The 72,089-nt window shown below is 45.1% G+C and overlaps 1 long non-coding RNA gene and 1 pseudogene across 1 annotated transcript; one reads left to right on the forward strand and one right to left on the reverse strand.

The window, feature by feature from the left end:
- Nucleotides 1-32,685: 32,685 nt before the first annotated feature.
- On the reverse strand, nucleotides 32,686-33,997 carry LOC125416743 (glyceraldehyde-3-phosphate dehydrogenase pseudogene; annotated as a pseudogene).
- An 8,866-nt stretch (nucleotides 33,998-42,863) lies between these two features.
- Nucleotides 42,864-45,663, forward strand: LOC125416744 (uncharacterized). The gene is made up of 2 exons (XR_015004021.2): nucleotides 42,864-43,374; nucleotides 44,084-45,663. It is a non-coding gene; the product is annotated as an uncharacterized LOC125416744 (long non-coding RNA).
- Nucleotides 45,664-72,089: the final 26,426 nt, after the last annotated feature.

Raw genomic sequence — 72,089 nt, forward strand, 5'->3', positions numbered from 1 at the left:
CTGACCTCTGCCTTCTTCTCTGGTACCCATCCTGGCTGGGATATCTCGCTCCTGATGCACAGTTTGGGGTTCTGTGCTCTCTTAGCATCTTCAGACAGCTACCAGGCATCCTCTTCTTGGTGGACCAAAGCTTCCTCCCACCATGCGTTGCTGAAGTTGTTGTTTGTAACTGTTGCTACTGATCTTTTATTGTGCCCAATCTAATGTGAACAAGTGTACACGTTTACATGTATGTGCAGGAAAGGGTATACATACACAGCGTTTGGAACTTTCGGTCATCCTGAAAGGACAAGGGTGACTACTTTAGTGTATCGCCCTCCTGCCTCCCTGCTGTCTGCATCAACAACAGAGATCCTCTGGCTTGGTCACAACTTTACCCTCTAAGTCCAGAGCAGGGTCTACAGTCTACATAGCATAGGACTTATCTAATGCTTTTTTGAGTAAATAAATAGATGAGGGAGAGAATGGAGAAAACATTTCTCATTCCTCACTTTATGCTAGACCAGGTGGGGATAAGCTAAGACTGGCTGGAAATGAGGGGAAAGAAGTGGGACCCCTCCCACAAAAAGCCTCATAGGGCAGGGAAATGGATGCCAAAGGCAACTGTAAAGGAAGAAACCGCTTCCTTAAAACAGCTTCCCATGCATAGGGCTATGCAAACGAGGCCCATGCAAGCATGGGAAAGTCTATGCAGCCGTGGCATGTGCATGCATGGGAAGGTCTATGCAGTTGATGCATATGTATACATAGGAAGGTCTGGGGGACTTGACTACAGCGGTGTCACTTGATCCTGTCTGGTGTAAAGACTAAACAAGATGACTAACAGCCACTCTGTACTGAGTGTTCGTTATTATCAGACAGTGTTTTAGGTAAGTGAACTGACTCTTTTAGCCCTGTGAGATGACTATTATTATTTTCCTGTTGGGTCCCCAGTGTCCAGAAGGGAAGCAGTGCACATTTATAGACAAATGAGTCTCCGTGTCACTTTCAAGGCATGAAATCTGACAGAACGGTGTTTTGTCTAAGAACAAAGAGCCAAGTCTGTTTGGCTCTGTCCATGGTGACAAAGGAGACCTCTTCCCCACGTGTTGACTTATTTGAGTCACCTCAGACCCTGAAGAAATGACTCCCATCCCCTACCTCCCATCCATCATCACAACTGTTCTGGCAGCGTGGAGCTGAATCTGAACAACTCTGGACTAGGTGGACCGGCAGCCAGGAGAGGCTTTTCCTATCAACAGCAGACACGGCCTGGCCTTGTGTCTTTGAAGCATCTGAGCTGTTGTCATCCTCCACTGTGACTGGGATTAAGTGGGAGGATCTGGGAACATCTTGTGGGCAGACGTATCCAGACTTCTTGACAGGTCTGGACTCATCCCCGAGGTTCTCCACATGAATGTGCTTCAAAACTCATGGCTCAAACCCTGGGCTTGTACGCTCACTGGAGGATGAATAATTAATTAACTAGCGACCAGTGCCAACAGCTTGGTGCAGAGGGTGCCGTGTAGCTGACAACACGGTGTCCCAGCTTGACTCCGGTTTTGGAGAGGGTCTGTTGTTTCTGGCAACTGATTTGGTAGCGCCGAGAGCAGTGGGTCTCCCGATTGAGGGGCCTTTAAGGCCGTTGCAGTGAACGGAGACAGGATTGGGGAGGTAGTGCTTCCAGGTAAACCAGGCACAAATCGAGTTACTTTTCAGACAAGGGGTGACCTTAAGAGGCTATTCTTAGCTTCTTCCCATTCCTTATCTCTTTTGTGTAATGAGGTCTTGGGCGCCACTTTAAGGAGGAGATTTGGACCGGTAATGCGAACGCTAAAACGCCTGGGAAAGACAGGGCACTGTCAAGAGGATGGATCCCTTAGTCCCGCCCTCATTGTCTGCTTTGCTCTGAGCTATGAACTCTGGCAACAGGTCCTCTGCTGTGCTGAGATCTGTGAGGCTTCAGGAATTTACCTGACTGGAGTGACGGAGGAGGAACGAAGGAAGGACAGACACATGACACACCTTCAGAAAAGCTGGGTCAGGTGGGCTCTATGCTCTTATGGAAACGCACAAGTAGAAGTCCGGAAACTTGGTGCATTTATTTATTTATACAGCTGAACAAGGAAGTGGGCTTATGGTAGTGGAGGAATGAAAACGCAGATTTGGTTGATCTTGGCAGGAGGTCTCTATGGGGACCAGTCTCAGGCTGTAAACACCAGGAGGAGGAAGCTGCTGCTGACATTTCAGACACACTGACAGCATCTGCACACCGACGAGGGGAAAGCCTTGCCCTTCCCATGGGGCTGGGGCATTGGGGTCCTTGACCTGACTGTGCTTCTGTCAGCAATACACAGTGACTTAGCGCTCCACCTGCTCCCCACACGGCTGACTTTTTTCACCTGTCAGCCCTGGGAATTTGGCGTTGTGTCCCTCAGTGCTTGTCTAGGCAGCACAGGGAGGATGGGATGATGGGAACTGTAAGCTAAGCCAGATGTTTGCTCAAAGCCTGTAGGACGGATTCTCCGGACCTTGGACATTTCACAGCAGGTGGGTGTGGGGCAAGAGTCGTACTTCATTCTTCAAGATCCTTGAGTTTGTTCATGTAGGCCCTCCTGGTGGCTGACCACTATGCGGCCAGAAAAAAAAAAATGGCATGGGTGCCCTTTCTGAGCCTGGTGCAAGCAAAGGCCTAAAGCGATTACATCTGGAGAGGAGAGAAGATCACACACGTGTGTGCAATGCAATTGTGTGTTGGGGGTCAAGAAGTTCTTAGGTCCTATGTAGGCCTCACTCTTGGGAAACTTAGGAATGAACACAATGAAATTATAAGCAATATCAACTATTACTATTACTATATTACTGCTGGGCTATAATCTATTCGCCCTGCGAGGAAAGGAAGTCTAAGTTAGCCACAGGGACTGAAGCTCTGCCATTTGCTCTACCTCCAACTGTGCGGGAAAAGAGGGGGGTGCAATAGCCACCACTGAAGGAGCTGTGTGATGCATGGTGAATATACATCAATCTTACTGGTTTGATCCGTGTCATGGGCCACTCCTCGTCAAAGGGGAAAGTGAACTTGGCTCCTCTGTAGCCACTATGAGAGGAGTTGTTAGCTATGTGGAAGGCAGCTGTGCACACGTGGTAGCTCCCTGAACTTAGAAATCCTCTTTGTCTATGAGCACCAATAATTTGCACTTCTGCAAAGAAAGCCCACTTAACTCAAATAACATATGTATGTGTCTCGGGTAGTGTAGCTAGGCTGCAGGATCTAGTCCCACTCGGCCGAGTGCCAGCTGTGTGTCCCAGACAGTCCCTGTATCTTCTCTGTTCCTGCACTTGATCCACCATAAAATGGAGCTTGCTATTCCCAAAAGGAGGGGCTTACCGGAATGAAACACAAATGATCCTGGAAAGAATGTTGAATCATGCCTGACCTTTCTTGGGCATCAGAGAAAAGTCAACACAATCACTATTGTTATCACCGCTGCGACTGTGACTCCCGTGGCGAGATGAAAGAGAAAGATCACTGTTATTATTATTGTGACTGTGGTCACCACGGTGAGGTTTTTCTGTGGGTAGAAACAAGGCCTGGAGTCCTAAAGCAAGGCCCAGCTGACCTGTTGGTAACTTTAGACAAGCCCTGTTGACAGCCAGGTGCTCCCTTTGTAGGGTAAGAAGCTGGTCCCACAAGTGTCCTGAAAGGTTTCAGGTATACTTAATCCCCAAACTCTGTCCTGAGTCTTGTGGAGGGCAGCCAACCTGAGCTGGGAGGGGGAGAGTTTGCAGCAAAGTTGGAGATACTCTTCTAATGGCTGGCTAGGCCTCTCCCTCATGGGCTGAGGCCCCTCTGAGCCCACACACCTCCTTCCTGTATCTGGTTCCTGGCTTCTTCTCCCTGTTTTTTCTCCACGGACACTTTCCAGCCTGCTTCCTGTGGCAGAGGTCATGCCTTGGGGAGCGGTCACTCTGGGCCAATGCCCACAGAATCTGTACTGGGAGGAGCACCAGGAGGGAGGGAGGAAGGTGTTTTCTGGAAGGGTGCCTAGAAGACCCCTCCTCCCTCTAGAAAGGTTGTGTCTCCTATCTTCCAGTGATCTCAGCAAGCTCTAGTGCTTTCTATGCCTCAGTCTCCCTATCTGTTCCACTGAAGAGCTGAGAGACTGGCTTTTGATGACGAGGCACATTTCCAAGTCTCAAGGCAGCACCTGAAAGGCTGGTGTCCTCACAGCGACCCTCGCTGTGGTGCTACAGGAAGGGGACAGAGTTGACAGGGCTTCAGTAATTCCAGCCCTATGGCACCAGGCAGGGCAGCTGGCCTTCGACTATTTCTTACACGGTGTTGACTGAAGTTTTCAACACAGCATTTTAACTCCAAAGTTAAAATGCAAAGTCTGACAGCAGTAACTAGTGGGTATAGATTTACCATGTGTCAGGCATTTTGCTAAAATGTTTCACACGTATTAATTTATGATGTAATCTCCCAGTAATGCAGCGAGGAAAGCACTATTAATAGTTTAAAATGGAGTAGCGAGCAATTGAGTAACTTACCCACGGCAGTTCAGCAGATTGGGGAATCTGAGAACAGTTCACTTGGCTCTGAATACTGTTGTTTGTTTGGAGGGGGAGGGGAGTTAGCTCAGCTTTTCTGGTGTTGGAATCTCTCTTGCAGCACTCTCTTCGAATTCTTTGCTTGACTTCAGCTTGTACACCTGCAGGGACGGAGAGCTCACTACCTCCCTGGGGATCCTGCTCTGGCTGCATCAGTATGAAAACATTCCCTCAAGTTTGTGGAGTGCTTAATACGTCTTCAAGACTCAGAGTGGTTTCCTGGGAAACAGAGCAGCTTGCTCAGCCCCCGGGGACATGGTGTGGTCTGGATTACAAGTGAAGAAATTTAGAAAGAGCCAAAAACCTCACGTTTGTTACCACGGGAGAGAGGACATGTTGGGGACCCACAGGTTGGGGCTTATTCTCGGAGTTGTTCCCACCTTGAGCTTAGTCTGTTTTGTGCCGCCGCCAAGAGTACTGCAGATTGGGTGATTCAGAAACAGGGAAGTTTGTTTGGAGCCATTGTGGTGGCAGCTGGAATCTCAGCAATCAGGAGTAGAGGCAGGAGGATGGGGAGTTTGAGGCGCCATAGGGAAGGCTAGTTTGAAGAAACTAAGGGTTGTAGATGTAGCTCAGTGGCCCTGGGTATCGTCTCCAACACGACCAGAAAGAAAGTCGACTGGCTTGGTTTACGGGGCTAGGGCAGCAGTTCTCAACCTGTGGGTCAAGACCCCTTTGGGGGTTGCATAGCAGATATTTACATTAGGGTTCTTAACAGTAGCAAAATTACAGTTATGAAGTGGCCATGGAAATGATTTAATGGTTGTCGTCACCACATATGAGGGGAGCTGTATTACTAACAGGTCGCAGCGTAGGGAGGCTGAGAACCACTGCTTTAGACGGCTCTGAAGACCACGATCAGGGAACAGGTTTTCTTGTTGCCATGGCAGAAGGAAGAAGGTCAAAGGAGAGCATGTCCATGTGCACACAGACGATAGACAGGAGACCTGATGGAATTCATGTTTTAAGATGTGCCATCTCCTTAGTCCATGCAGGAGAGGGCACTGTCATGACTCAAGCAGTTGGCCCTGACTCCTGCTACTGGGAGAGGGAATTTCAGATTATACTTCTTGGGGGACAGTTTCAAGTCACGGGACTGAGCATCAGCCTCACTTGTGACAAGGCCTTTACAAGACCAGCTTCTTCCCAGAGTTGTTGTGAGGGTAGAGCAGAAAGCACAAGAGGTGGCAGATGGAGCCGGATAGTGATGTTTCCTGGGACTTCCGCCTTATCACCTGTTAAGATCCATTATCTCGGGCTAGTATTTCTGGCTTGGTCAATGGCTTGATCATACAGCAAATGAGATCAGGATGTTGATCCTTAACTCCAAACTATCAAAGCATATTTGGCATATGGGAAAGCAGAGTCCCAAGGAAGAGGAGAAATTTAGGCATTTAATTAGGTGGTGGCAAAAAAAAAAAAAAAAAAAAAGTAAGTCATGGAGCAAAAGGTAATTAAAGGGAAAGGTCATTAACCAGTCCCATGGGCTAGCTTAGGAAATGTGAGGTCCAGGATGGAAAACAGGCCCCTGGGAGGATGCTGGCTCCTTGGCACCAAGCTTCCTAGAGCTCACCATTCTGGGGCCACACAGTGTTCACCCTAATGCTCACCTGTGTGTTCCATGAGGCGTGTCCACCATGCTTAGTTCTGAGACACGGACCATGAGAGATTGCCTTTTGTGTCTGAGGACAGAAGGGCAGGAATGTGACCATAGTTGGGTGGCTCCATGGAGAAAGCAAGGACTCAAGAAGCACCGGCGGCCCGAGCCCAACTGCCCTGAGTGTGTGACCCCTGTGAGCCTCTGTCTCTTCATGTGGAAGGCAGAGTTGAGACTGTTGAGAGACTTAAAGGTGACACGGACAGCTAAGTAGCTGAAAAAGTTGGCAACTAAGAACTATATTCAAAAATTAGGCAGTGTGACATCAAACCCAGATTCCCGCGTGCGCTCTCTCCCTCTCTCTCAAAAAGAAAAGAAAAAAAAAAGAAAGAAAGAAAGAACACTTTGGTCATTTTGCTTTCTTGAGAAGCGAAGTTGGGCATCTCTGGCCCCCAGAGCTGCACTCTGCTCTGCCAATCTCTTTGCAGCCAATACTGGCTGGATTCGATATAGAGACCTGCTGGTCCAGCCCTTTTGCTCCAGACTCCCCTTTCCTCCATGTCCTGGACCCTGAGGTGGCTGTGCCAGCTCAGGCAGGAGGAAGGATCTAGAAAAAGCACCACCCATTCCCTGGAGGTGTTTGCTCAGGGCCACCCCAGGATGAATATTTCCTTTTATAATGTTGCTAATCACTTTCCCCTGCAGGCAGGAGCCAGCCTCTCCGCTGCTCCTGCAGCTGTGGTGCCCCGTGGGCCCTTCATCAATGTTACATGGTAATTAATAATAGATTCCCCTGCTCCAACTCCTGCTCCCTCTGACAGGCTGGATCTTCCCTACCAGATGAGACCAAAATCAAAGGCCTGAAATTGCAACTGAAAACATTGCCTCCAACAACTCAAGGGAAGAAATCATGACAGCTTAAATTCCCGATGGTTCCAGCACTGGATAACCTTCTTGTTTTACCCTATGACCCCACAGATGAATAGTTCTGCATCAGGGACTGGAGATTTTCACCCATGTGTTCAGGGTGGGGGTGGGAGTTATAGTCTAGTGTGTCTTGGTGCGATGGAGTAGATGGCAGGGGAACTCAAGACTCACTCCTTTGGCAAATGCCCAAGTGTTGCTGATGCTGGTAGTCCAGGGGCCACTCCCTGAGAACCACTGCTCTATTTGCTGTGAATACAGAGAGAGCTAGAAGGCACTTGGTTCCTGGGATATGGAGTGAGTAAGGCAAAGAGGTACCCACTCACTTGGAGAGAATCAACCCAGGGCATCCCGCGATGGATTAGAAAGCAGGGTCTAGAATTAGACATGCTGGATTCAAGGCCTGAGTCTGTAACTATACATGGAAGATCCGCCTATTTTTTTTTTTTGAAACTGTCTCATGGGAATAATTATGTATCATGTCTCAGCTGACCAGAGGAACAGTTGAGAAAACGGATGTAGAAACAATGTAACTTAGCATGCAGTTACTGTTGTTACTAGGCGATTGCCCACAGTGGTGTGACAAGGTGACATTCATTTATCAGTTCATTCCACACAATTGTCCTGATCTCCAAGAACATCCCAGGTGTGGGAAGCACAGTGGCAGATGCATCAGCCACAAATCTGTTTTCTCATGGGAGTGTAGGATGGTTGGGTCAATTGGAGGTGGGGAATTTCTTAGCAAAAGGGACATGCATTTACAAGACTCCAGAGAAGTGTGACATGTGACAAGGAGGAACTAAACGGGCCAGGAAATAGATATTTTCTTAGGGACCAGAGTCAGTTGACTGTCCCTGTTGACAGAGAGACATGCCAGCTCCTGTATAAACCCTCCAAAAAGATACATGGTTGCAAAAGACCTTCCTCCTGGTCTTGCCTTTGGATATGGCAAATCCAACCACACACCAAAATGCTGCTTTTTACCTCTTCAGCTGCCTGAACCCTGCCTGGACCGACTGACACTGGTGTGTGTGTGTGGGGTATCCTCTCATCTTACCAAGACAGGCAGACTGAACCCTACCCCCACAGGAAAATCTGTCAGGTCTCCTGGGCTCATCAGCTAAAGGCAACTACTGCTCCTGAGACTGGTGTTCGCCAAAGACCCCGGAGAGACTTGGGATTTGCCTGGGAAGCTGGAAAAACTGTCTCATTTCTGCTCATTTACTTATCCCTCTCAGATCTGTCTGATGGCATTTGATGACTTAAGGTACTGGTAGCTCATTACTTTATTAAGTTTCCTGCTAAAAATACAGACAGGTGTGCCTCTCTCGCAGGCTTCATAGTCCATAATTAACATGTTTTTAGATGTATCTTCAGAATTTCAAAAAAAATTTCAATTTCCTTTGTCTTTTAAGATGTTCATGCCTATTACTCTTAAGTCAGAGCCTTTTGCTATGACACCAAGATGTAAATCTGTTCCAGCTGTCTTACAGGTACCTGCAGGTTCATGGGAGAAGTGTTGTATCAGAAAATCTGGTCTAGTGAAAAGAAACAGTCTCCAGAGCCTGTTTTGACCCCACCCATTTTCAAGCAGATTTTGCAGGTTCACTCCTCCTGCCTGGGCCAAGACCAGCTTATAGTGGGCCCTCCAGGTAGCGCCAGCACCTGCACCAGCTCCTGGGACTTCACCATCTGGAATGTTCGGGTGGAAGTCCCACCCCAAGCCCCCTCCCCTGGGAGTTGCCTCAGTCTAGACTCCACTCCTGAGAAAGCCCGCCAAACAATGACCCCCTCCCCAGAGATGCTCAAGACCACCCTCACAGGGTACTTAAACAGCCCCCCAGAGAACAAACACGTGGTTTTCTGATCTTCCTTTTCCATCTCCTCTCTGGGGGACTGGAAAGCCATCCCAGAGCATTGGTATCCATTAAATCTGGTCTTTTTCTAGTTTGGTCTGATTTGTTCTGATTTGGATTATGGCATTGGTGGAGAGGTTTATCAGGGTGCAGAAACTTCATCTATGACAAGGTGTCCACTGGAGAAAGAGATCACCAAGCCTTACGAAAAGCTAGGATGTATCTATGGGGAGGGTGTCCTAGGAATGGGAGGCCCAGGTCTGTGCAAGGCACCCCAGCTGGGCATCTCATGTTGCTCATCCTCTAAAGGCCTCTGGGGAGTTCAGACCTTTGTGCTTTAGAAACACTAACCCCACCAGAAGCATATATTCTTATGCTACAGGGCTGCTTAGCCTGGCTACCAGACATGAGCAGTTTTAGAGGTGACCAGCTGCACCGACCATTTTCTTCTCTGAACCTGGTTTGATTGACATGTCTGAAGGATGATACTCTCAGCTTTACCTCCTGGTAGAATCAGAGTCAGAACCACACCTGGCTGTAAATGTTTTGCAAGCTGGTCACTTAATAGGTGCTTGGCGAACAGCCTCCCGAGGCTTGGCTCTAGGTGAGGCTCCCACTAGAATTTTCATTGTGCCAGGGCCTGTGTTCCATTTGAATAAATTTACATAAAACCTCAAACATTGGATCCCTTTTCTGCTGTTAGTTCCTGTAAGTACAGGTTATCATTTAAACATTGGTCTCCCTTTTCTCCACCACTCCCTTTGCTCTTGTAAAGAATTTCAAGAACTAATCCAATATTCCGGTGTGGAAGCTATTTGGCTTTGGGCCTCTTTTGAAGGAGGGGTTGTCTTCCATGAAACCCTTGATTCCCTGCTTTCCTGGAAGGAGACAACGGCAATGATCTCAGACAGTGGAGGGGCCTGGAATCGTCGAAGGAAAAGTCAATTGTATTCTTTCTGCTCACAATGGTAGCGCATAGAGACAAGGAGAATGTATAGAACAGTGGGAAAAATTCGCAACAAAGTCCTTAGAACAACCTGAGCCAACAGTGCATTTCTTTACTGATTGATTTCCCTGCAATGTTTGCTTAGAATTGGCACTCTAATACACCCCCACACACCCCCACAAACACTAGTGGCTTATTTTGAATATATATATATATATATATATATATATATATATATATGTACATTTTTTCTCCATGCTATTACAAATATGCCTACATCATTTTTCAAAGCTATGTAGCAATCCTCAGTATAGGAAGTTCTTAGCGTGCCCCGTCATAGGATGTTTAGATGGTACCGGGTTTCATTGAGTTATTCGTGGCTTTGATGTATGAACTCCTGGCTTTTTTTTTTCATTGAATTTTGGTTACAGGATGGGAGAAGGCGTCAAGATGAAGGCTCTGAAAAGACTTTGTGGCAGCCGTTTCTGGATTTCAGAATGTGCTTTTGGGTTGTCATCACCATAGGCCTCTTAAATCAATAAGCCACAGAGCGCCTTTGATCCCAGGAGCTGAGACATGCTCCTGCAGCATGCTCCTCAGGTCTGGGTCCCTCCACTCAGTCAGCATGCTTGCTCCTTTGTTGGATGCTTGAATGATAGGCTTTATTTTGCAAACATCCTTGGTGCACAACATGCAACTGGGATTCAAGGAAGCTTTAGCTGTCTCTGATTCTCACACGTCTTACTTTGTCAAAACAACAAAAAAGACTTCATGTCAACCAGAAATAGTTTTAACTTAAACAAGTAAGCATTGCTATTTTCTTTTCTTTCCTTCTTTCTTCCTCTTCTTCATCTTCCTCCTCCCTTCCCCCTTTCTTCTCTCCTCCTCCTCTTTCTCTTCTTCCTCTTCCTCCTCCTCGTCCTCCTCCTCTTCTTCTTCTTCCTCCTCCTCCTCCTCCTCCTCCTCCTCCTCCTCCTCTTCTTCTTCTTCTTCTTCTTCTTCTTCTACTTCTTGTTCTTTTTCTTCTTCTTCTTCTTTCTTCTAATTACAGCATTGCAAGAATTAGCTATCCAGGGAATGTGCAGCTGTCCAATGATGCTGCCTAGCCCTTGGGTTACATCTTCCTTTCCTGCCATCCCTTAGAAGGGGCATTTGCTTTCCATACTTGTTGCCTCAGGACCCCATCACGATTGCCACACCTCTGTGTCTCAGGCTCTCATCCAGAGTATGAAGAAAAAGGAAAATCAAGGGACCAAATGGCTTCATCATCAAGCCTGTTTTCTGTGTCAGGAAAAAAAAAAGCTTTTCCTTAATCAGCCTACACAGATTTTTTGCTTGCATTTCCATAAACCTGAAACAAGTTGCATGGCCATTCCTAAACAAACTGCTAGTGAAGAGAAACAGTGTTATCAAGATCCGCACTCAGAGCTCAGTGATGGGCGCCTTTGTGACTGGAGAATAAAACAGAAGGAGAGGACTAACCAAGAAAGAATGGGGTGGGGTTAATGAGAAGGAGCTCGCCAGAAAGAAGACATTGCCATAGATTTTGTGGAAGATGGGATAATTTTGCCCAGAAGGATGCTTTTGTTGGCTGATACCCATTCTTCTGGCCCAAAGAGTAACTAATCGGGGCTAGGGAATTCCTAACATTCCACAGTGAATGCAGTGCACGGTGTGAATTGACAGCACTGGAATTGGTGGAGCCATGTTGCCTCTATCCAGACTGAGGACCTATCCAGATGGGACAGACTTGGAGCCGAGACCTTGATGGAAATTTAACTGTGGCACACCTGACTTCTGGACTTTTTGCAAATAAAAATGTTAGCTAACATATTCTCAGAGTTGTGCAAATGAGTTTATTGGGTAACCAGAAGAATGCAGAGCAGAAATACAAGTAGGAAGTCAGCAAAAGGGTTGCAGAAAAATGATGTCGTTTTGAAGAAGTGTATTGGGCTGAGTTTGACCACACTTTTTGGCATGACTTGATCTGACATGCTGATGTGAAATGTGATGGGCTGGTTTGGTGCTTCCAGCAGAGAGCCCCACAAAGTCTTCCAGAACCTTCTCATCAGGGGATAGACTGCTGGCCAGTCTGACACTTGCCCTGTGAGCTTTGAACCTGCACTAAGGTCAGACCTAAGGTTCCCACGGACAGAAGCCAGAGACGACACAGAATGGGGGGGGGGGGTGTTTTGGTTCCTCAAATACTTTCCCAGCGGCTTCTGAGCTTCCTTCTGTGGGAGGCCCTGTGTCAGCAGGCAAGGTTGGCAGCTGATCAGAAGTAGACAAGAAAGAAAGCCCAGCAAGCTCCAGAGAGCCTGGGTAGCCCTGACACGAAGAGGTGAGAAGTGGGAAGGGCAGATAGCACGTGCCTGCTTCCGTTCCGGCTTAGGCGGCTAGCTAGTCTCTGCAGCCCTGAGCAGAGGTCTTTCCTGGAGCTCAGTTGTCTTGTGTTAGAAATGCATGGCCAGAGCCAAATTGACCATCGTCTCCAGGTCACAGCCAGGGCTGGATTTATGAGTACTTCCTCAGGACCAGACTGTGGTGGCCTGCTAGAGAGAGATGAATGACACTTAGCCCAGCCCCCCCGGAGCACCCGTGTGTGAAGGCACACATGGTGCAAGTCTGCACGTAACTGACAGGCCACAGGGATTGGGGGAGGGGAACAACAAGTTTTAACCCGTCTATTTGACTCTTCCAAATTATTTTAATTCCAATTAGCTTGGAATGTTCTGGTCTTGAGACAATATCAGGCTTGGTGGAAAACTGGTCCGCTGGCTGAGAAGTGTCAGTATTGCCTATGGTGCCCACAATCTGGAAGTACGTGTGAGTTGGATGAGGGGTAAATGGATGTGGGGTGGAAGGAGCGCCGTGTATGTGTGTGTGTGTGTGTGTGTGTGTGTGTGTGTGAGAGAGAGAGAGAGAGAGAGAGAGAGAGAGAGAGAGAGAGACCTGGGAAGAATGCACTGGCCCTGAGGTTGGCAGATTAGTGGTTCCTGGCCACCAAGTCATGTGACAACTCTCCATGGGAGGAACAGGTGTGTGAACCTCTGTGTGTGTGTGTGTGTGTGTGTGTGTGTGTGTGCGCGCGCGTGCGCTCCGGGCAAAGCTTCTCCTGTCTGGTAGGGGATACATGTGGAGGTTGAAGAGAAAAAAAGGTACAGATCAGACGGGACCTGAAGGGTTCTAGATCCTGTACTGAGCTTGAGAGCTGCAGTGGAGTTTAGATAATGAATGTCTTTACACTGTTGAGGAAATCTTCTGTCCTGCTTCTGGGAGGGTAGGTCAGAGGACAGAGAGGAGACCAGGCCTCTCAGAACTGTGGAGAAGGACAAAGAAGCAGGTGTGGGCCGGTGTCTGGAGAGCCTGGCCCCTGTCCTTTCCCCAGGGGCACAGGGCCGCTGTGGCTGCGAGGACTAGTTTCTCTGATGAGTCTTCAGTCACGTTTGCTGACTTTTGAGTAAAAATCAACCCAAATCCTGGAGCTGGGATGGCTCAGCTGTATGGGGGCTCAAAGTCTTCAGGGTCAAGTTCTGGGAGACGGCCCTTGACAAGAGTCCTCCAACAAGATCAACAAGATGATCTCGGAAGTGGGGGTACTCAAGGAAAGGTCTTGGGGTCCTTGCCAGGCTTTATAACAACACTGTGCTGGTTAGATTTTGTCACCTGACACAGGCTAGGATCACCTGGAAGGAGGGAAACTCAGTGGAGAAAATGCCTCCATCGTATTGGCCTGTAGGTAAGCCTGTAGGCAATTTTATTGATTAATGGCTGATGTAGGAGGGTCCAGCCAACTGTGGGTAGTGCCACCCCTGGGCAGGTGGTCCTGATTTGTGTAAAAACTGGCTAATGATCTCCCTCCTGTTCCTTCAATGATGACTATGATGTGGAAATGTCAGCCAAATAAACCTTGTCCTCCCCAGCTGCTTTTGTTCATGGTGTTTTATCACGGCAATAGAAACCAAACTAGGACATTAAGAGCAAGAAGGCGCCCCCCTGTTATCAGCTGATCCTTCAGAGTGTACCCCAAATCTAAACCCTGTGTTCCACCCACCACCTCTGGCCCAGGTGCCCTAAGTTCCAATGCCCCCCCTGCTCGCCGACAAGCTGTTCTTGAGGAACCCTACTAGTACAGACCTCAGCTCACAGTAGGAAGCTGATGGGCTCCCGTGGCATTCAGGAGTAAAGCCAAGAGCCCCTCATGTTATCGGCTCCAACCGGGGGCCCAGTCCCTGCTTCCCTCACCCTGTCACCGGACTTGCCACCCTTCCCTACTTCGGCCCCGCTCCTCTGTGCTTCCCGTTGACTGGCCATGGAAACTCGTCCCAAGACAGTCACATGGTTCCCTTAGCTGTCGGTGACGGCAGGGAAGGAAATACAATTCCTTCACTGCAGCAGCCTGGGGAGCCCCCTTCCTCCGTATGGAGCGCCAGCCTCTCAAGTAGAGCCAAAATCTATGACTGCCACAGAAAGGAATTTCACGACGAGTCAGTATGACACAGAGTTGTGGTTTATTAAATGAGATTTAGAAATATGTCTTCAAGTTTATAATACAATCAAATCATTTCCCCCTTGACTTTCCTCCTCCCAAACCCTCCCTTAAATCCCACCTTGCTCTTTCAAATCATGCCCTCCTTTTAAAAGAGATTTTTTAAAACATGGATTTAATGCATGGGGATCAGCAAAAGAGGTGCTCAGGGAAGGAATAAGAGATGTCGCTAAGCATGGATATGAGCTTTTAAGGTAGAGTCACACTTCATTGCCCTTAAAGAAATCCATGTACTATTTATTTTTATTTTTTGATAGTACGTACACATACACAATGTACTGTGGTTGTATTTTTTCCCTTTCTACTCCCGGTCACCCCCGTCTTTCACTCTGCACTCCTTCTTCCCAGCTAGACCTCCAATGGATACGCCAATGAAGAACATAACATCTCTTGTAGCGATTATAAACACTCAATAGCTCCTTAGGGAGGAGTGGGAGCCTTCCCCAAGCTAAGAGGGGCGCAAATACATGTTTATAAATATAAATACTTAGAAGGAAGTGTGGCAACATGTCCATTTAGGGAAGTAACAGTAGCAAGTTCTGCTTTGGGTTCATGACTCACCCTGTCACAGGCTTTTAGCCGGGTTTATAGTACTGAATGTGGATTCCCTTCTTTAGAATGGGCCTCCTATGCAGGCTGGTTTTCCCCAATGTAACCATGTCACTATTCCACCAGTTAGAAGTAGTAAGCATGTTCTAGAGTGGATGTGACCATTGATGATCATCCCCCCACCCACCACCCCACCGCCCCAAGCAGCCTGCTTAGCAGTTTTTAGCACTATGTGTGTAACCAGCAGAGAGGAAGTTTGCAGCTCAATTCCAGTTTGGTTTCTCTACATCCCATAACCAAAGCATGTGGTATCTTCAGCAGTAGGATCTAGTCTTGGTGGGATACCAAAAGCAAGGACAATAGCTATTATTCTTTTGGAAAGTTGCCTATCTTTACAATAGCCACATGTATAAGTATGTATATACATGTAGACATATACGTCTCTATATAAGTTATATATTACATATGTTTTATGTTATATGTAATGTGTATATATGTATATATGTATATATATAATTTTGGTGAGTTGTAAAGTTATTATCTTCAAAGAGTCATAAGACTTAGCCTTTAACTATTGGGGTATTTCTCCAGCCCATGCTAAGAAATTTAAATGAAATCACAAGGGTTCGTGAGATAAACCATATGGGATTCCAGGCAAAACTCTAGAACACAAGGGTGTAGAGAATTGGGGTATTTTTACTGTAGACAAATATTGTTTTTGAGCTTCCCAGAACGTGCGCAAGAGGAGGAAGACTCTACTTGCTGAGACCTCAAGTCTGGTTTGATGCTGCTTTCACATTCTTACTTGAAGATGTCTGTATAGAAGAAAGGTTCTCCCTATGTCATAACCTTCACAGCTGCTGTTAATAGCACTGAGATTCTCGATTCTCAGTTGTGAGAGGCACCGTGGAGGCTCTGGACTGAGAAGCTCCTCTTTTTGTTCATGTCCCCTCAATTTTTCCTTTCTTACCACACACTACCCGATTTCGATCGCTGTTCAAATGCTACCTTCTTATTCAGACCCTGCTCAAGCACCTTATTTAAAAATGCATCCTCACTCTTTCCAGTAACTGACGGAAGCAGAGGCAGAGAGCCACAAACAAGTCCTGTGCTGGGCTCTGAGAGTCTTGTGGAAGAAAGGGAGGAGGGATTGTACCAGCCAGGGGGGCCATGATGGGGGAACCAACAGAGACAGCTGACCTGAGTTTGTGGGAGCTCATGGACGCTGGACCAACAGTCAGGGAGCCTGAGTGGAATTGACCTAGGCCCTCTGCATGTGTGTGACCATTGTGTAACTTGGTCTCCTTATAAGGCTTCTAACAATGAGAGCAGGACCTCTCCCTGGTTCTTAGCTGGCTTTTGGTAACTTGTTACTCATGCTGGATTACCTAGCTCTTCCTTGACATAGGGGAGGAGCTTGGTGCTGCCTCAACTTGATGCAACAGTGCTTTGTGCAAGCCCATTGAAGGCCTGTCCCTTTCTGAAATGAGATGGAGGAGGAGTAGAAGGGGAGGGGTAGATGGTAAAGAAGAGGAGGTAGGAGGAGAGGAGGGAGGGGAAACTTGTTAGTATGTAAAATAAATGAAAAAAAAGTTATTTAAATAAAAATAAAGGAAAATGCATCCTCAGCTCTCTTCCTCCTGTTCCCTTCTGTGTCTTTCTTCACTGGCTATGCCACCATCTAAGAGAGCATTTTATTTATCTATCAGTCCATCCCCAGCCCCTCTGCCCCCCCCCCCCCATTAGCTTGTGAGCTCCTGAGGGCTGGATGGAGAGCAGCTCAGAGCAAAGAGGCAGCTGTCCCGTTTCCTGGGGACCGAGTTTCTGTCCTGATCACTGTTGAAAGCCTTGGTGCTGAGAGAAGTTGGCACAGGTGGGGATGCCACCAGACATGTGACATTATGTCACATGTTTGCTGAATGATGTCGGCGCTACACCACCAGGCACTGTGCACCTGGGGCTGTGCATCAACCTTTGAAACATCCGGGGAGCTGGCGCTGCAGCTGGGGGTTTCTGTTTCAGAGGTGCCCTGTGAAGTCGTCACCAAGTTCTTGTCGCGTTCTCCTGTGTCCACTCCGATTCTAACCGCATCTACAGCGCTCTTCCTCTCTGGCATCATGTCTCATTAGCATGGGGTTAATGGGCCAGCCATGCTTTTTCTCTTCTGAAATTTCCCGTCTGTTTGCGCATGCTGCCCATCTTTTCTACCAGGTCCTTTAATCACTTTGCAATGACTTGCACTGCGTGTGCATGTATGCCGTGTGCATACATACCTAATGTAACATAAACCAGGAGTTTAAACTCAATAATAGATGGCTATTTATTGAGTATCATGAGCCAAGCGCTGAAACGATAATTTCAATCTTTTCGACCAGGGATTTAGGTGAGAAAATTGAGGCTCAGTAACTATAGGTTATTTGTCTGGCCAAAAGTGTCCCAGCCCTCTGGCAGACTAACTGCAGAGCCTTTGTTATAATTGGCTCTCCTGGGCTGCTGGGCCGTGGCCAGCTATTCGCTGTTCTGAAGACCTTCACTCAGCTCACCAATTTATCCACACCAAAGGATCCAGGTGGCTCATCCCCATGGTACCTCAGTGTGGCTTAAAGTCAAGCACCTCCATTGCCTTCTAGTCCCTGCCATCTGGCCCCATCTGCCACTCCCTTCCTCTCCCCAGAGCCTCTCCAGCAGGGTGCCAAGCTGGTTCCAGCCTTTGCCAGGAGGATGCCACACCATCCCCATGGCTTTCTGTCTCCTTGCTCTCCTTATCCCACCTCCAATCGCATTTTACTCTCATTCATGGGACCTACTTCCTCATTTAACACATACATGACGTGGTTGACCGCCGGTCTTTCTACTCACCAGTTGCACGGCTTATATGAGCAACTTGTTTCCGTGTGTCTTTGTTCATTTGTAAAGCGGAGCTAATGAGAGAGCAATCTCAGGAAGTTCACATGTAGGCTCAGCAAAGCTAGACCAAGGGTCAGTATAGATCAGCTGTCTCAAGAAAGGCAGCTGTGGCCCAGTGTCGGCAGGGACCAAACACTTCTCTGGGATACCCCTTCCAGCTGAGATGCAAGAGGAATGTGAAAGGAATTCCTATGGTCAAAGCTAGAGATGGCCCAGACCCCAAGCTGGGCCTCCCTTTGCTTGCCTGCCTACTTAGCTGCTTGGCTGCTTGGGTCAGAGTCCAGCTGGCCAAGCTGTAGCGTGATTTCCCCTGCCATCCCTCCCCTTGTCCCCATGCCAGCCACATTTGATCTTTGTCACCAGAGACAGGCTACAAAGGATGGACATGAGGCTTTGCCTGAATAAAGACAATTGCTTCCAAAGGAATGGAGTGCTCAAGAGGACAGAGACCCAGACAGGCATACGGACAGATAGAACTCCATGTAACAACAGCTCCCACATTGTGCCCAGGATTTATTTCACATATATTAATTGATATGATTCCAGAATTAGAATTTGTGGGTCATATGTAATCTCTGATCTAGTGCTTTATGTAACAACTTGAGAAGACAGTTTTAAAGAAATTTTTAGTCCCATTTTACCGACATGGAGGATGAGACAAAGAGGGGGTTAAATTTGCCCATGTTATATCATGCCAGTGACAGACCTATATTATAACGCTACCTGAACAGAACTCTGGAAACTGTGTGACCACGGTGTACATGTGCGATGACGTATGCTCAGCTGGAGTCATTTGTAAGTAGATGCTGTCCCCTGTTGGACATGAAGACCTTTCTGTAGATGCACAAGGGGGGAGGGCAAGGATACCCACACTTACAGGTGGGGGTGGCTAAAAGATCACTGTTTACCTCATGGGAGTCAGAACATAGTAATTACATATACTTAGGCACATCTGCACTCAGAGGTAGACACACTCGTGTGCACTTGTTCTAAGACGGCTCCCACATGTGCACAATCACATAGATTCAGTGGCAGCCCCAGGACAGGTGCTCTCCTGTGATTCCTACCATGTCGGATACCAAACATGTGTTCAAGTCATTCTTTGTGACTTTCTGTCCGGGAAAAGTCTATTCATTGATCCAAGAGCCCTGGTTCAGGCAGATAGGCCCATGATCGCGCTATGCAGCAAGTGACTTCCTGTTCTAATCCTCGGGTCTTCCCAAAGAGTGTGCCTTCCAGCTTCAGTGGTCTCCTGGCTGTTGTGCCAATACATTAGGGACGTTCCCACCCAAGGCCTTTGTCCCTGCTTTTGCCTGAGAGGATCCTTATAGCTTCTTCCTACATTTCCTTCAGGTATTTGCTTAACCATAGCAACCCAGCAAGACTTCCTTGGTCTCCTGGCGAAATGATAATCCTCCAGCGCTGCTCTTGCCCTCTCCTCCCCCAGAATTCTATTCCCATCTCCCGAGCATCCTTCCCAGAGATTCCTCTAAGTTTTCTGTTTGTCATTACTCTTCTCTGCTACAGGGTAAGCTCCATGAAGGTGGGTTGCTTGCTCACGCGGGTGTCTTCTGGGCCCAGAACAGGTCTGACGTGTGGCAGGAGTGACTGTCACTGTCACTAGATACCCTTGCAGGCCTGTTGGGAGGTTTGAGGGAATCATCATGGGCACCTGAAGGGATGGAGGGAGCATTGCTATCTCGGAACTCTCTTTGAATATCACCAGATACCATGCAACTAAGTCTGTACTGGAAGGGTCTGCTGAAACATGGAGTGAATGAGTGCACAGCCAGCCGATGATTCAGCCCCATCTCTGGCTCAGTACTGTTCTCATGGGGTGTCTTTCCACATTGACATCTTTGAAGATACCACACCGCAGGAATGTCATGAGTATATTCTGGGCATCGCTGAGGTCACCCTCCATTCATCCAACCAGTGCTAATAGAACACATATGGTGTGCCACTGTGCACAGCTGCAGTAATTTTTTTTTAAAAAAAAAGATATAATACTCCATCACATAATATCTACCATTTTAGCTGTTTTTAAAGTGGCCCATTCCCAGTAAGTATATTTATACTGTTGTGCAGTCATTGTTACAGTCCATCTTCAGAACCTCCTTACCTTTTAAAACTGAATTTCTATATCCATTAAACACAGGCTCTCAGCCCCGCCAACCACCGTTTCTTTTGTTGCTATGGATTTGACTATTCTAGAAACCTCATGTAAATGGAAGCACACGGTATTTGTTCTTCTATGACTTGCTTATTCACTTAGTATAATGTACTCAAGGTCTCTGTAGATTGTAACAGGGCAGACATTCATTCTTTTTTGAGGCTGAATACCATCCCACAAACATGTTTGCACAGGATATGCTCTCTGTTCCTTCATCAGTAGACTCAGGTTGCTTCCACAATTGGGCTCCTACGACCACTTGGCGACAAGGGCTCATGTAGTCTAGGCTGGCCTCGAACTGAATTTCTGATCTTGCTGTCTCCACCTTCCAAGTGCTAGGCTTATAGGCATCTTAGGTGGTACAGGGGAATCAAACATGGGCCTCATGAGTCATAGGCAAGCATGCTACCTGGCACGTGTCACCTGAGCCCGACAAAATCTATTCTTGAGATACTGCTCTCGGTTGTTTTGGACATGCACCCAGAGTCAGAGTGGCTGGGTCATGTGCCATTTTCTGACTTAGTGTTTTGTGCCATGGAATCCGGGAGACTAGCTTTGCACAACATTCCTGACCGGCCTTGCGAAGCCTTTCAAGGTGATAGATAGAGGCCCACCTGCCTCTTTAATTATTCAGGACACTTCTGCTTTCATCCTTAATTCAGGCTCTCCCCAATTCTGAGAGTCAGGTGGGAGGAAGCCTGTAATCTCCTCAGGTCAAGCGAAGACATTTGATTCATGGATGGAGGGCTGGGGTGGGGAGTGGAGAGTCTCTCAGCCATTGTCACTGGCTGGACTGGGCTGTGGTAGATCCTCCAGGACTGCCTTGAATTCTGGGCTTACCTTGGTCATGACCTTGGGGACAACGATGGCACTGTGATCACTCCTCATGTTTATCTCCTAGCAGCCAGGGCTGAGCATCCACAGAAAGCAAGGTCCTACGCAGCTCTGTCCACCTGTGCCAAGTTATCAATGGATAGGCAGCCTAGCCAGGCTGGAAACCCAGGATACCTAGAGAGTAAGGGGAGGCGGCACCCTCGCAAACTGCCTGCCATCTGGAAAATTGCTCAGTTCCCTGGCAACCATACATAAGCTTCGTCCCTGGCCACTCTGCACAAAGGCTGGGTGTCTCTAGATATGGATAAGAACCCTGGAGTTCTTTTGGCTGTGCACCCTTTCTGGGCCTCAGGTCCAGGAAGACAGGGAGGATTCTGACAGCTCTGAGAAGTCGTTTCACCTCACCAGGGCAGGCTCTGGTGAAGCCGCACATAATCTCATTTTGCTTTCCCTTTTTGACTGGTGTAATTTTTGTGGGACGAGAGCAGGAGATTCTGCATCCCTGGGCTGGAGTATCCCCGAGGGAGCAGACACGACCAGAGCTGAGTGAATCCTTGCTAGCTCACTTCTCCCTTGGCACAGAAAAAGTACTTAATGAATGTTGGTTGAGTGGCTCCACAGAGGTGTCTGAGGGGCACAGGCACTCGGCTGATTCTCTGTCTTCATGAATTACAACCATGCTACCCCCATGACAGGATGAAACCGAGGTGCCTGGGTTACACAGCTGGTAAGCAGTGTGTGTGTGTGTACACCTTGCGTGTATGTGTATGTGTGTTGACATGTACCTGTGGTTATCCAGATGCCCTCTGTGTATCTTGGAGTCTGTGCTCCTGGATACCCGGGCACCATGGGAATCTCCTCCTGCAGCTGCTGTGTACCCACCTCTATTTCTGAGTATACCTCCGTGTGTCTTAGTAAACCACTGTGACGTCTTTAATGTGGGCTGTCCTCTTGTCTCTGCATATCCTGGACCTTGTGGGCCGACAGCCCAACTCTGTTGGCTCTCCAAGCCTTGTGTAGTGACCCATTGTATTTTCCTGTGTGTTGCAGATTCCCCCAACCCTCTTGCAGCCCCTTGACCGCCCAGATGTGCAGTCCCTGATCTCTTTCGGCACAGCATGAACTGGGGCAGAGGAGACAGGCACAGGCGCTATGTAGCCTAGGAACCCAAATTCCAATCTTTGACTCCAACACTGGGCTCCTGGTTTGGCTCCTGACTTAAAACTGCCAATCTTGTAAGGTAATGAGATGCCTCTTTGGATAAAACGCTTGCCACACAAGTGTGAGGATCAGAATTTAGATTCCTAGATCCCACTCAAAGGCCAGGCAGAATTGATGGCCCACCTGTAATTGTAGCCCCCGGAAGGCAGATAATCTGGAGCGCCAGCTCATGTCTGTGAGCTCTCGGATCAGTGAGAGATCCTACCCCAGTGAATAAAGTGAGGAGGGATTGAAAAGAATGCCAGACATCAAGGTCCTGTCTGACCTTCACATGCATCTGCATACACCTGCGCCCCCACCCCATCAAACACACACACACACACACACACACACACACACACACACACGTATTCACAGGCAAGAAAATCAACAACAAAAATCATCAACCCCAGAATGAGCAACCAGAATATCTGTGCTGGGTTTGTTTCCATGGCAACACAGAAGCTGGCAGGTCTCTGGCTCATAAAACAGGTCATAAAGCAGGGAGATGGGTGGGGGTGCTGCTGGGCTTCGTAAGGGGTGCTGCCAGGTGGTGCTGGGGTCCTAGAGACTGTATTGTCTCTCTGGGAGAAAGGACACCTGCGCTGCCTCTACCCATGTGTTGAGCAGTCTTGGAAGAGTTTCTCTGCCTCCCTGAGCCTCAGTTTCCCTCTCCAAGAAGGCGAACAGAAATAGCTCCATAGTTCTGCCCCTCAGGTGTGATGTTGCCTGAATTGGTGAGAAGGCCCGCAGGACTTTATTCTGGAATGAGTTCTCAGGGTCTCAGTGTCCCCGTTGGTAGAGACCTGAGGAGAAGCAGCAATGTGTATAAAGATCCAGGGTGGGTTGAGAGCTGGATGCAAACCCCTCTTTGTCTGTAAGCTGTGGTACCTTGAGAAAGGGTTAGAGTCAAACTGGGCCAAACTCGGCTGTGAAATGGAGACCAAAATGTCATAGGTTTTTAGTGAGAAATTAGCCCAAGTCTGTAGTACACTCAACATGGTGCTGGATCTGATGTCTGCGAGAGGTGTGTAGTCATAATAGCTATTAGCAAGAGCAGCGCTTCCTCTGTGCCAAGCGCTCACCTAAACGTTTCGTGCATGGCATTGATTTCACCCTTACAGTAATTATTCCATTTGCAGATGAAGGCACGGTTAGGTCCAAAGCAGGCTTCGAAAACGAGCAGCTGTGCTGCTGACAACGTCCTGAATGGCAGTCAGGGCTCAGCTCAGTCTGACCAGGTAAACAGAACAGATTGCTAGTGGATAAACAAAGCCCAAACTCAGCATTCCTCAGAATCCTGTGAACCGGGTTTCTTTTCATGGGATTAAGCCGTTACTTCCCTCATCCATCCGCTGCAGGCAAGGGTGTCCAGTTTCCAGTGGACTCAAACAAGCCTGGAACAAACTGAAGTCTCCATGCTAGCTCCCAGACTGTTCTGTCTCACCCCCTACCTGTCCCCTTAAAGCTGATGGCTCCTCCCCACGTTCTTGCTGTTCTGTCTGCCCACCCCCGCCCCTCAAGACAGCCCCAGCAGCGTGGGAGGCTGCGCAAGTCCGCACCAAACCAGATAGCACCTGCATTCTTTGATAGATGCCAACCAAGTTCATACCCTAAGGCCGTCAGGAAAGCTTTTTAGCCAACAACACTTGTCCCCTGGTCATCCCACAGGAGGCAGATGATGGGGGCGTATAAGGACCAGACCTAAATTTCTCTTTTAACGGCTCCGTCCTGAACTAAGTGGCCTCGCTGATGACACTCTTACCTGATGGTCACATCTGTCCTCCATCCAGTCTCTCCTCATACAACAGTCGGAAGACTTTCTTGAAAACACAGATTAGATCATGCCACCCCTTGATCACTCCTACAGCTTCTTATGTCATTCAGAATGAATGTAAGAATGCATGACCAGGAAAGCCACCCAGCCCCACATCTATACAGACAGACACATACACACACAGACACACACACATACACACACACAGACACACACATACACACCGTGTGATTACCACACACATGCACCAACATGCATGGACAAGTCTAAATGCACACACATTCGCATTCCCGTCAGCCTGAAGTGAGAAGCACCATGGAACTTAGGACCCACTTGATCCTGAATCTAGACCTCCCCTGACCCAATGAGGTGCCCTTGTTTCAGAAGCATCTTAATTTTGGCTGAGCACCACGTGGTTTTCTCCCAGGTCCTCTTTGTACCCTTCTTTCCCCCCCGGAATCTATCCTACAGGAATCATGACAATGATCTGACCTGTTGATAACGCTGGAAGGGTGCTGAAGGGGAGAGGACCGTGAACTTGGAGTGTTTGCTCCTACTCTGCTGATGCAGGGTTTGTCTTGGGCTCACCAAGTCCTCCACTGAAACCCCAGCTCTGTTGGGGGTCCTCATCTCTCTGCCAAAGATGGGCTTCTCTTTCCTTTCACTGTGAACTAAGGGTCCTGATGAGTGCTTTGTGGTCTCCTGTAGTCTTGTCTTCCTTTGTGAGTAATCCCTCTACTAAACCCTAATCAAATTGCCCGACGCAGGGCCGGCAGCTCCCGCAGCGCTTTGACTACCGCTGCTTTGAGCCACGAGGTCCAGGTTTGAATTCTGATCAGGTCTCTCCCCCGGTGAAATCACAGCCCCTCGCCAGGCCCCTGGATGTCTCTTGTACAGAGATTGGAGCAGGAATAACATCCAGAAGAGGACGGCTTTCAACTGCAGTGCTAACCAGTGGGTTCAGGAACTCAGTCATTTTCTGTTAATTATTACAGTGCCCTCCCTGGAGCCTCATAGAGTCCTCAGCATGTATATGTCCTGAAAAAAAAATTTGCTGCAATTACAGTGGAATAAACGAGCAGCAAAACAGCTGTAAACAATGACCAGGGGGCTTAGCCACTTCACAAAAGGGCTGTACTTCAGCTGCAGAAAGCTTTTGTTTGGAAGTCCTCAGCCCTGACAAAGCAGGAGGGTGTGAATGTCTATATTTATTAAAACATATTTAGCTTCGATCTCTCTTTTCCACACATCCACTGCACCCGTGAGAGGCAGCAAAGGATGATGGAAGAACAGTTTGACCCAGGTTCACTCCTAGCTCTGCTGCCCACTACTTTTTGGTCCTCAATTTTCTACTCAATAAAACAGGGGTAGTGATTTCTACCTTGTCAAGAGCCCAGCAAAGAAGTTTGAATCAGTACACTGAGGGTCATCCATAGGGGTTGGGCATAGCCCCAGAACTGAGACTGAACCACTCGGAAGGGCTTGTGGCTGGGACATCAGTCCCCCGAGGGGCTCAGGAAGCCCTGGGCTGGTAGCCTGCACTTTCCTTCTGGCTGAACAGTGACATCAGACCAGCCGTTCCCAGCCTGTGGGTGGGCAGGCAAGTCTCAGTCTCTGGTTGTCCCAGTTTCTGCAGACAACAGGCAACTGTGCCTGAGCCACCGCATCATCCGCAGGTCTGCAGCTGCCACGGGGTATTCTGGCCTGCTGGGATTAGTAACTGGATCGCAGCCCGAGAGCCAAGGCCCCAAATATAGGGCTGCCTGTGCCTACTGCAGAAGACCTTGGCACCGGCAGCTCCACCTCCTTGGATCTTATGTCATAGACAGGGAAACTGAGGCCTCCAAAGGGAGATGGATTTTTCCACTGTTACTTGAGAGAATGGAGATCAGGCCTACATTTCTCACAGCAAGGGCTCATTCATTCCCTGACTCAAAGCTTATTCCCCTCAATCCATCCACTCTCCCTGGCCCACCCTGAACTACCTGTCCCAGCTAATGACACTCTTCCTACCTGATGGTACCATCATCCTCCATCCAATCTAGTTTCATACCACAGTGAAGAGGAGACGTTCTTAAAATGCAAATTAGATCATGTCACCTCTTGACTACTCTTACAGCCTCTGTGTCACCCAGAATGAATGAAAATTACATGGCCAAGAGTCATCCAGTACCATAGACCCCTTTTTTTACATTGTGCTACACATACACACATATGCATGATCATGTGTTCACACAAGTGCACATTTGCATGTGATCACCAAACACAAGTATGCACATGCATAGACACATATGTCTATGTATACATATTCACATACATGTACACACAGCATACACATAATCATGTACATCCATATAAGCTCATAAAAATAGGCATACACATGCACACATTCATGGATACATATACATGTAGGCAGTCATGTGCATATATGTACATAGACACACACAAACATCAATAACATGTTTATGAACACATACATAGATATAGATATGCTTCCTTGCATGGACATATATAGTATTGGACACACGTGAATAAACATATATTCACATGCACACAGATAAGAACACACACATAGATGCATACATATACATACACACAGTAAGAACCTGATTATGTTAGCCTCTTTGTTGTCACTAGGGTCTATGTGTATAGATACAAATATGAAAATGCCACCCTGTATGTGTGAGTGCATGTGCATGTATGCTTAAATATGCACATGTGCCCCTATTTTCATGTGTTTTTGTGTATATGAGCATATGTGTGTACACATATAAGTGAATTTTTTGTGCATATTTTGTGTGCAAGTGCGTGCATATGCACAGGTGCCTACTTCCCTCCTGTCTCCGACTCTTGCATCTTTAACCTATAATGGCTCCATTTGTGCCCATTTTGTCCTGCTACTAACTCTTTGTTTTCATGAAAACTAATTCATACTCGGGTATGATAACAAGTTGCTTCTTTCAAAGACAATTTTTATTTTTAAACTTCAAAGGCTAAAACAAAACAAACAGACAGGCTAACTGATGGTGGCGTCTGTGCTCCTAGTAAGGTTGAGGACTATCTTGAGCCACTGAAACTACCCTCAATACACAGTTATTACTCTGTCTTGGTAAGAGCTAAGAGCCCACTCCTGAGTGAGACAGTCTACGTGGCCGTTTGGATTGTGCCCGTCCTTGTTACCTCATTCCCCTCCCCCATTCACCATTTTTCTCAAGATAAATCAGCCAGGTCAGCCACCACATTTTGATGAAAAAGAAACAAGTTAGTCTTTTGACTGGACAAAGTCCGCCTTTCCAGGGGCCGAGGACCGGGGCAGTCAGGAGCATGTGGAATCGGTGCTACAGGGGCCAAGACAAGGCTCGTTTTGTGTTCTGGGACAAAGATAAAGTGTCCTGGCAAGATGGGGCCAGGGCCTTTCCAGCGCCAGCTCTGGCAGACGGGATTGGCTGGCAGTGGGACAACTCACCCCGTGTGACTGGATGGCCCAGCTTCCCACCACCTCCTCCCCTCTCGTAAGCAAACAATTGGGAGCGGTGAGACGGTCATGAAAGTAAGCTGCTCACCCTTCCTGGCCACCTGGCATGCCTGGACATGGGCATCCTCAGATCCTGCAGACTGGGACTTGCCAGGTCAGGAGACTTAATTCGCTTCTTCCATTGCCTTGGGAGAGGAGAAACCGGTCTCAGATCTAGGTCAGGTGACTTTGGACTGTCTGAGCCTCTGGCTACCTTTGGAAAGAGCATAGCTGCAGGACAATTCCAGCTGTACAGATTCGGTGACGTGCTGCCTAATAACAGTGAGACACGTGCTGGATGCAGAGAGGGCTCTCAGGCTTCAGGATGCCGCTTTGCATCTGGTGTCTCATCTGATTTTCAATGTCACCCCTGCGCAGAAAGCAGGGTGCTCATTCCTGTTGAGTTAGAAACTGACACTCTGGGGAGGAAAGACACCGGCGAGGTGATGGTACAGGTTAACAGCTTGGCAAGGTGGTAAGAAAATCTCCCTCGTATTTGAGAGTTGGCATCTGGACCATACCCCTGGCCCTGCATACCGCTATGCCGTCTGCAGAGAAGGCCCCTCCCCAACCCCAGCTAAGGGACTTGGTCTTTTATGACAACCTAACTTAGAGCAGAAAGAAATTCACTTGTCACTGGGAAAACTTACATGCTGTTTATGTATTTTTCTCCTATGTGGAAGTGTTTTTTGTTTATTTGTTTGTTTGTTTTGGTTTGGTTTTTTACTTTGGAGTTTTGAGTCAGGGTTATTCCGTGTAGCCCTGACTGTCCTGGAACTCACTCTGTAGACCAGGCTGGCCTCAAACTCAAGAGATCTGCCTACCTCTGCCTCCTGAGTGCTAGAATTAAAGGCATGCACCACCACCACCCTATGTGGAAGATTTTCAAGTGGACATGCTTGGTTATATGACTTAGTGACTGGATGGCTCTTGTTGACACCTGCTCTCCTGGTTGTCAGACACAGAGGGGCAAGACAGAAGAGCTCCTGGCCTCCGGAAGCTGATATTCGGCCCAAAACTCTGGGTTCTAGTTGCACAGCAGAATTATTTGGGGTTAATGTTGACTTTTTTGAAAGCTGTGTCCTGTGCTAGGGCCATGAGACTTTAAGCACAGTGATTCTAGGGGCTACCTTTGCTGAGAACCGGAGCGTGAAGAAGGAAAGGAATGAATGACCACCTAGAAAAGAAAATTGGCCTAGGGAAGGGAATCCATTAAAAGAAATGGGGTTGCAGCAACATAGTTCAGCCTATGGGGGCACTGGTGAGGAGCCTATAGCAGGAGGGACCCATAAAAACTTCTGAATACACCATGGGAAATTAGGGGGCATGGGCCCAGGGCATGGGGAGAGCAAGGGCCAAAGCAGGGGGAGAGTGGGCTGGAGTGTGCCAACTAGTAAGACAATCTATTGCTGGAAAGACACAAGTAGACCAGAAGGCCCAGAGGGGGGTTATAGTTCCCCAAGGCCGGAAGGAGCTCACATTGCTTTAAGGTCCATTCTGTCTTGACGCTGTAACCCAGATGGTGAGGAAGACCTAGGTTGGTGTATCTAAAGGCTGACCCTCAGTACTCCTCCTACCCACCCCACCCCCAAACCAGCCCCAGCTCACAGAGCCTGGGGCAGGGAATAATGAATAGGGAGAGAAGCAGGGAAGTCAGAGGCTTTAGAAAGTCTGTCGCTGCTACACAGATGGGTGTAGCTGACTGTGTCTTTGAGAGGGCCAGAACTAGGGAGTGCTCTGGCCTCACAACCATGGCATCCATGGTCACACGCTGTGGTGAATAGCCTGTAAGGAAGCATGAGCTCTGAGCATGGCCTGGAATCCGCAGCACCTTGCCCAACACAAATCCAGAGTCACCGACACTAAAGGGTACTTAGAATAGCGTTTCAACGAGTTGAGATAGACCTGTGTTCCGATAGCACAGACCTTGTTCTTTTTTTATTAGGAGTCTAAATGCTGTGTTCTGTGTGTTAAGAGTCTGTGCTCAGATGCTGGGTCATGTTCTCTGTTAGAAGGTGGGCTGCCTTGGAGCTTTAGATGGCAATGTTGGTAAGAATTGTGTTTTAAAATGTTGAATTAAAACACGAATCTGTGTTCGCACATTCTGTTTGTAATAGGATTTTAGGGCATTATGCTAAAATATGTTATTGCATTGGAACGTAGTGTCACTGTGTTTTGTTAGTATGGTGTGTGTAAACTTAAAATCTTAAGAGGAAGCTCATGGAACTGTGGGAGCTGGGGAAGAACGATGCCTAACCTGAATGTCAGAGACAAGAGCTGGGCTGAGTTTTGACAAAGGCTTCTTTGAACTTTGTCTTTGTGGGTAGGTGTCCCTGCTATTCCAGCAGGGGTTGCTAGCCAGTGTCACCTGTAGGTCCTCTCTCCTTCTGTGGATCGGGCTCTGAGCATAGGACTTTCACTCTTTGTCTCCTGAGAAAGGGGGAGGGAGGCTCTTTACCGTGGAGATGGATCTCACCTGGGAATGATGGACTTTCTGGGAGTAAATAGCATCTTCAGCGACAGAAAAATAATGAGGATCAACTAACCAGGCGGAGAGAACTGCAGACCTAATGGGTGAGAGCCTGGTGTGGTGGCGGAGGGGGGGCTGGAAGCCCGCTGCTCACGCCTGGTCTGGTCAGGATCCAAGCTCTCTCCCAACAGCCTTTGCAGCCTCCACTGCTGACAGCGCTGCTGCTGAGCAATAGGAGGAGCTACTGAACTCTGATCACCTAGGACCACACCCCAGGGCCCAGGGAGGTCCTGTAACCCTTGGGTTCTCCATTCCTGTGTGGGTCAGGCTCATTCAGAACAGGTTTTGAGCAAAAATATCCTGGGCTTCCCCACACCAACTCACGCTGCTTCTCACTCACTGGAAACCAAAGCAAAGCCATGCCAAGGCAGCCTGGGAGTATCCACACACTCCCAGAGGCTCTGATGACTGGGTACCTCAGAGGTTTGCAGATTTCCAACTGCACAAGCAATCCCAAGACAACGAAGGAGCTAAAAGCATGGTCCAGTTAATGTCCATGAGATCTTGTCTTGATCAGTTTCGTAGTTATAACTGAATACTTGAGACAATTTGTATACATAACTAATTTACATTAGGGTTCCAAAAGTGGGGGAAGGGCAGCATGTGAAACAAAACTCTGCTAGGCGTCTTGGGGGTGCTTGATGGTTCATCCATGGAGAAGAAAGGGAGGAACGGGGATGTACCCGTTAGTTTTATGTCATCTTGACACAAGCCAGAGTCATCTGAGACAGGGAACCTCAACAGAGGAAACACCTCTGAAAGATCAGACTATAGGCAAACCTAAAGGACATTTTCTTAATTAGTGTTTGATGGGGGAGAGCCCAGCCCATTGTGTGTGGTCCCACCTCTGAACAGGTGGCTCTGGGTTCCATAAGGGACCAAGGCAGCCAGTAGCACTACTTCATGGCCTCTGTATCAGCTCCTGCCTTCAGGTTCCTGCCCTGTTGACTTCTTGTTCTGACTCCCCCTAAATGGACTGTGACTCTTACATAGCCCCTGGATGGATTTGTAAGCTGGTAAACCCTTTCTTTCCCAGGTTGCTTTGATCATGGTGTTTTGGCCTAGCAATAGTCACCCTAACCAAGACGGGATTTATGCGCAGAAGAGGCAGAACAAAGGAGGCCACTCTTTTTATAATGATGCTCTAACAGAAACCAGCCCTTTCTTATAGGAACTGCCCTAATCCCTTCAGGAAGCAGGGCCCTAAAGAGACTCCATCACATCTCAGCATGTCACAATAGATAGGGACTAACCCATTAACCTGAACTTTGGTACAAACAGACTGTAGCAGTGTTCTTGCGCAAGCCACTTCCTGGCAGGCTCGGCATCTTTCACTGCATGATGATGTGATATCTATGGCCTCACTGAACTAGAGACACACCTGCACAACGTTTGACTCAGTGCCTATCAACTGACAAGGACCCTGATCTTAGAGAACTTAAAGCCTGTCCAGGCCTGGGTAGCCCCATGCTCTTCTATGTGTTCTAGTCTTGGAGAATGAGATTTGTGCTTCATGGTCATCCTACAATGGAAGGAAAAGTCTAAGGAGAAAGGAGCAGAATGGGGCAGTTTTTCTGTGGGAACTGGGACCAGAAAGCATGAGGTTTTGTAAATCAACCATGCTGATACTTTTTCCTTAAATTTTGTTTTTGAGATTATAATATAATTACAACATTTCTCCCTTCCCTTTTGTCCCTCCAAACCATCCCAATATACCCCTCCTTGCTCTACGTCAATATATAGCCTCTTATTTTATATGTACATGTACGTTCCCGTATATAACCTGTTGAGTCCATATGATGTTACTTGTATGTATGTTTGCAGGGCTGACCATTTGGTACCGGACAACCTCTCCCAGCCTTCCTTCGTTGCCTAAAGTTCTTGTGTCTGTTTGAGCCCTCGTGGGCTTTTCTCCATCCAGTTTGGCATGTCCATTGTATCATCCTTGTTGGATACACATCTGGGCAGTCATGTTGGTGAGACTTCCTGGGTGTATCTTCTGATATTACTAGGAGACACAGTCTCATAGCAAACTCCGTGACCCTCTATCTTTTAGTCTTTCTGCTCCTCTTCTGCAATTTCCCTAGGTCTTAGGTGCAAGACTATTTTGTAGATGTAGCCACTGGAACTGGGCTCCAGAACTATGCATTTTGATTGGTTGTGGATTTCTGTTGTGGTCTCCATCTGCTACAAAGAGACTTTTACTTGTTGAGGGGTCAAGTCTACATTTATCTGTGGGTATAAGGACAAATGTTTGCAGATTGTTGTTAGGGATACTGATACTTCTGAGGGCAGATGATGACTGCAGAGTCAGACAGGAGACTGGGCTTGGCTCTGGACCCAAGTAGCTTCATTGGCTGGTGTCTTCCTTAGGTTTTCATCACTGTGATAAAGTACTATGGCCAAAAGCAGTTGGGAAAGGAAGATTTATTTCACCTTACATCTTCTAGTGCATCATGAAGGGAAGTCAGGGCAGGAACTTGGAGGCCCAGACCAGTGGGACACAGCTTGCTGGCTTGCTTTCACTGGCTTGCTCACTTTTTTTCTATACCCAGGAACAACTGCCCAGGAACTGTATGGCCTACAGTGGGTCAGATCTTTTTACATCGATCACGCATCAAGAAACTGCCTCACTGACCAATCTGATGGGGGCGTTTTCTCAGTTGAGACTTCCTCTTCTCAGATGACTCTAGCTTGCGTCGTGTTGACATAAACCCCAACCACGACTGGCTGGTCGCTTTCCAGTTCATCAGCTCAGTTATCTTGTCTGTAAAACAAGGTCTAAAAGAGAACTCTTCTTCTTCCTTTTTTTCTTGTGGGCTCAGTGAACTTTATCAATGATATTTAAGAGAGTAGGGCTCCCTAAATCCCTCCAATTTTTCTGGGGTCTGATGTGGAAACTGTTAACGGAGAAGCTCAATATTGGGGCTGAGTTGGGACAGGGACTCCTCAACAACCAAAAGCCTCTCTTTTGCTCTCATGTCCTTGTTGGGGTGGATGGCCCAGTGCTCCTTACTCCTTGGGGCCATGCAGGCCATGAGATCCTCCACCCTGTTGCTGTAGCCATATTCATTGTCATACCAGGGAATGAACTTTACAGAGTTGTCCCTGAGAGCAACGCCAGCCCCAACATCAAAGTTGGAAGAGTGGGAGTCACTGTTGAAGTTGCAGGTGCCAACCTGATCCTTGATTTATCCCAGGATGCTCTTTAGTGGACCCTGGGATCCCTGCTTCACCACCTTCTTGATGACATCATATTTGGTAACTTTCTCCAGGTGGCATGTCAGATCCACAAAGGACACATTGGAGGTAGGAACATGGAAAGTCAGCCAGGGAGCTTCCTGTTCAGCTTGGGAATGACCTTGCCCACAGCCTTGGCAGCACCAGTGGATTCAGGGATGATGTTCTGGGCAGCCCCACGGCCATCACATCATAGCTTCCCAGAAGGGTCATCCACAATCTTCTGAGTGGCAGTGATGTTATCGACTGTGGTCATAAGTCCCTCCACAATGCCAAAGTTGTCATGGATGATCTTGGCCAAGGAGGCTAAGCAGTTGGTGGTGCAGGAAGCATTGCTGACAGTCTTGAGGGGGTTGCCATACTTCTCATGGTTCATACTCATTACAACCATGGGGGCATCAGTAGAAGGGGTAGAGATTATGACACTTTTGACCTCACTCTTCAAGTGATCCCTAGCCTTCGCCATGGTGGTGAAGACACCGGTCGACTCCACAACAAACTCGGCACCAGCGTCACTCCATTTGATGTTGGTGGCATCTTGCTCCTGGAAGATGCCAATGGCCTTCCCATTGGTGACAAGCTTCCCATTCCCAGCCTTGACTATACCATTGAACTTGCCATGAGTAGAGTCATATTGGAACATGGAGACCATGTAGTTGAGGTCAATAAAAGGGTAAGTGATGGTAACAATATTCACCTTTCCAGACGCGGTAGCATTTCTGGCACCCAGGTGCCAAATGTGGTCAAATCTGTTTACACTGACCTTGCCTTCAAGTCTTGGGGACAAGGCTGGCACTTTATGAGAAGACATGGCTGTCTCTGAAAACTGGGAGCAGTGGATAGCCTAAAAGAGAAATTTTTTTTAAAGTTTCTACATTTTATTATTGAACAAACCACTCCCCCAACTTAAACACGACCAAGTCTCCAGGCTGAAATGTTGAGCTCCAGCTGATAGGACTGATCGAGGGCCACGATTCAGTATAAACTCTGTCGTGCCATTGCATGAGCCCTTACAGACCCAGCTTTGCTTTCCTTCAGTGTCTTCTGTTGGAATTGTACCTGATTTTGTTACCAGTTTTCATCCAAATCCACTGAGGAACAGGATGATTTTGCTCTTGGATCTTGGCCAGGAATCACTTGATTCTGAAACTCTTGTGAGAAGACACGGCGAGAAGCCGAGTTAGGTGTACGGTGCACAATGGCGCAGGAAAGGGGAGGAGGAGGAGGTCCTGACTGGAAGAACAGGATTTGAGAACCTCTTTTTAAAGATATTTTATTTATTCCTATCATTTTGCTTATCCATGTTCACAGTAGGTGGGGGGGGGGCACTTGTGTGCCATGGTGTGATGTACATGTCAAAAGACAAATTTTAGGAGTCAGTTGACTCTCTTGGCTGTGGTTCCCCAGACTACAATTCAGATTTGCAGGCTTGTAGGCAAGTTATTTTACCTACTTAGTCATCTTGATGGCCTGACATTTTTATTTTAACTCCATAGGGTCACTATGGGAGTAAAATTGTCATTTTGTATAACATGAATACAGAAAAGGCTGTCATTGGCCTTATGTGGCAGAGGACAGAGGATTGAGCACCATTGAAAGTGGGCAGTGACAAGGAAAGTGGATGGAGAGGTGTGACAGAGGAATCATAGAGTATGGGAAGCATCCTAAAGAAACGGCATGTGACAGGCAGGGTGATGGAGAGTCTGTCTGAATGCTCGCTTTGCGGTTAGCTTGCTGTGTGACCTTCAGTTGGTACCCTACCTAACTGGGTTTCAGTGTCCTCTTAGGAAACACCAGCTCCAATTGCAAAGCCTTTTAGAGCTTCCAGGTTCCCCTGATGTGTACTCACAAACCTTGGAATGCTTGGCTGGGGAAGCTAGATCTACCTGTCCAAGTACCCTTGTTCTTTCTTGTCTCCATGATTAGAGCATGGATAGCAAAGAACAGATGCCCAGTTCCTGAACGGGACACCCAGGAGAGCTAAGGATGACCAGCAACAAGGCACAGAACTTACCTCCTGGACGATGGGAATTGAGAAAACACGTATAATAAGTCTCGGGGCTGTATCTAAGAAGGAAGTGAGCCCCATTGCCTTTCTGCCCTCAGGACTCACATTCAAAGGGTGAACCCTGCCATTTGCTGCTTGTATATGTAAAAGTCTCACATCTTCTCAGCATATTGACATTTCAAAAATAAATATATAATGTTCCTCTGTGTCTCTCTTAAAGTCACAATTGATTTAAAGGGCATATTATATGACAGTACCCCAGATTTCTCTTGGTCACCCTTTACATGAAATACCTTTTCCATCACTTCACTTTCGTTTTATGCATATTGTTGGATCTGAGGAAAATCTCTTATAGACACCAGATAGCTGAATTTTATCTTAATCCAATCCATTCATCAGTTTATGCCTTTGTATATTATGATATGTGTACATGTATGTTTTGTGTGCATGCACATGTGTACTCACCGTGGTGTTTGTATGGGAATCAGAGGCCAGCCTTAGGTGTCAGTCTTCACCCCACCACCACCCCCTTGTGTAAGGGAGTGTTCTTCTTGTGTTGTCTGGTACTGTGTACACCAGGCTGATTGGCCCCTTGAGTTTCCTGAGAATCTCTGGTTGGCACCTCTGTCTTGCCACAGGACTGGGATGACAGAACACACCACTGCCTGGCTTTATGTGGGTCCTGGGATTCTCACCCAGTCCAGTTTGTGTGGCAAGTGCTCTACCCACTGAACCATTTTCCCAGCTCAGTGTGTGTATGCCTTTTGATTGGAAAGCTTACCCATTTACATTTAACTGAGTTATTGATACTTACTTTTGCCATTTTGTTACTTGTTCCCATGTCTTCTAGTATTTTGCCCTCCATTCCCTCCTCTACCACTTTCTTCTGTATTTAACAGGGGTTTATTTTTGTAGTTCTGTTTTTATTTCCTTCTCATTTTTCTTTTGTGTATTTTGATACTTTTTTCCAGAACACTCCCCCACTACTCCCCCCACCCCCACTTTTTAATGTTATAGTTTTGCTCTCTGAGACCCTATAGAATTTGCTGGCTTGAAACTTGCTATGTAGACCAGGCTAGCCTGGAACTTGCAGTGATCCTACTGTCTCTCTCTGCGAGCTGGGGTTACTGATGCTTAGCACCGTGCTCGGCAATGATGCACACATTCTTTTAAAACAAGTGTGAATTGGGAAATCTTTCCTTAGTTTGGAGCCAAGATTATTCTTTCTTAAAAAACAAAGCCAACTCCAGCTGTGTGCCCTGCTTGTTTCCTGTCAAGTGGCAGTGTTACTGATGGTGCCTAGGGCTGCCCCATGGTCTTTTAGTTTTCTTTGATAGATCACATATTGATCCTGATCAAAGATACTATTTTTCTCTCCTTGATTTCTGAGGAATTTTCAGGATATAATTTAAATGTTTCCACTTAGAGTCTCACGAAGCTTTACGCAGCCATGTCTCACTGAGACACAACAACACCTGTATCATAATGCCACCAGTTAGCATCTCCTACTTTTATATCCTTGTCTTTTCAAGACATTGAATTTATGGTAGTAGCTATTACCCTCACACATCTTAGATTTTAGTCAGTAGTCTCAAAATTATTAAAGAAAAACAGGGGTGCTGATAATCATGAAACGGCAGCTAGTAGGGCTCTTAAACATCTTTTTTACCTCCAAAACCCGACACTCAACAGTGTAGCAAAGTAACAACAAATAAGCCTCCTCCTCAGAAGAAAAAAACCTCCCTATTGACCAAGCTAAACTAACAAGAAATGCCTTCACAACTGCTACTTTACAGGAGTTGAAAACAGTTATTGTAGACTAAAGCTATAAAGGTTCAAGTTAATATTTCAATGAAAATTCCTAGGAGGCTTTCGCAGTCTGTCAAAATGAGAGGAGTTGATTTGGTCACATCATTGAATTATTTTATAGAAAATCTCAGGTTCCGCCGTGTTCTCTCTGAGAAACATAATGTTTCAGTGGCCATACATGGCCATGTAAGTGTGGCCCATAAACTAATGTGTGCTTTTATAATATACCAACATAGTTATCATTACATATTCATTCTTTTAAATGAAAATAGCCTCATAAAAGACATACTACCTATGATGGAAAATATTTATTATTATTTTTTAAGATTATAGTATAATTACATCATTTACCTTCCCTTTCTTCCCTCTAAACCCCCTCTCTCTAACCCCCTTGCTCTCTTTCAAATTCTTGCCCTTTTCTTTAATTACTGTTACATATATATGCATATGCACACATATACATATCTTAATATATAAATGCAATCTGATCAGTCTGTATAATTTTATACACACACACACATATATGTACATATACATACATGTTTTCAGGGCTGATCATTGGTCTTGGATAAACAATGCTGTGCCCCTTCCCGAGGAAGACTACTTCTCCCACTCTCAACATTCCTTAGTTGCAGGCAGTTCTTTGTCTAAGGCTGAGGTTTTGTGATCACTCTGTCTTCCACGTTAGCATATCTATTGGTGACATCCGTGCCCAGGTCTTATTTAGGTAGTCATGTAGGTGAGCCACCCTGCCTTGAACATACCTGATCTCACCTGTTGATGGACATTTAAAGTATGTTCTACTCATACTTATAAACAGCTGTAGTTCTATGACCTGTCAGATTGCAGCTATTTCTTCCTGACTTTCACAGGGATTACACATACCCCGACTTCTTAAACTGTAAGCTTCACCCCATGTGAGATCTTACAGCTGAATGTGGGAGGGAGGCGGGAAAAATCTGGCAACAGCAAAAGGTTGCTGAATGCGTAACAACGAACCCTCCGTCCAAACCAAATTGGAACAAATCTGAAGTTTCAGGTAGTGGTCGCCCATGTTGCATGGAACTTCATGGAAGCTTTGGTTCTGAACATACATGTGCATTTCATACTGTTCAGAGTAACACTGGAGTCCCCGGCTTCTGCCCAGGGTCACAGATGGCTTATTCTGTATGCCTTCCACAGTCTGGCCACGAGCATCTGTGATCTATTGTGTGTCCTGCTCCTATTTCTTTAACAGAGCCCGTGGGTAGTCTCTGCTTGAGAGAGATCAGAGTCAAAATAAACAGAGAGCAACATGCAAGTGGCATCGCAGCATGCCGGCGTGTTGTGAGTAAGGTCTGCAGGAAGAAAACCAGGAGCAGGACAGCTACCTCATCTACCAATACTGCAGCTGCACTAGGGAAACATTGGAGCGGAGCCCAACAGAGGCCAGAGAACTTCTCCTACTGTTTCGAAAGCGGCCGTTCCTTAACTGGATGTATACTTGGTTGTTATAAACCTTAGGCTGTCATCCAGAGCTTTAGCATCTATTCATCCTGCTCCTGAGCATGTTAGTTTGATGTTTCTATAGAGGAATGAGACCTTGGAGTTTTCTAGTTTGCAAAAGCAAACTGGCAGAGGCAACATGCTAGAAATGCATTGATGTGGACCACATACTGGCGTGGTGTTCGTGGAGGGAGGTGCTAGAGATGAGATCCAAAAAGACCACGGGGAAGGAGTGGCTTTTGAGCGCAGGGAAAAGAAGGAAGAAGCCAGGAGAGGAACAAGAGCTTGGAGTAGAAAATCTGGTTTGTCTTGAGTCCTGTTGTAAGGGAGGCGGAGAGGATGGAGCAGCGCCAGGACCAGCAGTTTAGCTCCCGTTCCATTGAGGGTAGGAACTCATGAAGGGTATGAGGAGACTTTGTTGCTTTGTTTGAAAGGGACAAGGTTGCTGTTCTGATGAAGCCTAGAGCTGAAGCAAATAGACCAAGGAACAGACTATGTAGATACCTGGGCAAGCGATATAGCCAGAGTCAGAATCAGGGGCAGCTTTTGGCAAGAATTAAGAGACTGAGCGTTTAATAGCAACAGATTGGCAGATCGCTGACGGCTTTCGGAAGAGAGCCAAGGGAAGGCCTGGCTGAGGAAACCAAGTTTGGCCCAGAGAAAGGGAAATGCTCTGGCTTCACGGGCTCCCTCCCTCTTGGGAAAGGAGATGCGTTGTTTCTCTGGGCTTGGCTGAGACAATATCTTTGAGGTCTATACTTTTCAAACGGAAACCATTGAGGAAAATGAGGAAGCTGGGGCACAAGGGAGGAATGTGAGCATGTACTTGTTCCTCTGTCCTGCGGTGAGTCAGTTCCCTCTGACTCTGAAGTGTTAGCACTTTTAGTGTGTCTTAGGATAGGCAGAGAATTCCAGAGTCAAGCTTCTCTGGCCGGTGTCCTGACCACATTGGCTCACAGTGTGAAGTCCTGTAGGCTTCTGCTCTTCTCTGAACCTGTTTTCTCATCTGTCCCACAGAGGTGACAATAGTCCTGAAACCCTGGTAAGGATGAGCAACACAAAGTGCTCCACAGGGTTCCTGTTCATTGTAAGTACTCCCTATTGTAAGTGTTCCCTATTGTAAGTGCTCCCTATTGTAAGTGCTCCCTATTGTAAGTGCTCCCTACTGACATTCCTAACGATATTATGATTATTGCCATAGCTCTGCTCTTTTCTTTCTTTTTCCATTTTTATTGATTTTTGGGGTGGGGGGAATTTTGCACAATGCACCCCAGTCCCACTCATCTCCTAGTTCCTCCATATCCACCACTCACTCTGGTAGTGCCCCCCACCCCAAGAAAAGCTAAAAAAGAATTAAGGCCTCTGCCTTTCCTACCTCTCCATCCTCCCCTTCATTCATCTTAGCGGCACTGAGAGCTGCTGTGTGTCATGAATTAGATCCTTCTGTCCGAACAGCTTTACATGTGAATGGTCATCTTGTGATGAGCGGTTGGTCAGGTTCAAGGTCTCTGACTTCGGTACATCATCAATACTGGACCCCCACCGACTTTCATCTCCAATATCCTGCCGCTGCCCTGGGTTGCAGGAGGCAGCCGCCCTGGAACCTTACCAGAAGGCCACAGCCACATGGTGATACACAGATTAGTAGAAATAGGTTAATTTAAGATACAAGAATTAGCTAGAAATATGCCTAAGCTATTGGCCAAACAGTGTCGTAATTAATACAGTTTCTGTGTGGTTATTTGGGTCTTAGTGGTCCGGAAACGAACAATCACTCCCCTGTTACAGATGTGTGCCTGGGTGGTAGCTGAGGTGGTCAGTTCAAGCTGCTAGGACCACTCCTCTAATTTGAGGGGTGGAACTGGCTCTCCCAGGCCCATGGTGAGGAGTGGGACGAGAGTTCCCAAATGTGGAGAGCCAGTTCTCTTATTAGGAGTAGGACCAGCTTTCCCAAGCAGGGATCTTCAGGGTCTGGGGAGTTTCAGGGCAGGCTCTCCTGTGTGTGTGTTGGGGGGAAACGGTAGGTCACTCTGGGCCAGTGAGGGGTGGGGCTCGCTCAGCAGAGCCCTCGAACTTCGACACATGTTTTCCATGGGCCCCTGTGGTAACACGGGCAACAGACATCTACACATATCCCAACTGTTGCAGGACCACAGACCCAGAAGTGGTCATTGGCAGCAGTTTGGAGCTGGATGCCCCAGGGGGCAGCGCAGGCCTCTCAGATCCAGATGTGGCCAGCAGCAGTGTGGTCCCTGGTCTCCAACCTAGCCCCAGGTGGCGGTTCAGATCTCAGGCCGTCATTTGGCCCAATGGCAATGGGAGCCACAGACCTCAACACAGACTCTGGCTGTGGCAGGGCCACCAACTCAGAAATGGCCCCAAACCCAGAACTGGCCCCAAGTCACAGCTCACGTATGGGTGTCAATATGGCCCTGGGTGGCAGTGCTGGCCATGCTGATTGAGGACACCAGGATGGCCTCAGGTGTCAGCCTGGGCATCTGCACTGCCTTTGGTGGTAACCAGAGCCTTGGACATCAATGCAGGCCCTGGTAGTGGGGCCACAGATACAGACATGGCCATGGTCATAGGTAGCAGCGCAAACCACTGAGGTTGGCATGATTCGGCATCAACATGTCCTTCAGACTCCAAAATGGCTACAGGCAGTGGTCTAGAGGCAGAGGGGGATGTTCTTGTGGTCTTCGGTGGCAACGTGGATCATGAACATCACCATAGGGCCAGGTTGCCCTAGAACTCTGGACCTACACATGGTTGTGGGTGACATCTCTGGACTGAATGTCCCTATGGCCCCAGGAGGTTGCACAGGCCGCTCAGATCTGCATTGTTCCAGCTGCAAGGTGACCCTCAGACAACAGCGTTACCCCAGGTGGCAGCCCAGATCTCTGGCATGTGCCTGGCCTTTGGTGGTACCAGGAGCCATGGATATCAACACAAACCGTGGCTGCAGCAGGGCCACAGACCCAGACATGGCCCCAGGCTGCAGCTCGGCCTGGGTGCTACCTTGGCCTTGGGTTTCTACGCAGAGTACTCAGATCTGCACAGTTATGGCGGCCTCCTGACCTTCGGAAACCAACATGGCCTCAGTTTTCGGTCCAGACCTGGTTTTCTGCACTGTCTTCCATGAAAACAAGAACCCTGGACAACATCCCAGTCCTGGGCTATGGTAGGGCCATGAACCCCGACACGGCACTCAGCTGCAGCCCGGGCCCAGAAGTCTCCATGGCTCGGGGTCATAGCTCTACTTTTAAACAAAGGATCCTGTACTTGGCTTGAGACACCTTTAGAGCCCCAGACTCCTGTGTCCAAGAACGTCAGGTAGATCCCTTCTTCCTGTTCGCTCCATCTTAGACCTCCAGTTCACCTGTTCCCAGGCTCTGAAGGCTGTCCTAAGACAAAACCCAATGCCAAGGGTGAAGGGTAAGGGTGGCAACAGGAAGAACTGGGGAGCTGACGCTCATGCTTCATAGGCAGATGACAACGTCCTTAAGGCTGGATTGGAGTTTCACGTGCCTCGGCGGCCTCGGCGACAGGAACTTTGCAGCGCTCAGAGTCTGATTATAAGCTGCTGCCCTCAGGGCATGGGAGGAGAGTGTCCCTGGGTTCCCCATCCCCCTGCCAGGAGTGGGGCAGGAACAGAGGCCACCATTCTGAAGGTTCTGTCAGAAAGCACACGGTGGTAGGTTACTGGTTACCACCTAAGCCAAGCCCTTGATCTGCATGTTTGAGGAAACCCTTTGTTCCTTTCAAATCTCTATTCTCTCCGCTGGCTGGTACAGTGACTGGAGCAGTCAGGGTTTTTTTTTTTTTTTTTTTTCCTTTTCTTTCTTCCTTTTCTCTTTGGACTTTTTAAAAATAACTGGTTTGTGAGTTCAGACAGAATTGGGTTCCAGGCTTGGTTCAGGGCCAGGGACTTCTGCATCTTTTTAACCCCTTCAAAGGCCCAGGAAAGAGGAAGAACCTGAAGATGAATGGGGGAGGGGGAGGTTGTACAGAGTACCCTCCAGCTCAGGGTCTACCATAGTGAGACTGACTGCACAGTGAACAGGTGTACACAGCCTATGATCAGGCAAGGGTTTGACAGACACAGGTGGGGAATGATTTTACCATCCACAATAAAATAGGGAAAATAGTTTTTTGAGTACACTGCCAGAGGGCAGCAGTCTGAGGTACAATTAGAGTCCTGCCTATCACATAATGTTGGAGGGCAGGGTGTCCATTTTAGGAGAGCACTTTCTGTTAGGATGAGTGCCTTGTGCGCAATCGCCTAGCATGTCATTCACGACATGAAAGGGAATACAGCTCAGATTGGCCAGCGTACAGTCTAGGAGGTTAACATGAGTAGTCACACATATAATTTCCAGTTTTGCGATCTCTGGCATGCAAATAAGGTCTATGCAAATCGTGGTCATGCAAATATGGACAGCCCTGGCTGATGTCAAAGGTTTGGGTCATAGGGCACTTGACTCTGTGATATGCAACATTTCAAGACTGGCAGTTAGGGATTCCTGGAACATGCTCATGAAGAGTCCTTAATTGGGAGTAGGCTCCATTTTCTGGTTTCCTATTAATGGCCTTCCATCCACAAAAGACACAGAGAGAATGATGGGGTTTCCTATGCTGTATGAACTCCAGGTACCCCATCTCTTTTTGGAGCTCAAGGAGCCCCAGGAGTCGTGGCTTCTTCCCTCTTTTGTTGCTTCACGCCTGACATTGTTAATCACTTTCCTGCGTGCACTTTGGATTCTCAGATCTCTGAGAATGCTTCTCAACACGGTGCTCCATTTATCTACCACCAATTGTGTTTGGCCTTCAAACTGAGACCTTTCTCCCATCCCGAGACGGGATCATCTCCAAGAGACCAACAGGAAGTGAGTATGCAATAAGTATTCGTGAAATGAACGGATAACTGTTTTTAGCTCTCGTAATATGCCAGGACTGTTTTAAGAATGTTTTAACAGTGAACAGCTAAGGTTCTTGACTTTAATATAATGTATATGGGAGATGGACAGCAAGCAAACAAGGGGAAAAGCCCATCACATGCTAGGTAATGAGCAGTTCTAACAAATTAACAGACATAAAGCAAAAGAAAGTGTCATCGGCCAGGGCGCATTGAGGGTAAGAAGTCAGGAAAAGCCCTTTGAGGCAGGGACATGGAAAAGCAGAAGTCAACACATTGAAGGTCTCCCGAGAGCTCTCTAGGTATTTAGTCTAACTTGATCTGACTGCAAGACTTCAGTCTTTTAAGAAAGATCCTAGAGGTCTAGGAAAGATTAGTTACCCTTCTACTGTGGTTACAAGGCACCATGACCAAATCAATTTATACAATAAGGCATTTAATTGGGAGTTCAGAGTTCCAGAGGACTGGAGCACATGGCCGCCATGGTGGGAGCGTGGCACTGGAGCAGAAGCTCAAAGCTCACATGTGATCTGCAAGCAGATCAGATACGGTAGAGAGAGGGAAGGAGGGAGGGAAGAGGGGAGAGAAACTGGAAATGTTTTGGGGTTTTGAAACCTCAGTTTCTACCCCCAGTGACAAACCTCTTCCAACAACTATGTCTTCTAATCCTTTCCAAACAGTTTCACCAATCGAGGACCAAGTGTTCAGATATATGGAGATGGAGACCACGGAGCCCACTCTCATCCAAACCAGCACACCTGGGAACCTAGAAATCTATAACACATTTATAGATTTCCACTGCTCCCATGGTGCAAGACTATGATTCCACTGATCTTTATAACCCTGAGATTCTAAGATTCACTGGAACATTGATGCTCAAATATACCAGGAAATATTGTCTACCCTCTTCCCCTTACTCCTAGGAAATAGGTTTTTAAAATACAGTTTTTTATTTCTTATTTTAAAAAACAGATTAAGAAAAAAACAGTCAAAAACATCTATTCCAATTCTAAGTAAACTAGAGGCAGCACGGGATCCTTGTGTCCACAGATAAGCTCTTGGGGAGCCTGGAACGTTGGCACACAGGGCTGTGTAACTGGTGGCTTCTCCTCTGTCCACCAGTTTCCAAATAACCACTCTGAAACTTAATATTAATTACGAACTGTTGGCCTATTATCTCAGGCTTATTACTAACTAGCTCTTACAACTTAAATTAACCCATTTCTATTATTCTTTATTTTACCATGAGGTTTGTGACTTGCTACCTCAAATCGTGATTCTCTGGCAGTTGCTGGCATCTCTCTGACTCCACTCTTTTTCTCCCTGTATTCTACCTGACTCTATTATGTGTGGCTATTGGCCAAATCAGTTTCCTTACTAACCAATGGCAGATCAAGGTCATGATGAAGAAATCTACAGAGAGAGCTGAACCATGTTCATGGAAACTCAGGAACTCCAGACCAACAGCTGTGGAACTTCCACGGACTGAACTAGGCCTCCACATGTGGGAGGCAGTAGCAAAGCTTGGATTACCTGTGAGGCACCTGGCAGTAGGACCAGGATCTCTCCCTGGCGCATGAGCTGGCTTATTGGAGCCCATTCCATATGGTGGGATACCATGCTCAGCCTTATTGTATGTGTGTGTATGTGGGGGAGCTGATTCTGCCCCAACTTAATATGCCAGACTTTGTTGACTTCTCTTGGGAACCCTTACCCACTGGGAGGACTGAGTGGAGAGTGGGCAGGAGGTAGGCAGGGAGGTTGGGAGGGGGTTAGGAGAACTGTGGATGGAATGTAAAATGAAATTTAAAAATGAATTTAAAAAGACATATTCACAGCATACAGAGAGACATTTCTCATAAGTGTTGTTCCTTCGAGGGAAGGAATGCTACACCTGCGACTCCCCAGAAGGCTGGAGGTGAGTACACATTCTGACCCACTGTCCTTTGTGCTGTCTGTGGGGCTGGAGATCACACCCACTCCCAGACCCTCATCATAAATGTTAGTATTGTTATTTGCTTGTTTTTTTCAATCTATCGAATCCCTCTTTATGGAAGGTGTCACATGGGCTTTACAAAGAGTTTAGTGTAGTCACATCTGTTCTTTATTTAACTTTATTTCTCAAGAAGATCTATATATGTTTTTTTTGTGAACACTGTATTGAGTTAATTATCACCAAGAAAATTTTATCAAATTGTGCTGTGCTTAAATATGGCTTAAAATAAACCACTTGGGGTCAGATTCCCAAGGTTTGGACCAACACTGGCTTCTTATTCATGTTGAATAGAACTGACTTTCTGCCTCCCACGGATCACCACTCCACTGGAGGTAAAGTGCAGAGACCCTAAAACATGGAGAAGGTAAGAAAAATTTTCTCTAAATAGAAGTGGAGGGTAGGAATTCAGTCCTCTCACCCAAGGAGTTTCAACTGTAAGAGAGAATGAAATAATATGGGTTCGTCTCAGTCCTCTGAGCAAAGCATTTTATACAATTATTGAGATGTCTTTTAGCAAAATAGTCAAAGACTTACACAAGTGACTGTAAAATTCTTGGTTTCCTGAACCAGGAAGCATGGATGTTGCCAGCTGGAGAGGCATAGGAGCTAATGTGAAAAGAACCCACGAGGAGGGGAACAAAATTCCTGCCATATTATTGCGTGGTCTCGACTGCAGTGATGTACTGCCTGGATCCCTTCCAAGGGGACTATAAGGAGGAAGATCCTCTGGACACATCTCAGCAGGGGGTGCCGTGCCTACATTTAATGAGACTGATTTAGATACGTGTGCCGCCTCCCCTTTCAAACACCTCAATTTTATAATCATGCACAGCAAATATTCATTCTCATCAATCTGATTCAGAAATCCAGTCCATGCTGCCTCACTTTCAGAGACTACTTATACAAGATAAGGGACATAATCAACGGGAAATGACTGGACCGGACCTCTCACTGCGCCAGCTCTTACGATGCCTATGATTTTAAATCCTCAGGACCAAAATATGTGTCAACAGTACCAATTTACTTTCGAGTTCTCAAAGAATTTCAGAAAATCTGTTGCTGCCAATGGCGTGCATGCTCTATTTACTGATACAACATGGGAGAATTTACGCAGGAATATTGTTACTCCTTGGGACAATAAGCAAGTATGTGAAGCTTCCACCCAGGACAATACTTGATATGGAAAGCAAGATAGTATGAAGAATGTGATGAACAGGCAGAAGGGAACCATAGCAATAATGTCCCTATCAATTCTACATGCTTTGAGGAGGGGGGCAATATAGCGATGCTCTACTACAGACGAATGGCTTGGCCCAGTGTTTTGACCCAGCACACTTTGTGCACTGCAAGCCCAGAGAATTGGTCCTGATCATGGAGAAACTGCGGACTTGCTGGCCACTAAAACAGAGGTCAGTGAGACTTGGTGTGAGTTTCCTGTTCATGTTAAGAGGCTGTAGAATAGGAAGTAACTCATGGTGAAGCGGCAGATATCCTGATTCAGGCAGCTCAAGTTTGCTAGAGCCCCCAGAGGGTGCAGAGCTGCTGCAGCACCAGTAAGATATGGTGACTTTTCTAAGTGGGTGACAGTCACTCGGGATGCTGGCAGCCGTCTCACACTGCATCAGTCACTGCAGCGGCTATCCGCAAAACTGCTCAAAGGGGACCTTGCTTTGAATGAGGAAATAAAGGACACAGAAAAAATTAGTGCAAAAAAAAAATCTAGTAATCCAGTCAATTCAAATTTGACAAGGATGGTAAGCCTTTAAACTCCCCAGGGGGCAATCCCAAGCCCAAGAATCAAGGGTAAAATTGACCCAGACAATCAAAGATGAACCGGTAAAAAAGTATCCAGTCATTCAGAGCTAGTGCAATGGGATTAAATCCCTTTGCTTTAAGGACAAGACATTTCTCTGAGGATAGACATCATATGTTGACCTTATACATGGAAAACGATTCCATTAAAAGTATTTTAGTTACTGGCGCAGGTCATTCAGTTATTATCAAGAACAGAGACCCCACATTGCCAAGGTCTAGAGGCCCACCTGTACAAGGTGTTGGCCGCCAACGGGACTCTTTAAAAAGTACTGTCTTAAATCAGACTGACGAAGATTCTTCGTCTGGCACTGTGCAGCCTCACATTGTCCCAGGACGCTCATATAATCTGTGGGGAAGTGATATATTGTAACAAATGCAAGCAGTGCTTACCAATGCTACAACAAATCGTCTGATAATTATAATACAAGGAAGTACACCCCCTAATTGGGGTCATTGATCAAGGGTCATCCATACCGCCTTTAAAAATACAATGGGTCTCTGATGACCCAGTGTGGGCTGATCAATGGCCCCTTCATGGGGAAAAATTAAAACAGGCCCAACTTCTAGAGCAGGAACAATTACAGCCAGTTCATAGAACCTTTAGTCAGTACCTGGAATTCCCCTATGTTTTGTAATTCATAAAAGGAGAAGAATAAATTTTTAAAGTTACATGATATCAGGGACATAAATGCTACTATGAAAACAGTGGGTCCCTCCAGCAAGGGCCCTGGCTCCTACTGTGATCCCTCAAGGACATTCAGGGTTACATTTGCCTTAAAAGATGGCCTTTTCCCTATTCCTTTACATCATAATAAGGAATGGATTGCATTTTCTCTTCCTACGCCAACAGCCAACGAATGACCTGATATCAGTGGAAGTTTCATCAAAAGGGATTTCCTAAGCTATTGTCCATTCATTAAGTGGATGGCACTTCGCTCTCCAGCTCATCTAATTAGGCCTCAAATGAGTGCCTAACTTCCATGGCAAATGCAAAGAGAACACAATTTAAACCTGGTTCCAGATAAAATGAAAAGCAATCCCTTTACAATTATTTAGGATGTTATTACACAACAAGTTCTCCATCATCCTCTGCTTAGAACTTCCCAAACAATTTTCCCTTGGTTACTTACAAAAACGTTTAAGCCATATCAGTTTTGTACGTCCTTATCACTATCACTACTAAAGATTTGGCTGTGTTCTTTATGTTACTTTCCAGAGATTGTTAGTTATACTTGATAAGAAACCTAAAACTCGAAAGCAAAGGGAGTTATTGGTTTATTAAATAGTGTTGCTGATAAAAGTGGTCTCTTACTTCCTTATCTATGACTTGTTCATCCTTCCTCCTCATCACCTACTGGGATTACAGACCAACAAGGTAATGGTATTATAGAAATTTATGCATGTCATAATTATCTGCAACTCCTTATTTACAAGAAATGATACACTTGATAATGGTGGGAAGGACACTTCTTAAACAATTTGCTGGTGCAGAGCCTACAGAAATCACTGTGCCATTGAATAAAATACAGGTTGATTATTTGTTTCACACTGATAATAATTGGCAGGTAATATTATCATGTTCCTCGGGATCTGTAGATAATCATTAATCCAAAGATCTCCTTTTAAGATTTTTTGAAGATACCCCACGAGTATTACCTACAATTACAACTAATGAATCCTACAGAGATGCCATTTAATGCTGTTACAGATGTTTCTTCAAGAGGACAAGGAGTTTATGTTCTATATACAGATTCTGCCTCCTCCACAAAATAAATGGTACCCACCTCAGTTGCCTTCCCTCACAGAAATCAATCAGTTTTTATTAGATGTTTCTCAGGTATTGAATATTGTAACTGATTCTGTGGATTGTGCCCAAACCATTTCTCTATTAGAAGCTCCAAGACTTAAACCCAAGCCCACTACTAATGTTGTTTCGTAATTATTTCTCTCCCTTCAGATATCTATATGATAATGAACTCAACCTTTTTCATAATTCATATTCCTGCTCACTCTAATTTGCCAGGTCCGTTAGCATCCGCTAATGCTCAAGATGATGCGCTGGCTGCTTCCTTGCCCCTAGTACTTTCCTTAAAGGCCACTCAAAAATCTCAAGAACTTCTTCATCAAAATGAAAAATCGTTACAAGTACAATTCTCTTTACCCCATGAACAAGCACAACACATCATTCAGGCCTGATCTTTTTCTTCTTTCACCCCACTGCCCTCTGCTGGCGTAATTAATCCTCAAGGATTAAAATCCAGTGCCATTTGGCAAACAGATAGCTCAGAAATTTGAAATTTAAAATATGCTCATGGAACAGTTGATACTCTTTCTACTATGGTTGTTACCTCTGTTCACAAGGGTGAACAACATCTTGGTTGCCACCAATCATCTATTATACACTGTTGCTTTTCTAGGATTTCCATTACAGCTAAAAACTGACAATGGTCCTGCTTACACTAGCAAGTGCTTTAAGGAATTTTGCAATATATGGAATATTAATCATGTTAGTGAAATCCCTTGCAACCCACAGGGTCAAGCTATTGTGGAATGACACCGTCTAATGCTTAAACGGCAAATTTTTAAAAATGGAGTTTATACACCCACCTAAATCCCTACATATTACGCTACATTTAGCCATGTTTACTTTAACGTTTTGCACTTTAAAGAATATTGCTTCTTTGGCTGCCCAAAGCATTTAGCTCTAAAGGAGACACATCCTAAATTATTTGTTAAATGAAAATGTCTAGAAACTAATCCGTGGAAATGACTTAGTTATCCTAACATCAGAGAGGTTAAGCTTATGTCTTTCCAAAGATGAGGTCCCAGATGGCTCCAGCTACAGTACACCTGACCAGGACAGCACTGACTTAGAGACACATTAAGACTTTAACTCATCTAGTCAAGACCTTGGAAAGACAATAGGACACTATACTCTTGACCCCAAAATGATGCTGTTATAGTTACTAACTATATGACATGTTAATTCTCAGTTTGTCACTATAGAATCTAAATGCCAGTGGGAAGAAAAGTTATGCCCTTATAGAAGACAGTGCAATGCTGCTCTGCCATGCTAAGGATTTTTTTTACACTTTTTGTTAAAAAAAATAACCAGTACCAGACATGATTACTAGAATGCAAAAGAGGTTTCAAAAATGGCCTGCATGCTTAGTGACACTGCTAACATTACAGCAAACAAGTTAGCAGAAATCAACCAAGAAATGGGTGAGTTGAGAACCACAGTTTTACAAACCAGAGCTTGTTGTGGGCTATTTGTACACTGGGAAGATGTATTGCTGTGACTGATGTAATTAAAAACTGAAAGGCCAATAGCTAGGCAGGAGGTATAGGAAGGATTTCCGAGGAGCGAAAGGAAGAGCAGGAGAAATCTAGGTGTACGGGAGAAGCCAGAAAACATGGAGAGGAAACAGGAGGTGCGAGATGGAAGAGAGGTGACTGCACATGATAGGATGTAGAGTAATATAAATGGGTTAATTAAATTGTAAGAGTGAGTTAAGAACAAGGCTAAGCTATAGGTCAAGCTTTATAATTAATAAGTCTCTGTGTCATTATTTGGGAGCTGGCTGGAGGGACAGAAAAAAGACTCATTACAAGAGCTACTACTATAGATTATTTGTTGCTCAAGCACAATCTTAATTGTCAACAATTTCCTGGCATGTGTTGCTTTAATATGACAGATTTTCAGATTTTTCTCATAGTATTGATGATCAAATTAATGATCTGCAAAAAGAGATAAACCAAGTCTCTCAAATGACCTCTGAATGGCCATTATGGTTAAGATGACTTTCTCCTTTCCTTGGTCCTCTGCTGTCTGTTCTTATAGTTCTGCTTTGCTTGCTTGTAATAGTGAGAGTAGCCATGCAGGTAATGGATAGCACCTGAGCCTCTACTATACCTTGAAAATAAAAAGTGGGAGATGCGGGAAGTACGGAAGTCCTTGTGCTCATAGATAAGCCCTAGGGAACCTGGAATGTTGGCATACAGGGTCATGTCTTCAAGGGAAGTGATACTACACCTGCTATCCACTGGGAAGGCTGGGGAAAGATGTGCTTTCGAGCCTGGTGTGAAGGGTGACCACATCTGACACTTCCTCAGACACTTCTCATAGACTTATTTGTCCCAGTTAAACTACAGAACCCATCTTTATGGACGACATCACATGTAATTTACAAAGAGTTTCAATGAAGTCGTGCCCAATCCTTGTTTTGCGTACTTTGCTCCTCAAAGAGTCTTATGTATGCTTTGTTATGCATGTGGGATTAAGTTAATTGTAAGCAGGAAAGTTTTCACCAAATTGTGCTGTGCTTAAATATGCCTAAACTAAACACTTGGGGTCAGACTCTCAAGGTTGTGTTGAGATGAACTGCTTTCTTGCCTCTCACAAATCGTCACTACTTCTGGCTGTGGAGGTCTCAGAGATCTCCTGCAGTAAACAAAAGGTCTAATGTTGCTCTGAAAATTTAGTTGCAGCAATTTCATACATGCCCATTCCTGAAGTAGCTGCAAATATAAAGATGAATGAGACCCTCTGGTGGCCAGCGCTGTGCCTGGCTCTGGCACCTGAGGCTGCTGTTTCTGGGGTTGGACAAAGTCTCATCAGTCAAGACTCTAATAAGCTTGATCAAACACTTAGAAATTATTGTGACAGTGCGGCGGTTTGAAAGAAAATGACCCTCAAAGGGGAGTGGCACTATTTGGAGGTGTGGCTTTATTGGAATAGGGATGGCCTTGTTGGAGGAAGTGTGTCATTGTGGGGCTGGGCTTTGAGGTGTCTTTTGCTCAAGGTACTCCCAGTGTCACACTGTACTTCCTGTTGCCTTCTGTCAAGATGTAGTCAGCACGATGTCTGCCTGTACCACCCAGAAGTTGGTACCAGGGATTAGGGGATTGTTGATAAAGGCCTGTCTATGCTTTTGTTTGGAAGAATTTGTACTTTGGCACTTTAAATTATAAAAGCAGTGAGATGCTTTAAGCATTGTATAATGGGACATAGTAGGAGGAACCTGGGAGACATAAGTGATAAAAGTTATTTGAATTGTGGGGGTCTGAACCAAGAGGTTTCTGAGAAGAATAATATTAATATGTGGCCTAGAGACCATTCTTGTGATATTTTGATGAAGAATGTGGCTGGGTTTTGCCCTTGTCCAAAGAGCCTACCTGAGGCTTAAAGTGAAGAACTTTGGATTAATTCCATTGGCAAAGGAAATATCAAAATATCCCAGTATTGACTGTTGTGTGGTTGTCAGTGGTAACTGTAATAAAGATTTATATGAAAAGGAGCAAGCTGGGCAAATAAAAATACAAAATGTACAGATTGACAAAAGGGAATGGAATAGAGCTACGTCCTGTGTTCAAGGAGATAAATAGGTTAAGAAATAGAATAAAGGGAATGGTAAACTCAGAGCAAGATCCCACCCAGCTAAATTTCCAACTTGTGAAGAGTTAATTTCCAACTAAAGAAAAATGTAGAGCCGGTTGTGGTGCTGCATGACTTTAATCTTAGTGCTGGGATGGTAGACTTTGAGGCTAGCCTGGTCTAAAGATCCAGGTTCAGAACAGTCAAGTTTAGGCAGTGAAGAGCAGAAAGCTGGTAAAGATGTAATTGAACACCATGTTCCAGCCTCAACAAGCAGCAGAACATGGCAGCTTCAGCCAGGTGGTTCTGGCTTTAGACTTAGGGATAGAAGAAACAGGCTATGGAATTTGCCCTTGTGTCTAAGGAAAACTACTGAGGTCAGGCACGTGTCAGGGGTATCCCTAAAGGGAGGCCTAGAGATGACAGTTCATGAAGCTAGATTGTCTTGGAGACCCCAAGATGTTAGAGATGACAGAGTCATGAGATACCTTCCGAGGAGAGCTGCTAACAGGGAGTGGAACCAACCCAAGAGAAAGAAGTGTGTTATAGTCAACAAAGCTAACAGAGTTGAAGATCTGAAAATCATTTTGACATCAGGTATGGAGATGCAGAGTCTGGAGTTTGCCTAGCTGGTGTTTAGTCCTGCTTTGGTACAGTATCTCATCACTGTGCACCCTTCCCTACATTTTGGAATGGCAATGTATATCCTGTATCATTATATCTTGTAAGTATGTGATCTGTTTTTTTTACTTTAATTTTACAGGGGATTACAGTTAAGAGATTGTCATGAGTCTCAAAAGAAACTTTGAATTTTGAAGCAGGTTTGAGATTGTTATAGACTATGATGACCTTTGAAGTTGGACTGAATGAATTTTTTGCATTATGATATGACAACCAACCTTTGGGGGCCAGGGAATGGAATGTGATGGTTTGAAAGAAAATGGACCCCCAAAAGGAGTGGCACTATTAGGGGGTATGGCTTTGTTGGAGTGGGTATGGCTTTGTTGGAGGAAGTACATCATAGTGGGGGTGGGCCTTGAGGTCTCCTATGGCCAAGCTTGATGTAGGAGTCCCCTCTGTATGCTATGAGTATGTTTTATTATCATTGGTTGAGAAAGAAGTTGCTTTGACCTATGGCAGTATGGCAGTGCAGAATATAGGCAGGTGGGAAAACTAAACTGAATGCAGGGAGAAAGAAGGCAGAGTCAGGTAGACATCATGTAGCTGCCTAAGGAGAAAGATGCCAGAACCTTACCAGTAAGCCACAGCCTCGTGGTGATACACAGATTAATATAAATGGTTTAATTTAAGATATAAGAGCTAACTAGGAATATGCCTGAGCCATTAACCAAACAGTGTTATAACTAATATAGTTTTGTGTGATTATTCAGGTCTGAGAGACCAGGAAATGAACGTACAGTCTCCATTTACACAAGGTACTCTCAATATTACAGTCTACTTCCTGTTGCCTTCTGATCAAGATGTAGCCAGAACCATGTCTGCCTGCTTTCTGCCATGCTCTCCACCATGATGATAATGGACTGAACTTATGAAGTGTAAGCGAATCATCACAATTGAATGTTTTCCTTTGTAAAAGTTGTCCTGGTCATGGTATCTCTTCATAGCAATAGAAATCCTAACTAAGACAGGATAGACAGCAAGCATGTGATCTCTAGAGGCCCAAGCCAGATCATACGCCAGCATGGAGGAGGGGAGGTGGGCACAAAGTCACACCCCGAGTGGAGGAACTATTGGAGGAACTATTTGCATTTGATTGCTTCTGGGAGAGGGGAAGTCAGTTTTCTCTAATGCCGTACTGTGGGACAAGCCCCACTCCCAGTAGCAGTTGGTCAACACAAACGGGACTTGGATAGGTAGGGATGTTGGGGGAAGATCTGGGAGAAGTTGGGAGAGAGGGATGACTGTGATCAAAACACATTGTATGAGATTCTTAAAGAACTAATAAAAACATTAAACAATTTCCAGCTACAAGGATCTCACGAAACAGTAGGCTTCATAAAACTGGAATGAACTGGATGCTCCAGCCAAGTAACGTGTAAAGTATTTTGTAAAGCAAGATCTTATAGGAGGTAATCCTGTGTTTCTGGGAGGCTGGAAAAGGCCTCAGGGAGGAGCTGCTGCTGTCTGAGCAGGGTTTTGGAAGGACACGGGGAGGAGTGAATAAAGAAAAGGAGGTAGCTTGAGAGAGCATGACTTGTTAGGGGCCAGGTTGGTTGACTCAACATGTAGGTGGATGGATCCTGGGGGAGAGGAGGTTGGTTCACTTTGGAAGAGTGTATGCCAGGTTTTGGCCTGCTCCCTTCCATTCAGCTCTGACTGCCCAAACCAGAATCAAGTAATTTTATTAGGTGCCAACTCTTAAAAAAGACTCATCTGTTTAGCAGATGCTATCTTCCACTCAGGATGAAGGTACAGCTTTTCCAAGGCATCTAAGTTGTAAGATCATACAAGAGGGATGGAATGCAAGACACTGATCATTCTTCAACAACACTCACTCGTTACCTGCCCTTTCCATGACTGCTCCACCACACACATTAGCCATTCCTATTGGCTTTGTCTGGGATTGGAGGCAGAGAGCCTTACTAGCTCGGAACCTGGGGATTAGCCTTGCTTATTGTCACTCAGAGAAGAGGAAAGAAGAAAACTGGGCAATTCACAGAGCCTACAAGAGCACTAGTAACAATGGAAAATGTCATAAATAAAAGCTATCCTCTCTTGAGCACTTGTGCAGAGCCAGGCAAGCATTAGCTGCTTCGGGTGTGTGGTCTTAAGTCTCTGATCCTTTCTGAAGTCGGGCCCCAAACCACAAAGCAGAGGAAGGTGATGGTGCACACCTTTAATTTCAGCACTCCAGAGGCAGAAGCAGGCAGAGGGTTGTGAGTCTGAGACCAGTGTGGTCTACAAAATGAGTTCCAGGACAGCCAGGCTGTTACACAGAGAAACCCTGTCTCAAGATAACAACAAAAAAATAGAGCAAAGTGAAGCCTTATGTTTTTTCTTTTATTTTTTGTTCTGTTTTTATTTAAATAACATTTTTTCATTTATTTTACATACTGATCCCCCTCCCTTCTTCTCTTGTTCCCCCCATCTTCCCCACCTCCCTATCCTCCCACCCCCAATCCTCCCCCATATCCATTTGGAAAAGGGCAGGCCTCCCAGAAGCCTTATGTTTTTCTTGTCATTATTCCCTAAACAGTGTAGTAATTACTTATTGTTATTAGGTCTTTTCATTAATCTGTGTAATTAATCTAGAGATGACTTAAAGCACATGTAGGTTATACACACACAGGCCATTTTACATAAGGGCTTGCTCACCAGAGGATTTCTATATTAAGAATTCTAGAACCAGTCCCCCGTGGTTACCAAGGGAAGACCGTACTGTTTAATGTCTATTTCTCTTCTCTAGAATTTAAATTTCCAAGAGCAAGAATTTTTTTTTTTTGCCTGTTTTGTTCATTGTGAGCTTTGTAGCATTCAGAGCAGTGCATTCAGACACGGGTTACAACTTCATAAATATTTGTTCAGTGAATGGAAGAATGGCCAGTGTGGGTCTCTTTGAACATTTGAGAATCGTATCATCAAAAGGCTCTCCTAAGAACTGCAGCCAGGAGGCCGTGAGATGGGATTAGAGTGCGGGTCTGCATGTGGCTAAGGCTTTCCTCTCTCCTTCTCTCCTCCACAACTTACACCGCTTAGAGATTCTTGATTGCTCCTGGTTTAGCTCCAGTTCCTCCCACTGATGTGGCAGCTCCCATTCTCTGGTTTGCTCATAGCGGAATCCTGGGCACCTCCTCAGTGTGTGTTAGAGGGAGCGAGCACAGGTGGGAACATGGAAGACTGCGGGTGGGGTGTGGGAGGTCTCCATACTTTGGATGCGCTGTGATTGGGTGGATGCCTAGCCCCTCTCGAATGTAGATTGCCAGCAAGGAATCACTAAGCCTTTTACACGTAAGCAAGTGGCGCTCCATCAGCTCGGCCAGCTCATGAGTGGCAGAGTTGGCATTTGAACCCGCCTTTCCAGAGCTCACTTGTCATGCAGAAAGGACTCCAGTTAATGCTTCACGGCTCATTCTACCCAAAGGTAACAGCTGTCTGGCCAGAAGGTCCACTGCCAACCAATTAAGACCAATGTGTCTCATTCAAGGTCAGAGCTTTTGGGGACAATGTGAAATTCGCTTTTAATTCACAACTCCCGAGTTGTATCCATTTATGTAAAAACTTTCATGTCATTTAAGCCCAAACCCCCCTTGGACTTCAATGGAAGCTTTGAATCTATGTGGAAGGTCAGAAGCATTTCTTTGAAAGTGTGTAGGGACCTGGTAGAAACCACATTAGCATATTCATTATCATCAGGGTTCTTTGAATGTAGCTTTTGGCTATTCTCTGAAAGCGACTGGAGGACTGTGGCTCTTTTTTGTTCAAACATTCCCGGTCTGAAGCGAGGCTGCGGCTGCGAATGCCTACTGGGTGCTGCAGCATGCCTTCCAACAGGCAGTCATGGGTCTGTGTTGTATAAGGCAGTGGTGAGTGTCATCCTTGAGGAGTCTCCATGGTGACCCAGCCTTGTTGGTTGTTGGAAGACATACCTCTTCCACTCGTTCAGAATGCTTTAGCTGACAAAAGATGGCTTTATCTGGAAGTTAGACACTCTCAACAGGAGGGCCCTAGGTGAGGCACAGGGTCAGGATGGCGCTAGTCAGTTCTGCTAAGTGCCAAGACCATTTGAGAGGACATTTAGGAGCCCTAATTCCCATGGGGTACTCTTTAACTATTTGGATCCAATTCTTCTTGGTGAGTGTAAGAGACAATCAACATAAATTTTTTTTAATATCCTAAGATATCTTCCGCGTACACACAAATATACCCATTAGCGGCAGAGGACCCCAAACAGAAGACACTATTGAGTCATCCCAGCAGACATCTCGGCAACTCAGAACATGGCAGGAAGTAGTCAGACTGCATTGGGAAGGTAAAACCAATAGAATCTGATGGCCAAGGGAATGCTGAGGAAGAAATATTGGACTGGGAGACAGGAGAACAGACAGGGATGGCTTCTAGGTACTGATTTCAGCAACAGAACTACAGGGTCATTGGTGTTTCCTGAAGAGGGGGTCATGCTTGAGGCGTGATCAGGAGTGAGTTTTGGATGGGCAAGATGTGACTTTTAAGTAGGCAGGTGGACATGTGTCTGTGGCACAGGGGAGAGTAAGGCATGGCACAGAGTCACCCGTAATGGTGAGGGGACACCATGAAGTCCATCAGGACTGAGCCAGGGTTTTGGTTCCACAAAGGTAGGCCAGGCTCTGTCTCCTGGGCCTCTCTGCTCACGTGTTGTGGGAGGGAATGACCTAGTACTGTCTTCCTTTCATTTGCCATTCCCAGTTCTAGTTACTGTACAGGCAAAGGGGGGGAGCAGAATCGACCCCATTCGAAGATGAAGGCTAGACACCTCTAAGCTGATCTTGGTCACAGAGGTTATTGTAAAGCTACTGGGAGAGATTCATGAGTGGGAATTTTGACCATGCATCATAGAACACAGTTGAGTCCTTGGAAAATTATTCAGGACCTAGTGTTCAGCTATGCTGATGGCCCTTTCTGGATTGGGATTGGTTTGGATTGATTCCTAGGCCTCCATTTAAATGGTGGAATCTGTAGAGTTTTCAGCCTTCATGTTCTTGTGTGACTTTTCCTGGGACAATGGTGCGTCAGGAAATGACCAAAGGAAGGGGCAGGCACAGGGCTGAAAGCTAGGAGGCAGCTTTATTGCATAAATACAACAGGCCTAGGCAACATCAATCCCAAAACCCAGCTTCAGTTCCGTTAAACAAAGCATTTTATACCACTCCTGTCCCCTTGCCTGCTTCCTCACCCCCGCATAGCAACCCAGAGTGGCATATTTTGATTGGCTATATTAAGCTTGTTTAGTAGCATTTGCTAAATTCCTCCATAAGCAGACGGTCTCCACAAGCAGAAGAATTAGCCACAAATCATTTTAGTATAGAGGGGAGAGGTGAGTAACGTAGCCACGGTCCAGACAGGGTGGTATAGCTCAAGGGCGCCACCCAGCTTGCTGCATGTGTTTTTCTCAGCTACTTAGACCTTTCTGCCATTTTTATGCTTCAATCCCTTTTAGAGTCTGTCCTAACTAGGGGTTCTACTGTGATACACACATGACCCAAAGGGTTTATTTTAATCTTACAGCTCTTAGGGAAGTTCACAGTGGGAAGTCAGGGCAGGAACCTGGGGCAAGAGCTGATGTAGAGGCCATGGAGGAGTGCGACTTACTGGTCGTCGTGTCCCCCCCCCCCCCGCCCCATTCAGGACAACCAGCCCAGTGGTCCCAACCCATTGTGGGTGGGACCTCTGTGCCCTCCTGTGCCAATCATTAATTAGGAAATGTCCTTCAGGCTTGCCTACAGCCCTATCTTAGGGAGACCTTTTCTCAATTGAGATTCCCTCCTTGCAGATGACTCTAACTTAAATCAAGTTGAAATCGGACTAGTCAGCACAAGGTCAAAATAGCATCAGCTCACGTCTCCAGTGGCAGCCAGATACCTTGAGAATTATAACTATATCAGCATGCTTGGACAGGGTTTCTAACATAGGGGCTGCCACTGACTCAGCAGGAATCTCCAAGTATTGGAGGGCAGAATTCTTTGGTATGTGTGTGTGTGTCTGTGTGTGTCTCTGTGTGTGTGTGTGTGTGTGTGTGTGTGTGGACATGGCATTGTTTTAAGGCAAGTTTAGCATGTGGTTTGTCAGATTCTGTTTTACATATATCAAAAGATATCGTAACTGGCTTAGGGGACTCAGTCATTAACACTGAAAAAAGACTAGAGAATGTTAACAGAAGCTTTTAAGAATTACATATATATATATATATATATATATATATATATATATAAAAGACATGAGTAAATATATATACATTTACTCATCTTTTATAAAGTCTTCCAGAGAGAGCAATCATAAACTATTAGGAGACGAAAAACACCAACAACATAAATTTTTCCCAGCTATCACTCATGTGGGAGCCAACAGAAGCTTTTTTTGTCATGTTTCCTGATTGCTGAGGCTGTGGCAGTCGGGCCTACAGCAGAGATTAAAACAAATGTAGATTCCTTGAACTTTATTTAGGAAGTACGGCTTAAATTTGTGAGCTTTGTTACGTTGGCTTTTAAAAAACAAACGATTTGATGTTGCCAAAAGCAAACAAACGTAGATCATGTCAAGGAGCGCAGTGGGTAAGGAAATAAATAATTTCCTTCTTTCTGTGGGCAGTCCAGTCCTCATGCTTCCACTGTGCGTAGTCTAGGTAGCGTCCAGAGAAGCCAGAGCAATGATGTAGACACCTCACGGTTCTCTGGTCTCACGGGGTCTTCTGGCATCAGAGCTTGGCCTCTCCGGATGGTCAATTGACATGGTGTTGCCAGGTCAGGAATGCATCCATTCCTAGTTGCAAGCAGCTGGCTTCATTCTATTGTGATGAGGCCAGGGAATCCTCTCTGCCACATTTATTATAATGGGGAAAGATTTAGAAACAAGCAAGCATTTCCAGCAGGGGTCTCACTGGGTTTTGATGCACAGTGCAAGGGATTCTGTACCGTATTCTGAGGAGTTAGAGTTTGGCTTTATGTTCTTGCGGAGCTGGGTTGGTTTTGTAATTGTGCTACCATAAAAATGTTTTCAAAGTGCTGCAGCTGAAAAGCATGGTGCAGCTTTGGAGAACAATATAGGTACCAAAGGACGCGGGTGTTGCCCTTTTACTCCAGGGGTTAACTTTGCTAAGAGGAGGAAGACGGAGGGCCAGGGTAAAGGGTACAGCAATGAGCCAGTGTGCAGGTCCCAGCAGTCTGGTGGCAGACTGGGTAAAACATGCCCGTGTCCGTAGCACTACCATAGTTCAGCTTGTGGGATGAATGCAGGGTACCGACCATCTGTCCCTCCCTTGTTTGAGACATTCACAGTGTGGGTCCTGCCTCCAAAGTCCCCCGTGAGGCAAACGAATCCACTCCCCTGTTGTGTGAGACTTGAGGAGTAGCTCACTTCTATTGGTAAGGAGGGGGGTTGGTGGCCCTGCCTGCACAGTCGGGGACAGGAGCAACAGGTTCTGGCAAGCCTTGTTTTCCCATATGTTCTTATTCCGTAATGTGCAATACCTAACATGCACTTATTGCGGGGTGGGTGGGGTCTGTGTCCCATCCGAGGAAGGAGTACTGTTCTATCCAGGGGATGTCCTGACATGCAAGCATCACGTATTTTAAATTTAATTCATTTTATCAAAGTATTTAATTCTTTATATCTAATTCTTATCAGCATACTCGGTAGAAGTAAAACCAAAGTGAGCTCTATCAGCATTATGTCCTCTGTATAGCAAGGTATTGTTAGGTTTGCCCTAAGTCCTGGCCCATTGTCTGACCCAGTATTAACAGGACTTGCAAACCTGAGGACCCTTTGTTCTAGAAGTTGGACTACTGCGTACATACTTTCTGGACGAGTAGAGAAGACTTTTTATCTAGCCAGAGATAGCCAGAGAGAGCCAGAGATAGCCAGAGATAGCCAGAGAGAGCCAGAGATAGCCAGAGAGAATACAAAGACAACCAAGTATTTGTGACACCTGATTTGGGGAAGTTCTATAAAGTCAACAACAATTTTTTAAATTGGGCTTTCTAAAATTCTGTATTTACCTCCCAAAGCTACACAGAGAAACCCTGTCTCTAAAAGCCAAAATAAATAAATAAATAAATAAAATCTGTATTTGGAGAGGGCCCTAAGTCACTGTCAAGAGTTATTCCAGGCCCAGGGTCACAGTGTTCACGAGTTCACTGGGGATTCCGGCAAGCCAGGGACCATAAAAGTATCAACCTACTGTGACTTCTAGAACTGCCTGGCTGACTCTAGTTCCCTAATGGAGCGGTTTAACAAACACAGGGCAATGGCCTCAGGAATGGCTATATTTTCATCTTTAAAATTCAGTAGTCCCCATTTTCAGGCTTAACCGGTCATTTCTTGTTGTAATTGGGGTCCCATTTACTTAATAGGCTGTAAATTAATGCGGCTTGTCACAAATGCCAGTTCTTTCCCCCCACTCCACCCCCATTTTTGGGGAAGTTGCTAGTTCTGTTTCTCCATCTGCTCTGTGGTTGCTCCAAACAGCAGCAATGCTTCCCTTTTGCATATAGCAGGGGACAGATAATTTTACCCACATTGTCAGCAGTAGCCGCGAGGAGGGGGAAGGTCATGATCTATCTGAAAATCCAGCCCACTGCCATCTACATACATTCTAGTTTTTATAACCCCTTTTCAATGAAGCTGCATATCTCTCACCTACATGTTTAGCACTGGTATAGACCCCCATATAATTTCTATATTTTATCATATATAAACTGAGGACACTAGTGACTTCCTTTCATGTAAGATGTGCTTTGACCAGAATTTAATCTCTGTAGACCCAATGGTTTCTCTGATTAAAAGAATGGTGTGGGGGCCCACAGAAGTGAGTCCATTCTACCTTGACCAAAGGTCAGAGAATTCAAGCCTATTCCTGCTCCTTCAAGGATATGACAGGAAGTTTGACCCAGGGAGTGGCTGCCTACAGGATGTTTGGTCATTGCATGTCCTGCCTAAACAACAGAATGCTTAACTCAGGATATAGCTTCTTGATGTTTCAGGTATTGACGCTCTGTTTGTTCTCTGTATCACATTAAAGCAGTCTTTTGCCTTCTTCCCCTCCCCCCGGCCTTTTGGATTGGGACATATAAGCATATGGAAAATAAATGTGGGCAAATTCAGTATTCACTGATTGCCTTTCGGGTCCTATTCTGTCTCTGCTCCTTTTCTCTCATATCTTTGTTCTTTTTGCCTAAAACTTCTAATCTACACACCCTTACCCTGGAACATGCAAACCCCATTGAGGCTGGACCCCCGACAGGATGTGCAGCTTATCAGCAGGGTCTCATTGTCCCCAGGGTCTTGGATCACCATGGATCTCAAGGGTCAAAATATTGGATGTTCTCTTTGACCCTCATCCCTTTTGGTGCAGGCGTTCAAGGGCAGCTTTGTCGGTCTCATGCTGTAAACTCTGTAGCACATTTAGATAAAGTCTGAACCAAACAACCTGAAGAGTTTTCAACACTTAAGTCTTGGCTTTGGTAAGGCTCAGTTTCCCAAGTGGCTAAAGTTCAACAAAGTTACCAAAAACTTCAGTGTTTATCTACATTAAACACATTTTTGATTGTTTATTTTTCAAGACAGGGTTTCTCTGTGTTAACCTAGCTGTCCTGGAATTCGCTCTGTAGACCAGGCTGGCCTTAAACTCACAGAGATCCACCTGACTTTGCCTCCAAAGTGTTGAGATTAAAGGCGTGCACCAGCACACCTGGTTCTTAAAAAACTAGCAGTTTTAAAGTTAGTTTTTGTTACCATGAATAGATTATTATCACCTTTGGAGTTTTAATAAACTTTAATTGCTAAACACGCCATCCTGAAATTCTGTCTTAGTTAGGGTTATTATTGCAGAGATGAAACACCATGACCAAAGCAACCTGGGGAGGAAAGGATTTATTTGACTTATGGTTCCACATCACTGTTCACCCTTGAAAGAAGTTAGGGCAGAAACTCAAGAGGGGCAGGAACCTGGGGGCAGGGACTATGGGACAGTGGTGTTTATTGGTTTCCTCTTCATGGCTTACACAGTCTGATTTCTAACAGACCCAGGATCACAAGCCCAGGGGTGACCTTACACACAATGGGCTGGGCCCTTTCACATCAATCACTAACTAAGAAAATTCCATACAGGCTTGTCTACAGTCCAATCTTATGGAGGCGTTTTCTCTACTGAGGTTCCTTCTTCAATAGCCTTAGCTTGTATGGAGTTGACTTAAAACTAACCATTCCAATGGATGCTTTGTCAGCTCAACACACAAACAAATCACAATTAAGCCACAACCTTTCCTTTCTTGTTAATTTTCAAGATCACACATGAATATCCACATTACAATATAAACATTGCAAATTTTAAAAGTCCCACAGTCTTTAAAAATTCAAACACTTAAAAATTCCGTCTTTTTAAAATATTCAGTCTCTTTTAAAATCCAAAGTCTTTGTAAAATTCCAAATCTCTTTAAAAGTTCAAAGTCTCTCAACTGTGGATTCCTTTAAAATCACATTTCATAATAAAACCAAATTTTAGCAGTAACTATCTACAAGTACAGCCCTACAGGAGGTACTAGAAGGAAAACATCAACTTGAAGAGGCTAACCACACCCAAGAAAACAAAAGGAATAAATAATAACAGACCATCAAATCAGAGGAAGTGGAAGAAAATTCACACTACGACAACAAAATAACAGAACCAACAAACATTACTTATTGATATTGTTCAACATCAATAGTCTCTATTCCCTAATAAAAAGACACAGACTAACTGAATAGATTTGAAAACTTTTGCCTGCATCGAAGAAACACACAGACATACATCAAGGTAAAAGGATGAAAAAAATATAATCAAAACTAACAGACCTGAGATGCAAGCTTGTATAGCCATTTTAATATCTGACAAAAGAAACTCCCCCCCCCAAAAAAACCTCATCAGAAGATATAGGAAAGGATACTACATACTGATTAAAGAGAAAAATCTACCAAGATGGCATTCTTAATATCTATGCACCAAACACAAGAACAGTCAGACTCTTATAAGAAATATTATGAGTGGGAGATAAATGTATTTGAGATGCAGGTTGTGAAAGACATGAAGAATAAATACAAAACAGTTGTCAATCAGAAAGAGAGAAAGAAAGAAAGAGAGAAAGAAAGAAAGAAAGAAAAATTACTAGGTTTAAATCACATATTGACCATATGCACTGATAGTGGGAGACTTCAATACCCCACTCTTGGCAATAGACAGGTCATCCAGACAAAAAATTAACAGAGACATGCTGGAACTAAAAGATGTCATAAATCAAATGGACCTAACAAATATTTTCAGAACGAATCACCCAAATATAAAAGAATATATGTCCCCAGCAGTCCATGGAACATTTTCCAAAACTGACCACATACTTGACCACAGAGCAATTCTCAACAGATACAAGATAATTGAAATAACATTCTGCATCCAATCTGATCACCACAGATTGAAGCTGGGTTTTAACAAAAGCAGAAACAGAAAGCCTACAAACTCGTGGAAACCGAACAAATCACTACTGAATGAAAAATGGGTCAAGACAGAAATTAGGAAAGAAATAAAAAAACTTTCTAGAATTGAATAAAAACAAAAAAAATCAATGTGCCCAAACTTATGGGACACAATGAAAGCAGTTCTAAGATCCAAGTTCATATAACACTAAATGCCTATATCTAAAAAACAGAGAGGTCTCATATTAGTAACTTAATAGCGCACTTGAAATCTCTAGAATAAACTGAAGTAATAACACCTCAAAAACTAGATGGCAAGAAATAATCAAACCCAGAGTTGAAATCAATAAGATAGAAACAAACAAACAAAAAAACCACAAAGAATAAATGAAACAAAGAGTTGGTTCTTTGAAAAAAATCAGTAATATTGACAAACCCTTAGCCAATTTAACTAAAAGGTGGAGAGAGAAGATCCAAATTAACAAAATTAGAGACAAAAAGGGAAGCATAAAAACAGACATGGAGAAAATCCAGAGTCATAATGAAATAATTTAAAAACTTGTACTCCACAAAATTGGAAAATCTAAAAGAAATGAATAGTTTTCTTGATATACAACACCTACCAAAGTTAAATCAAGATCAAAAAACGTTTTAAACAGACCTATAATCCCTAGTAAAATAGAAGCAGTAATTAAGTCTTCCAATAAAAAAAAAAAGACCAAGGCCAGATTTCTACCAGGCTTTCAAAAAAGAGTTATCCCAAATATTTCCCAAAGTATTCCACAAAATAGTAACAGAAAGAAAATTACCTAATTCATTCTACAAGGCTGCAGGTATTTAAGTATTTACCCTGGTTCTTAAACCACATAAATATACTGTAAGGAAAGAGAATTACAGACTAATTTCCCTTATGAACAGAAATGCAAAAATTCTCAATAAAATACTTGCAAACTGAATCCAAGAACACATCAAAAAGATTACCCACCATAATCAAGTAGGCTTTACCCCAGAACTGTGAGGTTCAATACACATAAAACAATAAATAGAACCCACCACATAAACAAACCAAATAACAAATCTGCATGATCATCTCATTCAATGCAGAAAAGGCCTTTAACAAAATCCAGCACCCCTTCATGATAAAGTCCTGAAGAGATTAGGAATGCAAGAGACACACCTAAACATAGGCAAGGCAGTTTACAGAAAACCTATAGCCAACACCAACTTAAATGGAGAGAAACTCAAAGTCTTTTCACTGAAATCAGGAACAAGACATGATTGCCCACTCTCTCCATACCTATTAAATACAGTGTTTGAAGTCTTACCTAGAGCAATAAGACAACTGAGGGAGAACAAGGGGATACAAACAGGAAAATGAAGACGTCAAAGCATTGTTACAGATTATGTGACAATGTACAGGGACCCTAAAAACCTCCCCAGGTAATTCCTACAGCTGATAACCACTTTCAGCGAAGTAGCAATACACAAAATTAAAGCAAAAATCAGAAGCCCTCCTATACCAAACTGACAAAAGGACTGAGGAAAAAAATCAAGGAAATAGCACATTCCACAATAGCCTCAAAGCTGTGAAATATTTTTGGGTAACTATAACCAAGTAAGTGAAAAGCTTGAATGATTAAAAATTTTAAGATATTGAAGAAAAGCCGGGCAACGGTCATACATGCCTTTAGTCCCATCACTCAGGAAGCAGAGGCAGGAGAATCTCTGTGAGTTCATGGTCAGCCTGGTTTACAGAGTAAGTTCCAGGACAGCCAGAGTTTCAGGGAAACCCTGTCTTGAAAGACCAATATATGTGGTGTGTGTGTGTAATATATACCAATGCCATAATCTTCTATTACATATATATATATCCCTATTATATTATATTCTATTATATATATATCCCTATTATATTATATTCTATTATATATATATATATCCTTCTATTATATATATATAATAGAAGATTATGGCATTGGTAGGAGTAATATAGTGAAAACGGCACATCTTGCCAAAAGCAATCTACGATTCAATGCAACCCCATCAAAATTCCAACGCAATTTTCACTAAACTTGAAAGGGCAAATTTCATCTCTACCTGGAAACACACACACACACACACACCCCACACACAAACCAGGAGAGCTAAAACAATCCAGAATAATAATAAAAAAAACTGCTGGAGGTATCACCATCTCCATCTTAAATTGTACTGCAGAACTATAGTAATAAAAACGGTATTGTAACACTGGGCACCACCCGGTACCCCACAGCCGGCAATTCCCAAAGAAAATAACACGGAGTCTACATTAGGTTATAAACTGATTGGCCCATTAGGTCAGTCTTCTTGTTAACTCTTATAACTTATATTAACCCATTATTCTCATCTATGTTAGCCATAATGGCTCCATACCTTTCTCAGCTGGGCAAGTTACATGCTGCCTCTTCGGTGATCTGCGCAGGAGTGTCAGAGGAACTTCCCTGCTTCCCAGAATTCTCCTGTTCTCATTGCATCACCTCTACTTCCTGTCTGGTTTTCCCGCCTATACTGTCTGCCTGGCCAATCAGTGTTTTATTAAAATATGATTGACAGAATACAGACAATTCTCCCGCATCATTTCCCTCTTTTTTTTTTAAACAAAGGAAAATACCCATAGTCCATTTGTTGGGAATGTGGGCGTAGTATTTTAGGCTACTTCCTGCTGGTTGGGGGCGCTGATAATCTTATGGGGACCTAAAGAAAATTTAGAGTTATAATCAAGTCATGACTGGAGTATCCTGTGAGTCTCGATCATCTCAGGCAGCAGTCTTGAATCTGTTCTGGATGTAGAACTCAGAAATCTGGGCCATCTGTTCCTGTTGGAGATTTCTCAGGTGGCCTCCCTTGATGGAACCTGATTTTTCTTAACTCAGAATGAATCCACAGCTTCTCATTTTCTGTGGGAACAAAAGCAAAATCTCTTCTCCAAAGTAACATACCTTTTGACTTCAATTTTGAAGCCAAGGTATTTTCAAAATACCTATCTTGGGTTAGTTCAGCAGCATTTATAAACAAAAGTCTTTTAGCAGCTGTTGCTCCTTCCTCAGCAATCAAACAATTCAAGGAGAGCATAATAACATACAGTATCAAGATTCTCTTTGTATTTTCCATCTTTGTGTGGCTTTACTTTAACCTCTATTTCTTTTATTTTTACTTTTACTTTTTGAGACAGGTTCTCTGTATATCTTTGTCCCGGAATAACACTGTAGACCAGGCTGTCCTTGAACTCACAGAGATCCTTCTGTCTCTGCTTCCCCAGTGCTAGGATTAAAGGTGTGTGCTACCACACCTTGAACTCAGAGATCTGTCTGTCTCTGCCTCCCAGGTATTGGGATTAAAGGTATGTGCTACCACACCTTGAAGTCACAGAGGTCAACTACCTCTGTCCCTTAAAGTCACAGAGGTCAACATACCTCTGCCTCCCAGGCATTGGGATTAAAGGTGTGTACTACCACACCCAACTACTCCCTTTTTTCTTTTTTAATTCTAAGAACGTTAACCTTTAGCCTGCATATATTTTTAACACACTATAAGCCATTTAGAGGTTTTCTTCAACTTTGAATCTCTCTTTACTTCTGCCCCCACGAGTCAAAAACCCGTGGCTTTGACGGCTAGATCCAGCCCATTTCTTAGCTTTCCAGCCTCATGGCTGAGATACCAGCCAGAGCTGCAGTTCACTGCCACAACTCTATGGCGTTTCAAGGTCCTTGCTAGCAAGCAAGCTGTAGTATTCTGCTCACAGACCACACTCAGTCGGACTGCCTGCTTGAAAGAGTCAGAGATTGCCCTGGCAGGACAGCCCAGAAAGCCAGCATTTTAAAACAGCGCAGCTTTTTTCCTGCTATGGCTGAAAACTGAAAATCATATGTTCAGCTTTTCATCAACACCGTTTAAGTGTTTCACGGCAGGACCGCTTAAAGGAGCTACAAAGTTTTGCAGCTAAAGCTGAGTCAGGAAGCCTCTCTTAGATGAGAGCACTTGCTTGCCTCTAGCAAACAGAGCAGACCTGAGAAATTGCTGCTACCAAGAAAACATGCTTTACTCTATTCTTTTCCAAACTTTCTCAGGTTTTCTGTGGATGCAATTATCCACGTGGGCGCCATATGTAACACGAGGGCCGGCTTGTTGGGGTTTCTGTCCCACCCGGTACCCCACAACTGGCAATTCCCAAAGAAAATAACACGGAGTCTACATTAGGTTATAAACTGATTGGCCCATTAGGTCAGTCTTCTTGTTAACTCTTATAACTTATATTAACTCATTATTCTCATCTATGTTAGCCATAATGGCTCCATACCTTTCTCAGCTGGGCAAGTTACATGCTGCTTCTTCAGTGGTCTGTGCAGGAGTGGCAGAGGAAATTCCCTGCTTCCCAGAATTCTCCTGTTCTCATTGCATCACCTCTACTTCCTGTCTGGTTTTCCCTCCTATACTGCCTGCCTGGTCAATCAGCGTTTTATTAAAATATAATTGACAGAATACAGACAATTCTCCCGCATCACGGTATGGCCCTCTTTTCGCTATGGAGATTTCGTAGAGGTAAGAACTCTAGTGGGAAGACCACTGGGAGGGGAACCGTGAGCAGCAGCATGGTGGGTGGGCTGAGCCTAGCCACGAGGAGGAGAAGCATGAGCAGCAGTGAAGCAGGGATGACAGCAATGGCGTCCAGAAATTATCTGACTACCAGAGTCTAAGCCTCAACCCCACCAACACCAAGAGGAACCTTGGCCTTGGGCCTTGGGCCCGTAGGCTCTGGAGGAATGATCACTGAAGGCTCTTCTCTTTCTACACCTAAAGGAGTGACCAACAGAGTCATAGCCCCCACCTATACCAATTGGAGGAAAAAGGACCTCCTGAAACACAGACTCCACCTGTTCCAATTGGAGGAAGAGATGGGTAAACAACATGGTAAGAATACAGTCAACAACATAGAGAGCAGTACAGCACCATCAGAAACTAGTGGTCTACAACTGCAAGACCTGAGCATCCCAACGTAGATGAAACAGAAGAAAATGACCTTAAAAATAAGTTTATGAACATGATTGAGGCCCTTAAAGAGGAAATGAAAAATTGCCTTAAAGAAATGGAGGAAAAGACAACCAAAAAAAAAAATGGAAGAAATCAACAAATCCCTTAACGAAAACAAAGAAAAAGCAATTCAACAGGTGAAAGAAACAGTTCAAGACTTGAAAACTGAAATAGAAGCAATAAAGAAAACATAAACTGAGGGAAATCTGGAAATGGAAAAATCTGGGTAAATGATCAGGAATCGCAGAAGCAAGTATAAACAACAGAATACAAGAAAAGAGAATTTCAGGCGTTGAAGATATGACAGAGGAACTAGATCCATTGGTTTCATTGGTCAAAAAAATGTTAAATTCAATTAATTCTTAACAAAAAATATCCAGGAAATATGGTACACCATGAAAAGACTGAACCTAAAAATAAGAGGAATTGAAGAAGTCCAGCTCAAAGGCACAGAAAATATACTCAGCAAAACCATAGAAGAAAACTTTCCCAACCTAAAGAAGAACACACCTATGAAAATAGAAGAAACTTCCAGAATACCAAATAGACTGGACCAAAAAAGAAAGTTCCCTCACCACATAATTAAAAAACATTAAACATATAGAATAAGGAAAGCCTATTAAGAGCTGCAAAGGGAAAATGCTAAGTAACATATAAAGGCAGACCTATCATAATTAATTCTCAAGAGAAACAATTAAAGCTAGAAGGACCTGGTCGGCATTATGTAGACACTAAGGGACCATGGATGCCAGCCCAGATTACTATACCCAGCAAAACTTTCAAACAATATAGACAGAGAAAACAAGATATTCCATGACAAAACCAAATTTAATCAATACCTATCTACAAATCCTAAAGAAAGTACCAGAAGGAAAACTCCAATTGAAGGAAGTTAGCTACATCCACAAAAACACAGGCAATAGATAATCCCACACCAGCAAATCCCTAAAAAGAGAGCACACGCACAATACTACTACCATTGACAACAAAAACAAAAATAACAGAACTAGCAATCACTGGTCACTATTATTCCTTAATACCAATGGACTCAATTTGCCTATAAAAAAAGACACAGACTAACAGATTGCATGCAAAAACAGAACCCATTCTTCTGCTGCATACAAGAACCACACTTCAACTACAATGACAGATATTACCTCAGAGGAAAGGGATGGAAAGACTTTTCCAGTTAAATGGTCCTAAGAAACAAGCTGGTATAGCTATCCTAACATCTAACAAAATAGATTTCAAACTAAAATTAGTCAAAAGAGATGAAGAAAATCATTTCATATTCATCACAGGAAAAATCCATCAAGATGAAGTCTCAACATCTATGCCTCAAATACAAGGGCACCGTTATTTGTAAAAGAAACATTACTAAAGCTTAAACCACACATCAAGCCCCACACACTAATAATGGGAGACTTCAACATCCCACTCTCATCACTGGACAGGTCTGTTAGACAGAAGAAACATAAGAGAGCGATAAAGAATAACAGATGTTATGACTCAAATAGGATTAACAGACATCTATAGAACATTTCACCCAAATACAAAAGAATTTATCTTCTTCTCAGCACCTCATGGATCCTTCTCCAAAATTGACCACATACTCAGTAACAAAGTAAATCTCAAAATATACAAAAAAAAATTGGAATAACCCCCTGTGTCTTATCAGACCATCATGGCTTAAAGTTAGAATTCAACAACAACACTAATTGTAAAAAGCCCACAAACTCATGGAAACTTAACAATGCTCAACAGAATCACCACTAGGTCAAGGATAAATAAATTAAAGACTTCGTAAAATTCAATGAAATGAATGGGCAACATATCCAAACTCATGGGACACAATGAAAGCTGTGCTAGGAGAAAAGTTCATAGCACTAAACACCTGCATAAAGGATTTGGAAACATCCTACACCAGCAAATTAACAGAATGCATGAAAAATCTAGAACAAAAAGAAGCAAACTCACCCAAGAGGACTAGATGACAGGAAATAGTAAAACTGAGAGCTGAAAGCAACAAAATAGAAATACAATACATACAAATTGAGATACATACAAAATAGAGATACAATACATAGGATCAATATGACAATTTTCTTCAAGAAAATCAACAAAATAGACAAACCTTTATTCAAACCAGCCAAAAGGCAGAGAGAGAATATCCAAATTAACAAAATCAGAAATGAAAAGGGGAACATAACAACAGACACTGAGGAAATCCAAAGAATCACCAGGTCTTACTTCAAAAACCTGTATTCCACAAAAT

Source organism: Myodes glareolus, chromosome 10 (genome assembly GCF_982192425.1).
Source record: "Myodes glareolus chromosome 10, mMyoGla1.1, whole genome shotgun sequence".
Classification (NCBI taxonomy): domain Eukaryota; kingdom Metazoa; phylum Chordata; class Mammalia; order Rodentia; family Cricetidae; genus Myodes; species Myodes glareolus.